The sequence below is a fragment of the Mustelus asterias genome, chromosome 20 (genome assembly GCF_964213995.1).
Source record: "Mustelus asterias chromosome 20, sMusAst1.hap1.1, whole genome shotgun sequence".
In the NCBI taxonomy this organism is placed as follows: domain Eukaryota; kingdom Metazoa; phylum Chordata; class Chondrichthyes; order Carcharhiniformes; family Triakidae; genus Mustelus; species Mustelus asterias.
In genome coordinates, this window is record NC_135820.1 from 72,090,097 (window position 1) to 72,162,185 (window position 72,089).

Sequence of the window (72,089 nt, forward strand, 5' to 3'; positions counted from 1 at the left end):
AGGGGTACAGGTTCATAGCTCCTTGAAAGTGGAGTCACAGGTGGACAGAGTGGTGAAGAAGGCATTCAGCATGCTTGGTTTCATTGGTCAGAACATTGAATACAGGAGTTGGGACGTCTTGTTGAAGTTGTACAAGACATTGTTAAGGCCACACTTGGATTACTGTGTACAGTTCCGGTCACACTATTATAGAAAGAATATTAAAGAGGGGAGAGATACAAAAGTGTCCAGAGGGGCAACTTTTTCACACACAGGGTGGTGAGTGTCTGGAACAAGCTGCCAGAGGTAGTAGTAGAGGCAGGTACAATTTTGTCTTTTAAAAAGCATTTACATGGGTACGATGGATATAGAGGGATATGGGCCAAATGCAGGCAATTTGGATTAGCTTAGGGGTTTAAAACAAAAGGGCGGCATGGACAAGTTGGGCCGAAAGGCTTGTTTCCATGCTGTAAATCTCTATGACTCTATGACTCAAGACATAACATGGGGAGAGGGCAGGGAACTGGGACTATCTAAGTTGCTCTTGCGGAAAACTGGCATGGACATGTTAGACCTCTTTCTCTGTTGTAAGTAACTATTCTACAGTGTTGTTGAGTTCCTCAACTTTGTCTACTAGGCAGACACTAGGACCCTGCAGCTGTGTGATTCCATTTCCCCAGCCACCTATTGTGACTCTGAACAGCCCTCCAGCCTCTGTATTGACTGTCACATTCTCAGAATCTGAAACCGTTTTGCTGTCCCTACTTTCAGAGCCTCGTTAGCGCAGTAGGCAGCGCGTCAGTCTCATAATCTGAAGGTCGTGAGTTCGAGCCTCACACGGGGCACTTGTTTTACGGGAAGCTGAATTTACAAAATTAACTGGAAAAGTAGCAGATTGCAACCCTCTTCCCCAACTTGGGGGTCTCTCGGAATCTTTGTATCCAAGTGGACAGTCTCCTCTTTGATGTGTTAAAACTGCAAACAGTTCCTTCCTTTCTGCAATTTATTATTTCATTCAGTGACTTTTTAAAAAAAATTGCGGATCATTGCAACATTTACCGATGGCACCAAGATGTCAATTTCCTGTAATTCCATCCCTTTCTTTTTAAAGTTGACCCGGGACGGAGAACATTGTCAAAAAAAATGGTTTGGTGCGAAGATAGATAAAGTCGAGGTGTATTGCCCCATGGACATGAACTGATAATTGCCCCTCTGTCCCTGCCTGACCCCTCTTCTAATATCCAATCTCCCTCCCTGACACCCTCTCCAATACCCCCTCTCCCTTACCCCACTCAATGATCATTCTCCCCATTTCCCACTGTCTAACTCACCCTCTCCAATAACCCCTTCTCTCTTACCCCCTTCCTGTTCCCCTCCTCAATGACCAATGTCCCCTTCCAGACCCCTCCCCAATTCTCCCTCCCTGCCCCAATAACCCCTTCTCCTGTTCCCCTCCTCAATGACCAATGTCCCCTTCCTGTCCCCTTCCAGACCCCTCCACAATTCTCCCTCCCTGCCCCAATAACCCCTTCTCCTGTCCCCCTCAATGACCATTCTCCCCATTTCCCACTGTCTAACTCACCCTCTCCAATACCCCCCTCTCTCTTACCCCCTCCTGTTCCCCTCCTCAATGACCACTCTCTCCTTCCAGGCCCTGTCACACTGTCTAACTCACCCTCTCCAATACCCCCCTCCCTTCTCCCTCCTCCATGACCACTTTCCACTGTCCCCTCAATACACCCTTCTCCACTGCCCATTCCCTGAGCCACTCTGTTTTGCCCCCTCCCTGAAGCCCCCTCCTCTTTATTGCCCCTTTCCTGGGATTATCACCATTGCCCTCCTCACTGGCCTGCTTCCCTCCCTCCCTCCCCGACCCTAAACAAAAGAAATCCCTCCCCGACCCTTTCGATTGCCACCTTCAAAGTCTATATCTTGTATAGGGACTCTGAGTCCCTCACGTCCCGGCATCCGATTACACCAGGGCAGGCTCTAGGACTGCAAGGTTCCCAAATTTCCCACCCCCTTTAATACCCCCTCCCTCTTCAATATACCCCCTTTAATACCCCCCCTCCCCCTTCAATATACCCCCTTTAATAGCCCCCCTCCCCCTTCAATATACCCCCTTTAATACCCCTATCCCCACTCAATACACCCCCTCTCCCCAGCCTCTGGTTCCCGAGTGCAGCCCTCCCCAGCTGCAGTGAGCGCTGCCCTGGTCCCTGGAACACTGTTTAACTGGGAAAATGTTACAGATTTTTACATTGAATATCTCAGAGCCTGAAACCGCTTTGCTGTCGCTATTTTCAGAGCCTCGTTAGCGCAGTAGGCAGCGCGTCAGTCTCATAATCTGAAGGTCGTGAGTTCGAGCCTCACACGGGGCACTTGCTTTTATTTTTACAGATCAGCCCTAATTATTTTGCACAGCAGTCGGGCAGCCTGATTGCCTATTTCCCTGAAAGGTGTGAAGTAGATCAGATGCACACAATTAGCCCTGTAACTGCAGAATATTATTGCCAGTGCTTTAAAACAAAACCCAAAATCTTTTCAAGAGACGAGATGTCTTTACCTGAAATAAAATAGTGGAAATATTTGGCAACATTTGTGGAGAGAAAGATGAATCCAATATGATTCCTTGGGCAGGAGTTTCTGGCCGCACTCACCCCAAGAATCATAGAATAGAATCATAGAATCCCTATAGTGCAGAAGGGGGCCATTCGGCCCATCGAGTCTGCACCGACCACAATCCCACCCAGGCCCTACCCCCATATCCCTACATATTTTACCCGTTAATCCCTCTAACCTACACATCTCAGGACACTAAGGGGCAATTTTAGCATGGCCAATCAACCTAACCCGCACATCTTTGAACTCCTCAAGGCCAGAAATTCCCACCCAAGGTCAACGGACTTTCCCCTGGTCCACCCCCGCCCGCTACGATTCCCATGGCGGGAATGGATGGGAAAATTCCCCCCCTTGAGTTTTTCTTTTGATTTGATTTTTTAAAAATTTGATTTATTATTGTCACATGTATTGGGATACAGTGAAAAGCATTGTTTCTTGCGTGCTATACAGACAAAACATACTGTTCATAGAGAAGGAAAGGAGAGAGTGCAGAATGTAGTGTTATAGTCATAACTAGGGTACAGAGAAAGATCAACTTAATGCAAGGTAGGTCCATTCAAAAGTCTGACAGCAGCAGGGAAGAAGCTGTTCTTGAGTCGGTTGGTACATGACCTCAGACTTTTGTATCTTTTTCCCGAAGGAAGAAGGTGGAAGAGAGAATGCCCGGGGTGCATGGGGTCCTTGATTATGCTGGCTGCTTTGCCGAGGCAGCGGGAAGTGTAGACAGTGTAGTCAATGGATGGGAGGCTGGTTTGCATGATGGATTGGGCTACATTCACAACCTTTTGTAGTTTTCTTGCGGTCTTGGGCAGAGCAGGAGCCATACCAAGCTGTGATACAACCAGAAAGAATGCTTTCTATGGTGCACCTTGAGTTTTGCATAAGTCATATTGGACTCTTCACCTTAACTCTTGTTTCTCATTCCCCAGACCTGCTGAATATTTCCAACATTTCCTGTTTTTATTTCAGATTTCCAGCAGCCGCAGTTTTTATTTAAACTGATATTACCTGCTTGGCAACAATTCCCTTCTGTGAATTTAATGTGTTGAAAGATTTGCATTTATTTAAGCATCTTTCATAACCCATAGGATGTCTGAATTATAACTGCATGGTCAAATTCGCCTCTCAACTCGATTTTCAAGTTTGCATTTGACACCACCGTGGTGGGTTGGATCTCAAACAATGATGAGGCGGAGTACAGGGAGAATCTGGTGATCTCTTCCTCAATGTCAGAAAGAAGTCAGGAGCATCAAGGTGACCTGATGAAGGAGCAGCGCTCCGAAAGCTTATGATTCCAAATAAACCTGTTGGACTTTAACCTGGTGCTGTGAGACCTCTTACTGTGCCCACCCCAGTCCAACACCAGCATCTCCACATCAATGTCAGTAAAACAAAAGAAATAGTCATCGAGTTCAGAAGCGTAGTGGAAGATATGCCCCTGTCTACATCAACGGGGATGAAGTGGAAATGGTCAAGTTTCTAGGTGTCCCGATCACCAAAGCATTCTTTCTGGTTGTATCACAGTTTGGTATGTCTCCTGCTCTGTCCAAGACCGCAAGAAACCACAAAGGGTCATGAACAAAGCCCAATCCATCACGCAAACCAGCCTCCCATCCATTGACTCTGTCTACACTTGCCACTGCCTTGGCAAAGCAGCCAGCATAGTTAAGGACCCCACGCACCCCGGACATTCTCTCTTCCACCTTCCTCTATCGGGAAAAAGATACAAAAGTCTGAGGTCACGTACCGACAGACTCAAGAATAGCTTCTTCCCTGCTGCCGTCAGACTTTTGAATGGATCAACTTCATATTAAGTTGATCTTTCTCTATACCCTAGCTATGATTATAACACTACATTCTGCACCCTCTCCTTTCCTTCTCAATGAACGGTATGCTTTGTCTGTATAGCACACAAGAAACAAGACTTTTCACTGTATACTAATAGATGTGACAATAATAAATCAAATCAAATCGAATTAAGCACTTTAAAGCCCACTTAGTTTCCTTCAACAGCACCTTCAAAAATTGGGTCCTTTACCATCTGGGAGGACAAGGGCAGCAGATAGATGGAATCATCACTACCTGCAAATTCCCCTACAAGTCACTCAACATCTGACTTGGAAATATCTTACTGTTCTTTTACTATCACTGGGTCAAAATCCTGGAACTTCCTTCCTAACAGCACTGTGGGTGTACCCAAAATACTTGGACTGTTGTGGTTCAAGAAGGCAAATCATCACCAACTTCTGAATTAGGGATGGGCAATAATTGCTAGTCTACCCAACAATGCCCATATCCCATGAATGAATTTTTTAACAAGTACATTTAAAGTGTAGTCATTTTCGTCATGTAAGTAATGCAGTTGTCTCTTTGTACCCAGCAAGTTCCCACACACGCCAACGTGATAATGACCCATTTCCTATTTGCTTCTGAGACTCGGACAATCTACAGCAGGCACCTCAAAGAGCTGGAACATAGCAAACAGGAGCAGATGTAGGCCATTCTGCCAGTCAAACAGATCATGATTAATTATCTACCTCTCTGCTATTTTCCTATCCTTCCCATATCTCTTGATGTCATTAGTATCCTGTGGCAAGGTGGTCCACAAAATCAGGATCACAGAATCATATAGCGCAGAAGAGGCCCTTCAGCCCATCGAATCTGCACCAACACATGAGAACCTAACCTACATACCTAATCCCATTCACCAGCACTTGGCCCATAGTCCTGAATGTTATGACGTGCCAACTGCTCATCCAGGTACCTTTTAAAGGATGTGAGGCAACCCGCCTCTACCACCCTGCCAGGCAGCGCATTCCAGGCCATCACCGTCCTCTTGGTAAAAATGTTTTTTCTTACGACCCCCCAAAACCTCCTGCCCCTCACCTTGAACTTGTGTCCTCTCATGACTGACCCTTCAACTAATCGGAACTTAGCTGCTCCCTATCCATCTTGTAAACCTGTACAACTCGATCAGATTGCCCCTCAGTCTTCTCTGCTCCAACAAAAACAACTCATGTCATCATAGAATCCCTACAGTGCAGAAGGAGGCCATTTGGCCCATCGAGTCTGCACCAACCACAATCCCACCCAGGCCCTATTCCCATAACCTCACATATTTACCTTGGTAATCCCCCTGACACTAGGGTGAAATTAGCATGGCCAATCAACCTAATCCGCACATCTTTGGACTGTGGGAGGAAACTGGAGCACCCAGAGGAAACCCACGCAGACATGGGAAGAATATGCAAACTCCACACAGACAGTGACCCAAGGCCAGAATTGAACCCGGGTCCCTGGTCCTGTGAGGCAACAGTGCTAACCACTGTGCCACCAGTCAAAAGAAAGTCTCTCCAACATCTCTTCATAACTCTGTCCCAGGCAGCATCCCGGTGAATCTCCTCTGCACCTCTTTCAGTGTAATCACATCTTTCCTATAATGTGGCGACCAGAACTGCACACAGTACTCTAGCTGTGGCCTCACCAAAGTTCTATACAATTCCTACATGACCTCCTTGCTTTTGTAATCTATTCAACTGCAACGTCTTCACCCAATGCCCAGTATTGAGACACTCATCATTCAAAACCAACTCCACTGAGCGGGACATGTTTTTCATACACCTGACACCAGAGTCTCGAAATGACTGTTCTATCTGTAACTCGTTGTGGTAGGGGGCTCCCAGGAGAACAGTGGAAACGCTTTAGGGATGTCCTCAGCACCACCAAACAAACATCTCCACCGACCCATGGGACACCCTGGACTTGTGGACGAACAAAATAGAGGATTATTAGGGAAGTCATGAACGCATTGTGAGACAGTCAAGGGCATTCAGAGACTAAGCCGAGGCACTGGAGAGAGCGCACAAACTTCCAAATACATCATCTGCCCAATCCCTCAAGCACCACCTGCCCTGCATGTGACACAGTCTGCAGATCATAGAACAAAGAAAATTACCGCACTGGATCAAGCCCTTCGGCCCTCCAAGCCTGCACCGACCATGCTGCCCGTCTGAACTAAAACCCCCACTACTCTTCCGGGGACCATATCCCTCAATTCCCATCCTACTCATGTAGTTGTCCAGACACCCCTTAAAAGTCACTATTGTATCTGCTTCCATTACTTCCCCCAGCAGTGAGTTCCAGCACCCACCACCCTCTGTGTAAAAGAACCTGCCTCGTACATCTCCTTTAAACCTTGCCCCTCACACCTTAAACCTATGCCCCCTGGTAATTGACTCTTCCACCCTGGGAAAATGCATCAAACTTATTAACCATCTCAGAACCTGTCAGTCCCGAGTGGAAGTGAGTAACCCTCAATCCTGTACGGGACTGCTTAAAAAAAGAATGACCAGATAACTTGGCTGGGACTTCGGGGTTTGAGGGCAGACTGGAGAAGTTAGGACTGTTTTTGTTGGAGAAAAATAGGCTGAGAGGAGATTTGATGTAGAGGTAGCCAAAATCACGAGGAGTCTGGACAGAGCAGATAGGCAAAACTCTTTCCATTGGTGGAAGGATCAAGAATGAGAGGGCACAGATTTGGAGTATTTGACAAAAGAAGCAAAAACAGTAGGAGATAAAACTTTGTGCAGGAAATGGTTAAGCTCTGGAATGCACTACTTGAGAGTGTAGTGGAGGCATAAGAAATAGGAACAGGAGTAGGCCATCGAGCCCCTCGAGCCTGCCCCGCCATTCAATCATAGAAATCATAGAAACCCTACAGTGCAGAAGGAGGCCATTCGGCCGATCGAGTCTGCACCGACCACAATCCCACCCAGGCCCTACCCCCACATATTTTACCCGCTAATCCCTCTAACCTACGCATCCCAGGACTCTAAGGGACAATTTTTTTAACCTGGCCAATCAACCTAACCCGCACATCTTTGGATTGTGGGAGGAAACCGGAGCACCCGGAGGAAACCCACGCAGACACGAGGAGAATGTGCAAACTCCACACAGACAGTGACCCGAGCCGGGAATCGAACCCGGGACCCTGGAGCGGTGAAGCAGCAGTGCTAACCACTGTGCTACCGTGCCGCCCATTCAATAAGATCATGGCTGATCTGAAAGTGGTTTAGTTCCACTTACCCGCCCGCTCCCCATAACCCTTAATTCCCTTATTGATCAGAAACCTATCTACCTGTGACTTAAACATATTTAACGAGGTAGCCTCCACTGCTTCAATGGGCAGAGAATTCCAGAGATTCACTACCCTCTGAGAGAAGTTCCTCCTCAACTCTGTCCTAAACTGACTCCCCCTTATTTTGAGGCTGTGTCCTCTAGTTCTTGTTTCCTTTCTAAGTGGAAAGAATCTCTCTGCCTCTACCCTGTCCAGCCCCTTCATTATCTTATATGTCTCTATAAGATCTCCCCTCAGCCTTCTAAACTCCAACGAGTACAGGCCCAATCTACTCAATCTCTCCTCATAAGCTAACCCCCTCATCTCCGGTATCAACCTGGTGAACCTTCTCTGTACTCCCTCCAAGGCCAATATATCCTTTCGCAAATAAGGGGACCAAAATTGCACACAGTACTCCAGTTGCAGCCTCACCAGTACCTTATACAGTTGCAGCAAGACCTCCCTGCTTTTATATTCCATTCCCTTCGCGATAAAGGCCAACATTCCATTTGCCTTCTTGATCACCTGCTGCACCTGCAAACTGAATCTTTGCGATTCGTGCACAAGGACCCCCAGGTCCCTCTGCACAGTAGCATGTTGTAATTTTTCACCATTTAAATAAGGGTTCAATCGAAGCATTCAAAAGGGAATTAGCCTGCTACCTATAGAGTGTGAGGGGCTACAGAGAGAAGGCATTGCAGACACAATAGACAGAGTGGCCCCTTTCTGCACCGTAACAATTCTATGATTCTGGGATACTGAGCGAGTGGTTGAGTCAATTAAAAAACAAATAGTAACAGTTCTGGGAAAAATAAATGAGCAAAAATTAACAGGCTTCAACTGTTGGAACAAGGCACAAGTCAGGAGTGTGATGGAATACTCCCCACGTGCCTGGATGGGTGCAGCTCCAACAACACTCAAGAAGCTCAACACCATCCAGGACAAAACAGCCCGCTTGATTGGCACCCCATCTACAAACATCCACTCCCTCCACCACCTACGCTCAGTAGCAGCAGTGTATACTATCTACCAGATGCACTGCAGCAATTCATCTAAGATCCTTAGACAACACCTTCCAAACCCACTTCCATCTAGAAGGACAAGGGCAGCAGATAAATGGGAACACCACCACCTGCAAGTTCCCCTCCAAGCCACTCACCATCCTGACTTGGAAATATATCGCCGTTCCTTCGCAGTCGCTGGGTCAGAATCCTGGAAGTCCCTCCCTGACGGCATTGTGGGTCAACCCACAGCGCATGGACTGCAGCGATTCAAGGCAGCAGCTCACCACCACCTTCTCTATATTATATATAATAGTGTTCAATTCTGGTTGCCACACTACCAGAAGGATGTGGAGGCTTTGGAGAGGGTACAGAAAAGATTTACCAGGATGTTGCCTGGTATGGAGGGCATTAGCTATGAGGAGAGGTTGGAGAAACTTGGTTTGTTCTCACTGGAGCGACGGAGGTTAAGGGGAGACCTGATAGAAGTCTACAAGATTATGAGGGGCATGGACAGAGTGGATAGTCAGAAGCTTTTTCCCAGGGTGGAAGAGTCAATTACTAGGGGGCATAGGTTTAAGGTGCGAGGGGCAAGTTTTAAAAGAGACATACGAGGCAGATTTTTTACAGAGAGTAGTGGGTGCCTGGAACTCGTTGCCGGGGGAGGTAGTGGAAGCGGATACGGTAGTGACTTTTAAGGGGCGCCTTGACAAGTACGTGAATGAGATGGGAATAGAGGGATATGGTCCCCGGAAGGGTAGGGGGTTTTAGTTAAGTCGGGCAGCACGGTCGGTGCAGGCTTGGAGGGCCGAAGGGCCTGTTCCTGTGCTGTAATTTTCTTTGTTTGTTCTCAAGGGCAATAAATGGGATGGGCAATAAATGCTGGCCAGCCAGTGAGGCCCATGTCCAATGAATGAATAAAACAAAATTGGGATGCCAACAACAAAAACAATTTGTATTGGCACAGCACCTTGAATATAATAAAATCCCAAGATATTTCACAGAGATAATGTCAAACACTGAGCCACACAAGGAGATATTATCCCTGGAGGGATTCAAAAATAAGGATGAGATTTCTTACAGGAATCAACAGGGTAACTGCAAGAAGGATGCTCTCTCTGGCTGGGTGTGGTTTACAACCAGTGGACACAGTCTCAGAATAAAAGGCAGGTTGCTTAGGATCAAGATAAGGAAGCATTTCTTCGGTTTGCGAGTGGTAAAACTTTGGAATCTCTAACCCAGAGGGCTGTGGAGGCAGTCATTGAGTATGTCCAAAACAGAGGTCGATAAGATTTCTTGACACCAATGACATGAAGGGATATGGGGATGGTGTGGGAAGATGGCACTGAGGTAGATCAGCCATGATCTGGTTAAATGGCAGAGCAGGTTCGAGGGGCCGAATGGCCTACTCCTGCCTCTGCGTTTCTATGGATATAGAAACTGGACTTCTTGACCAGTTGATGATTCAGTAAGGAGGGAGTGCTGGGGAGGTTGTATTGTTAGAGAGGCTGCCTATCAATTGGAGCCCCTCATTGGGTAGATGCAAAGGACCAGATAACACTATCTGAACAACAAGGAGTTCTCCAGTGTCATGATCAATATTGCTTCCTCCTCCCACACCACTAGTCAGTCATGTTATTTGCTGGTGTATTTGGGATCTTGCTATGCACAATATTAGCTGCTGTGATTCGCTAACTAATTACTGTAATGACTACATTTCACAAAAGTAATTGGCAGTAAAACACGTTGGTGCATTTGGAGGGCTGGAAAGACTCTCTACAAATGCACAATGCCTCTGGGCATAATTTTCAGTAACTGATTTGGGTCGGGATAAAGGTTAGAAAGTTTATTTATTAGTCACAAGGCTTACATTCACACTGCAATGAAGTTACTGTGAAAATCCCCTAGTCGCCACACTCTGGCGCTTGTTCGGGTACACTGAGGGAGAATTTGGCATGGCCAACCCACCTAACCAGCACATTTTTCGGACTGTGGGAGGAAACCGGAGCACCCGGAGGAAACCCACGCAGACACGGGGAGAATGTGCAAACTCCACACAGACAGTGACCCAAGCCGGGAATCGGACCCGGGTCCCTGGCACTGTGAGGCAGCAGTGCTAACCACTGTGCCACTGTGCCGCCCCCTTGGGCTAAATCATTTTACTCTTGTGCTTCCAGCGATGACGCTGGGATATTTGTCTAACAATCTCTGCTCTTACCACCCACCAGGGAAAGAAGACCATTTGAAAATCCATTACAAACAAAACAGTCAAACTTTATTCCACTTCATTTCATAAATATAGAATCCCTTTAGATCATCAGGTCATTGTGTAGACTAGGAATGATCTGTAAACACTTGGCCCAACACTGCGAGCTTGGAGCTAAAATGCTGACTGGGGCAGCTCAGTATTGGAGCTCTTTTTTTATCTGCCCGCTTGTTTAATTTTTTCCCATCTTGGGCTGTCCGCATTTTCTTGTTGTATTGGTGATATTGCTCTGAAGCCCCAGTCGCAGATAGCCCCATCCTCACGTACTGCGAGGCGCGGAAGCCTTGCATCAGCCCCTCAACTTCCCACCGGTCCTCTCTGTGCTGGCTGCAGCAGTGCAAGGCCGCGGGGTCGATGGGGTGCGCCTCGGTGTTGAACAGGTAGCCGCCGGCGCCCAGCACGCATTCGCCGTAAGGTGTGGTGACGGTGTGGAAGGTGGAGCCGTCGTTATGGAGAAAGTTGTCGGGGTCAAAGAGCAGGTAGAGATACTTCACCGTCTCTGCCAGGAAGAAAGACTCCATGCGATTGTCCAGTTTGTGGTCCCGTAGGTCCCGTACCTTAAACACAAGAAAACAAGATCATCGCATCTGTAAGAATACAATGGGTGCTTACACGCTGCATTAGAATCAAAAAGAATTCCGTAACATTGTCAACTTATGACCACAATCAGAGAATGCCTAAGGAGGCCGTTTGGCCCATCGAGTCCGCACCAACCACAATCCCACCCACGCCCTATCCCCTTAACCTCACCTATTTATCTTGCTAATCTCCCTGACACTAAGGGGCAATTTAGCATGGCCAATCAACCTAACCCACTCTTGTGAAAATAATTCCATCCTCTCTAGGATAAGTGTAGTCCCTCAGCGCTGGGATAATTATGGTAAATCTCTCCAACCTCTCTGATGCCTTCAACTCCTAAAGTATGATGCTGGAATTGAGCAGATTACACTTGTGATGTGTGAAATTTTAGCAAACGTTCCTTACTTTTCTGCTCTATATCCCATAAAGCGAGTGTTCACAGAATCCCTACGGTGCAGAGGGAGGCCATTCGGCCCACTGACAATAACAATCCCACCCAGCCCCTATCCCCATACATTTACCCAACTAGTCCCCCTGACACTAAGGGGCAATTTAGCATAGCCAATCAATCTGACCCGTAGATCTTTGGACTGTGAGAGGAAACCGGAGCACCCGGAGGAAACCCACAGGGAGAACGTGCAAACTCCGCACAGTCACTCATGCCGGGAATCGAACCCGGGTCCCTGGTGCTGTGAGGCAGCAGTGCTAACCACTGTGCCACCGTGTCGCCCACTGATCAGTGAGTAAATATGGAGCATGCTGTCTGACACTGAGCTACCTCATGCCGATAAACTGGAGAAGCCGGGGCTGCTACCCTTACAGAAGAGAAGGCTGATGGAAGATTTGAGGGGTCAGGACAGAACAGATAGGGAGAAACTATTTCCATTGACAGGAGGCTCCGGAACACGACAATCAAAAGTGATTGGCAAAACAGCCAGAGGCGACACGAGGAAAGACTCAATTACGCGACGAGTGGTTGGGATCCAGGAGGCAGTGCCTGAGAGTGTGGTGGAGGCAGATACAATCGTGGCTTTCAAAAGGGATAATAATATCTCAAAGGGAACAAATTTGCAGGGCAGTCAGGAAAAGGTAAGGGGGTGGGACCAGGCAAACTGTTCTTGCACACGGGAAAGCTGTCATAGAAACAATGGACTGGATGGCCTCCTTCCCTGCTGTAACCATTCTATGTATTGCAGAAATAGCCAAGCAATGTTCATATGTAGGCATGCACAGTGGAATTATGGGCACATTGTAGCCAGCTCTGACCTTGTTCTCACTCAATGTTAAGATATACATGTATTTGTTGGCAGGAGCAGCTGGCTAGAAATCAGGATCTGATCATTAGGTTATGAATATTTCTCATCAGTATTTACTGCTGAGAAAGGCATGGATGTTAGGGAACTTGGGGAAATAAATAGTGATGTCTTGAGGAGTGTATGTATAACAGACAAGGAGGTGCTGGAAGTCTTAAAGTGCATCAAAATAGATAAATCCACAGGACTTGATGAACTGTATCTCAGGACATTGTGGGAGGCTCGGGAGGAAATTGCGGGTCCCCCGAGCAGATATATTTGAATAATCGACAGCCACAGGTGAGGTGCCTGAAGATTGAAGGGTGGCAAATGTTGTGCCTCTGTTTAAGAAGGGCTGCAGGGAAAAGCCTGGGAACTACAGGCCGGTGAGCCTAACCTCTGTAGTGGGTAAGTTGTTAGAAGGTATTCTGAGAGACAGGATCTACAGGCATTTAGAGAGGCAAAGACTGATTAGGGACAGTCAGCATGGCTTTGTGAGTGGAAAATCATGTCTCACAAATTTGATTGAGTTTTTTGAAGGGGTAACAAAGAAGATAGATGAGGGCAGTGCAGTCGACGTTGTCTACATAGACTTTAGCAAGGCCTTTGACAAGGTACCACTTGGTAGGTTGTTGCATAAGGTTAAATCTCACGGGATTCAAGATGAGGTAGCCAATTGGATACAAAATTGGCTTGATGACATAAGACAGAGGGTGGTTGTAGAGGGTTGTTTTTCAAACTGGAGGCCTGTGACCAGCGGTGTGCCTCAGGGATCAGTGCTGGGTCCATTGTTATTTTTCATTTATATTAATGATTTAGATGAGAATTTAGGAGGCATGGTTAGTAAGTTTGCAGATGACAACCACGGTTGGACATGAGGAAGGTTATCTAAGATTGCAACAGGATCTTGACCAATTGGGCCAGTGGGCTGACGAATGGCAGATGGAATTTAATTTAGACAAATGCGAGGTGATGCATTTTGATAAGATTGAACCAGGGCAGGATTTACTCAGTTAATGGTAGGGCGTTGGGGAGAGTTATAGAACAAAGAGATCTAGGGGTACACGTTCATAGCTCCTTGAAAGTCAGAGGTGGACAGAGTGGTGAAGAAGGCATTCGGCATGCTTGGTTTCATTGGTCAGAACATTGAATACATGAGTTGGGACGTCTTGTTGAAGTTGTACAAGACATTGGTAAGGCCACACTTGGAGTACTGTGTACAGTTCTGGTCACCCTATTATAGAAAGGATATTATTAAACTAGAAAGAGTGCAGAAAAGATTTACTAGGATGCTACCGGGACTTGATGGATTGAGTTATGAGAGGCTGGATAGACTGGGACTATTTTCCTCTGCAGCGTAGGAGGCTGAGGGCTGATCTTATAGAGGTCTATAAAATAATGAGGGGCACAGATCAGCTAGATAGTCAATATCTTTTCCCAAAGGTAGGGGAGTCTAAAACTAGAGGGCATAGATTTAAGGTGAGAGGGGAGAGATACAAAAGAGTCCAAAGGAGCAATTCTTTCACACAGAGGGTGGTGAGTGTCTGGAACAAGCTGCCAGAGGTAGTAGTAGAGGCGGGTACAATTTTGTGTTTTAAAAAGCATTTAGACAGTTATATGAGTAAGATGGGTATAGAGGGATATGGGCCAAACGCGGGCAATTGGGAATAGCTTAGTGGACGGCCTGGACAAGGTGGGTCGAAGGGCCTGTTTCCATGCTGTAAACCTCTATGACTCTGCGATATGTTTCCGACATTATTACAGTGATGATATGTCAATGATACTTCATTGCACTTCACTTTGGGATGTTCTAAAGTTTTGTAAGGCACTGAATCCCACCCAGAATGAGTTGGTAACTATTGTTCTCTCCTCTGCTCCCCCAAACCCTCCCAGTTCTGTTGATCAAGAGTCGGCTGGAGGCCGCCAGTACGACTCAGTGAGGAGGTAGCACCACCTGCCGGAACCGCCGCTGAACGTTAACGGGTTCGATACTCACCGTAGCAAAGCCACAATCCACTCGGCTGATTTTCTCGATTGCCTCAATGACGTCTCGACCCAGCTCCAGGAGAGTTGGATCTCCAGTTGCTCGATACAGATACATGGCGCTCTCCACAAGCTCTGTAACAACAAAGCAGCCCCTTTAATAGGCTGAGCTCAGGCTGGCAAAACTCCATTGCATTTGGGCAGCACATCCATTGCGGTGGGAAGTGAGAATATTCCAAAAGCCGCTCCATGCTCACACAGCAACATTATTTAACATGGCATCTGAATCTCCAAATGCTTGGAGCGGTGGGGGATAGGGGGAAAGGGGGCTGCATGTTCAGCCTCCACCATAGTCAGCTTCAGAGCCAACAGCTGGAGCCAAGAATAGCTCAGCCAGCTGGCTCCATCCTCACCTCCCAGTCCTCCGGCCCTGCCTCCTGGTCCTCCAGCCCCACCTCCCGAACCTCTGGCTCCACCCCATCTTCATTCCCTAGTCCTCTGGTCCTGCCCCTGACCTCTGGCCCCGCCCCTGTCCTCTGGCCCTGCCCTCTGTCCCCTGGCCCTGCCCTCTGTCCCCTGGCCCCGCCCTCTGTCCCCTGGCCCCGCCCTCTGTCCCCTGGCCCCGCCCTCTGTCCCCTGGCCCCGCCCTCTGTCCCCTGGCCCCGCCCTCTGTCCCCATCCCTGTCTTTTGCCCCCCTGCCCTGTCCCCTGGCCCCACCCTGTTCTCTGGCTCTGTCCCCTGGCCCCACCCCCTATCCTATCCTCTGGCCCCACCACTGCCCTCGCCCCTGCCATCTGGCCCTGCCCCTGTCCTCTGGCCCCACCCCTGTCCGCTGGCCCCGCCCCCTGTCCTCTGGCCCTGCCATCTGGCCCCGCCCCCTGTCCTCTGGCCCCATCCTGCCTCCTGTCCACATTTGAAGAGATGGGATTGGGTACCAGTACTGAGCCTAATTGAGTCTATGAGGTCAATTAAAGAAGGCGGGTTTAAACCTGGTGTCCCTCACTGGCAGCCTGGATGTAGCAGCTGCCTGCATCTAATCCAATGGTTAAATCTGGCTGTAAAGTGCTCTCGGACATCGCGAGGACGTGGCAGATAACGAAAAGTTATTTCTGTCTTCACCTGGTCGTAGTGGATAGCCTTCCCTCTTGTCCACAGTCGAACCCTGAGGGATGCTGTAGAATTCGGGTAGTCCGCCATACTGTTTCCAAACCTGGTAGTAGTTGTGGAAAGTTTTCATGGCGTTATTAATGTCACCAATCAGGCTCTACAGTGGAAGAAATTAAAGGAAGCGTCAGCCCCGCTTGAAGGGCAACAGGGTCTGGTTTTAGATAAAACAAGTCTTTGTTTCTTTGTGGTGATTGGGTGCATCATAAGGAGCAGAGGAGGGATTTTCAAAGGTGTCACTGAGACCAACAGGCTGGTTCTGATGAATGGACCAATCCTGTGTCAACCCTCCAACCAATTACTTCTCTCCCCAGCAATCCACATCTGGAGTTGTTCTCTTGATAACAACTTGCATTTGTATAGCGCCTTCAATGTAATTGACCTGGAGGAGAGGTTGCGGCCAATGTTCCCACTTTAACACTAATTGTTTCCCCTAAAGTACTTTATTTGCTGTAAAGCACTTTGGAACATTCTGACATCATGAAAGGTGCCATATAAATGTCTCCTGGCCCCGCCCCCATCCTCTGGCCCCACCCCTGCCCTGTCCTGTGGCCCCACACCTATCCTCTGGCCCCGCCTTTTATTAGAGCTGCCCAATGCATGATACATACTTTTCCTTTAGGAGTGCTTTATCAACATCCCTCATAACTCTGTTAAACTGCCCTTTCTCTACTTAAAGGAGAAAAATCCCTAAGCTTCATAGAATGGAATCCCTGCAGTGCAGAAGGCGGCCATTCAGCCCATCGAGTCTGCACCAACTCTCTGACAGAGCATCTTACCCAGGCCTACCCCTGCCCTATCCCTGTAACCCCACACATTTAATCCCCCCCAACCTCCACATCTTGGGACACTAAGGGTCAATTTAGCATGGCCAATCCAACTAACCCGCACATCTCTGGAGTGTGGAAGGAAACCTGAGCATCTGGAGGAAACCCACACAGACACGGGGAGAACGTGCAAACTTCTCACAGACACTGACCCGAGGCCGGAATCGAACCCTGGTGCCTTCCCTAATCTCTCCACGAGAGCCCTGTTCTCTCTGGCCTGTAGATCAGACTGGGAGTTCAGGTACAATCTATCACTGAATTTCTCTTCAAAGGGTATTTTACTATAATAACAGATCCAACTACGTCCAAGTTGCCAAGCCAACTACAACCCAAGCCTTCACTGGTGGACACGCATTTTTGGAGTGAAACTTTAGCCAACTTTGAATCATAGAATCCTACAGTGAAGGAGGCCATTCGGCCCATCGAATCTGCACCGACCACAATCCCACCCAGGCCTTATCCCCATAACCGCATACATTTACCTTAGCTAGTCCCCCCTGACACAAAGGGGCAATTTTAGCATGGCCAATCCACCTAACCCACACATCTTTGGAACCGGAGCACCCGGAAGAAACCCACGCAGACACGGGGAGAATGTGCAAACTCCACACAGACAGTGACCCAAACCGGGAATCGAACCCGGGTCCCTGGCGCTGTGAGGTGGCAACGCTAACCACTGTGCCGCCCTAAAAAAATCTTTAAAGTTTGTAACATGAAACACCACAAAAGAGGAAAAGAAGACAAGAGGACTGAGTTCAGCACAAGAGAGCAGCAATTCTGACCTGGAGTCCCGGCCAGAAGGCTTCCAATGATTGGAAGACAGGCATGGAGATGGTGCCTTTATACATCTGAACCCACACGTACCAGTCTTCAAACTTTGTGTAATTCTTAATCACTTTATCGTAATCTATGAGGGAAAAAAAAGGAATAAATTAGAGGAACAAAATAGAGGTTAATTTTTTCAACAGGGATAGATATTTAAAACGCAGAATTATTGGATTCCTGTGACGGCTGGTATTCAACACAATGAATAACAGGCACTCTCGGTTAGTGTTTGAGTTGATTAGAGTCGAGTCCAGAATGTTCTGAGTCCCAATTGTGACAGCAATCACTGTCTAAGTGTTCTGATTATTAATACACGGAAATTTTCCAAAGTACACGTTGTACGAGTGTTCACTTCACAAAGGGGTTTAATTCCTCGTGTTGGCGCGGTGGTTTAGACATGAGCTATTTAAAAGCAGCTTCTTCATCCTGTTTAATTTCACCAGTTAACCAGACGATATCGAAGGGTATTAAACCTGTATGTGTGTTACTCGCAGGAAAATCACGTGCACATTGGGGGGTGGCGGCATGGTGGCACAGTGGTTAGCACCACTGCCTCACAGTGCCAGGGACCCGGGTTCGATTCCCGGCTTGGAGTCTGCATGTTCTCCCCATGTCTGCGTGGGTTTCCTCCGGGTGCTCCGGTTTCCTCCCACAGTCTGAAAGACGTGCTGTTGGGTGGATTGACCAGGCTAAATTCTCCTTCAGTGTACCCGAACAGGTGCTGGACTGTGGCGACCAGGGGATTTTCACAGTAACTTCATTGCAGTGTTAATGTAAGCCTACCTGTGTAATAAATACACTTTAAATTTTTAGCAGAACAGCACTGCGATCAGAATTTGCTGAAAAGTTCCACCATAAAGTAAAGTTTATTTATTAGTCACAAGTCAGGCTTACATTAACACTGCAATGAAGTTACTGTGAAATTCCCCAAAGTTGCCACACTCCGGTGCCTGTTCGGGTCAATGCACCTAACTAGCATGTCTTTCGGACTGTGGGAGGAAACCGGAGCACCCGGAGGAAACCCACGCAGACATGGGGAGAACATGCAGACTCTGCACAGACAGTGACCCAAGCCGGGACTCAAATCCAGGTCCGATGTGAGGCAGCAGTGCTAACCACTGTGCCACTGTGCCGCCCCACAGCGCAAGAGCAGCAAAGGGTCATTTTCATAGAATAGAATCCTTACAATACATGAGGAGGCCATTGGGCCCATCAAGTCTGTACCGACCACAATCCCACCAGATCCTATTCCTATAACCCTCATTTACCCTGCTAGTTCCCCTGATACTAAGAGGCAATTTAGCATGGCCAATCAACCTAAGCCGCACATCTTTTGGACTGTGGGAGGAAACTGGGGCACCCGGAGGAAACCCACATGGGGAGAAGTGAAAACTCCACACAGACAGTGACCCAAGCCAGGAATCGAACCCAGGTCCCTGGCGCTGTGAGGCAGCAGTGCTAACCACTGTGCCAGTGGTTTCCTTTCAAAGGAAATTCACCTTTAACCAATTAACATTAAACATAGAAAGGTGTGGCTTTTCACCACCATTCGCATTGCTCTGAAGACAGTTGTGCTGAAACTTTTTGCCGCTCTTTTACGCAGCTCCACCCCAAGACCAGGTCATGGAAATTTCCTGGAATTCCCACAAAGATCAAGCCAGCATAGATCCACGCCTACAGATTTGGGCACAGTGTGGCCCAAGGCCACTGAAAGGATTCAAACGCTTTTAGTTGAAAATGCTCCTTAGCAAAGTAAATGACCAAACAGACCAAGGAGAAGTCGAGGCGCTCCAGACCGAATAAGGAATGGGACAACAGCTACTGGGATAGAAGGGCAAGATACGGGCTCTTGCATTTGGGCAAGAACAATGCATGACGAATATACACACAGTAAACAGGTGACTAGAGCCTGAGACATATGTTTCGCACATGATTAAGTGACAAGATTAATGGTGTGTGTACGTGACTAGTTAAAGTAATAAAAGTTGACTCTGTTATAGATTTTTAGAGTCAGTCTTGGACTGTCTATGACTGTCTCTCTCTCTGCGTTTAGCATTGAAGCATAGAATCCTTACAGTGCTGAAGGAGGCCATTCGGCCCATCAAGTCTGCACCGACCACAATCCCACCCAGGCCCTATCCCTGTAAACGTCTGTATTTACCCTGCTACTCTCCCTGATACTAAGGGTCAATTTATCATGGCCAATCAACCTAACCCACACATTCTTGGATTGTGGGAGGAAACCGGAGCACCCGGAGGAAACCCACGCAGACACAGGGAGAACATGCAGAAACTCCGCACAGACAGTGACCCAAGCCGGGAATCGAACCCGGGTCCCTGGGCACGTTTGGCCCCATCAACGTGTTGGAATAAAGTTTTGAAACGTGTTCCCGAGTCTCTTCCGGAGGTGATCTGAAACCAGCTCATGAAAATTTCCCGGAATTCCAGCAAAGAACAAGCTCGTCGGGATTCACACCCACATATACAGACACAGTGTCACCCAGAGGCAACATTGGTGTAAGTGAGACGTTTTAAAGTTCTTTTTCTGGGGACCCGGGTTCGAATCCCACCACGGCAGATGCTGGAATTTGAATTCAATTAAAAAAAATCTGGAATTAAGAATCTACTGAGGACCATGAAACCATTGTCGATTGTCGGAAAAACCCATCTGGTTCACTAATGTCCTTTAGGGAAGGAAATCCAGCATCCTTACCTAGCCTGGCCTACATGTGACTCCAGAGCCAACAGCAATGTGGTTGACTCTCAACTGCCCTCGTGGCTAAAGGGATCAAGGGGGTGTGGAGAGAAAGTGGGAGTGGGATACTGAAAGTGCATGATCCACCATGATCATATTGAATGGTGATGCAAGCTCGAAGGGCTGAATGGCCTACTCCTGCACCTATTTTTCACTGCCCTCCATGGGCAACTAGGGATGGGCAATAAATGCTGGCCCAGCCAGCGACGCCCATGTCCTGCGAATGAATAAAAAAGAACACATTATATTTTTTCAATTCTCTTCCATTAAACTAACAACACTATTCTTAACCACAGTGTCTCAGTGTAGCGGAGGTTTTTCATACCCAGTCCCCTCTCAGGGCTATGCAGCTGAAATGACCTTCACGATGGAAACACTTGTCCCTATTTAACAAATGGAGGAGGAGCAGAGACAAGAGGCCGAGAAGGTGGTAGGAAACAGCATCACCCTCACTCTTACTCCCATTGGCAGCGGTGAGTCTGCACTTCCGGTGCGAGTGAGAACAGCAGGAAATGTTGATGCAAATTTCCCATTGGCCGGGTTCGTGCAGAAACCAGCGTGAATTTCATCACCTTCTCTGCAAAAGTGCAATCCTAGAAATTCTGGCTCATCGTTTTCCTCCACAGATTAAACACTTCATTCCACCTTCTTAATAAAACCAATTCAAACTGTCACCTTCATGATCCAAGGTCCCTGTTCTGCCCGTTTACAACCCATAATCTGGAACAAAGAGAATTACAGCACAGGGACAGGCCCTTCGGCCCTCCAAGCCTGCACCGACCATGCTGCCCCGACTGAACTAAAACCCCCTACCGTTCCGGGGACCATATCGCTCTATTCCCATCCTATTCATGTATTTGTCAAGACGCCTCTTAAAAGTCACTATCGTATCTGCTTCCACTACCTCCCCCGGCAGCAAGTTCCAGGCACCCATCACCCTCTGTGTAAAAAACTTGCCCCGTACATCTCCTTTAAGAAGCTTTTGTGGGTGGCACAGTGGTTAGCACTGCTACCTCACAATGCCAGGGACCCGGGTTCGATTCTTGGCTTGGAGTTTGTACATTCTTGTGGAGTTTGTACATTCTTCCCGTGTCCACGTGGGTTTCCTCCGGATGCTCCGGTTTCCACCCACAGTCCAAAGATGTGCAGGTTAGGTGCATTGGCCATGCTAAATTGCTCCTTAGTGTTAGGGCAACTAGCTAGGATAAATGCATGGGGTTATGGGGATAGGACCTGGGTGGGATTGTAGTCGGTGCAGTCTCAATGGGTCAAATGGCCTCCTTCTGCACTGTGGGATTCTATGATAAACCTTGCCCCTCACACTTTAAACTTATGCCCCCTTGTAATTGACTCTTCCACTCTGGGGAAAAACCTTCTGGCTATTCAGTCTGTCCACGCCCCTCATAATCTTGTAGACTTCTATCAGGTTGCCCCTCAACCTCCGTCGTTCCAGTGAGAACAAACCAAGTTTCTCCTCATACCTAATGCCCTCCATACCAGGCAACATCCTGGTAAATCTTTTCTGTACCCTCTCCAAAGCCTCCACATCCTTCTGGTGGTGTGGCGACCAGAATTGGACACTAAATGACCAATAATCGTAAACAAAATAAAAAATAAAGCACCACCCATTGTCTGATCAAACATTACCGGGTCAGATACAGTTACTCTGTATCGGTTAGATATGGAGGAAAGGACCCTCTTATTCTGCCTCACCACAAAATAAGTACACTCTGTCAAAGTCTCATTAATTACATTGTTCAGGTTTAATGTCAATTACGTTGTTAAACGGGTATTAAGTATTGGGACATTTATAAATGGGGATAGCTGGGACACCGGTGTACAAGTAGTGCGGTGAAAACTGGGACAGTGAGTAAATTTAAGGAGGAGTTAGACAGATTTTTAATTGGTAATGGGTTGAAGGGTCATGGGGAGAAGGCAGGAAAATGGGGATGAGGAGCATATCAGCCATGTTTGAATGGTGGAATGGACTCGATGGGCCGAATGGCCTAATTCTGCTCCTACATCTTATGAACTAGTGTTGACTGTGAAGTACGTCAATAAACCCTCTCCAGTTAAGAAAGCTGCCGTGTCTTAGTTTTGACTTCATCAATTGGCGTGGATCCAGTTAATGTAGACGAGGCCCGTGTTCCGCATGCCTCACACATTCTGCACCGTACGTCACAAACTGCAGCGGAAATCGCGACGCAGAAGCCGATTTGATTAGAGCACAATTCTCACCAAGGAAGGAAGACATCAGCCCCTCATCCTGTAACAAGATGGCTCCTTTCACTAGATACTCAAAGTAAGAGTCGATCCCTGCACCAATCCCAGCATCCTGTGCCACCCACTTTGATGTTACCACATCAATATGGTTTCCAACCTACATAAAAGAAGCGGGATTGGGGGGGGGGGGGTGGGGTGGGATTGGGGGGTGGGGGGGATGGGATGGGGGGGGGGGGGTGGGGGAGAGGTGGTGAAGAGGCAAGAGAGTGAGAAAAGATTCAGTCGAAACAGATCCTGATTTTATAGTCACTGATGTAAGTAAAGTAGATTTGAGTTCAGACTTTTTATTCACTTGTTACAGGTGAGTGTCGCTGGCCAGGCCAGCTTTATTAGATGGTTCGCTCTACTCCACCTCGACCCCTTTGTTTTCATTTTATTTCTTTATTGTTCTTCTTTATGGTCCCCTTTCTCAGAGGGTGGTGGGTGCCTGGAACTCGCTGCCGGGGGAGGTAGTGGAAGCGGATACGATAGTGACTTTTAAGGGGCGTCTGGACAAATACATGAATAGGATGGGAATAGAGGAATATGGTCCCCGGGAAGGTAGGGGGTTTTAGTTCAGTCGGGGCAGCATGGTCGGTGCAGGCTTGGAGGGCCGAAGGGCCTGTTCCTGTGCTGTAACTTTCTTTGTTCTTTATTTTTCTTCTCCCCCCCTACTCTTTCCCCCTATTTTGATCCCCCTTTTCTTACCTTTTCTCCCCCTTCCCCCCTTTTCTCAATTTTACCTCTCTCCCACCCATCTCCCCCCTCCCTCCACATCTTCATCTGTCACAACCCTCTGATTTCAGCTTCTCTGCTGTTTGGCCAGTCACACCTTCTATTCTCTCTATGAGCTGCCATTAGCACCTCTCAGTCTTTTCCCTTGTTTCTGTGGCTATGACTCATCTTTCATTCCCTCCCCCTGCAGTATAAATATCTCATGATGTGGAGATGCCGGCGTTGGACTGGGGTGAACACAGGAAGAAGTCTCACAACACCAGGTTAAAGTCCAACAGGTTTATTTGGTAGCAAATACCATAAGCTTTCGGAGCGCTGCTCCTTCGTCAGATGGAAATTTCCACTCCATCTGACGAAGGAGCAGCGCTCCGAAAGCTTATGGTATTTGCTACCAAATAAACCTGTTGGACTTGAACCTGGTGTTGTGAGACTTTTCCTGTATAAATATCTCCCACTTTCTGTGCCTTTTAGCTTTGACAAAGGGTCATCTGGACTCGAAACGTCAGCTCTTTTCTCTCCTTACAGATGCTGCCAGACCTGCTGAGATTTTCCAGCGTTTTGGTTCCAGTTTTCTTATCCATCCCTAATTGTCCTTGAGAAGATAATGGTATTCCCATCCATCCATTATACCTCCTCATCTACCTACCCTCTCCCAGACAGTGATCTTCTTTTAATTTTAAAAGGGAACAGTGCCAGTATTCTTGGGACTTTGTACAGAGGCACTGAACTGGAACACCTCAGGGCATCCAGGCCACTGCGTCTACCCTTCCTGCAGGGTCATGAAGCTTCCGGGTGGCACAGTAGCACAGTGGTTAGCACTGCTGCTTCACAGCTCCAGGGATCTGGGTTCGATTCCAGGCTTGGGTCACTGTCTGTGTGGAGTTTGCACATTCTCCTCGTGTCTGTGTGGGTTTCCTCCGGGTGCTCCGGTTTCCTCCCACAGTCCAAAGATGTGCGGGTTAGGCTGATTGGCCAAGCTAAAAAATTGCCCTTAGTGTCCTGAGATGCGTAGATTAGAGGGATTGGTGGGTAAATGTGTAGGGATGGGGGGGTAGGGCCTGGGTGGGATTGTGGTCGGTGCAGACTCGATGGGCTGAATGGCCTCTTTCTGTGCTGTAGGGTTTCTATGATTCTATGAATCAACTCTTCCACAGCTCCCCATTCTCATCACAATGGCCGACTAAAGATAGGAGACATTCCCATTACGTTTAACTCCAGATCTGGCTCCTTCAGAACCAGAGGAAAGCAATTGGCCAACAACAAGCTGTTAGAAGGAGATTTGGTGATAGTACTATTGTGATCGGCGGTGGTGATCAGTGGCAATAAGAAAGGTGGCACCGGAATGCAGGAACACAGAACAATGTCCCAAGGTGTGGAACACTGAAGCCTATGGGGAGAGAGCGGGTAAATGGAGTTGAAATCAACCATGATTGAATGGTGGAGTGGACTCGATGGGCCGAATGGCCTTACTTCCGCTCCTATGTCTTATGGTCTTAAATAGAGAGAGACACACCTAAGAAGAGATATTGTCAGACCATGAGTAACGTAGAGTCAAAGAAGATGGACAGTTCCAAGATGGGGAGCAACACCATACTTGGAACTGTAAATAGTTAAAGACCCACCAATAAAGGTGTTTATGTATGAGCAATGAGCCACCACCACTACATCATAAAGAACCCACATTACATACATAATGTGGCATGGTGTCTAAGCATCTTAGACCATCACCATCTAAAAGGGCAGTGGATACATGGGAACAGCACCACCCCTCCAAGCCACTCACCATCCTGACCTGGAAATATATCGCCATTCCTTTACTGTCGTTGGGTCAAAATCCTGGAACTCCCTCCCTAACAGCGCTGTGGGTGTACCTACACCACCTGGACTGCAACGGTTCAAGGAGGCAGCTCCCCGCCAACCTTCTCAAGGGCAGCTAGGAATGGGTAATAAGTGCCGGCCTTAACAGTGACGCCCAGATCCCATCAAAAAGTAAGAAGAGTGACATCAAAGAAAGTTTTGACACCAAACTGCTTAAGGAGATCATAGAATCCCTACAGTGCAGGAGGAGGCCATTCAGCCCATCGAGTCTGCACTGGCCACAATCCCACCCAGGTCCTATTCCCCATAACCCCATGCATTTACCCTAGCTAGCCCCTCTGACACTAAGAGGCAATTTAGCATGGCCAATCCACCTAACCCGCACATCTTTGGACTGTCGGAGGAAACCGGAGAACCCGGAGGAAACCCGGGCGGGGGAGATATTAGGGCAAATAGTTAAAGATGAGGGCCTGAATGAGCAACTTTGAGGACAGGGAGGTGACAATGTCCAGAGCTTAGGTCTGAATATCTTTGTAAGTGACATTGAGTCCAGAGGAAAACGAGAGTAAAGGTTGACTGGTGAAACCACAGTAATGGATCACTAATTAATTGTGTAAAGAAATAAATTAACTCTTTCCAAGATGGTGCCAACCTCAAGCAGCAGAACCTCATTAAATGACAAATCCAACTTAGCAGTTGATAACCGAGTTCTCTGTGGACCAAAGTTCAACAAGGAGGAATTTCTGTGCAACTCTTATCCAAACTGGTATTTAAATTAACAGCGTGCATGGAAACAGGAACAAAGTGGGTGGGTGCAAGTCACATGCTGCTCTGTGGGGAACGCACGTGTACTAAGTGAGGGGCTGAACGACTGTGGCCGGATCTCTTGTACATTCCAGCGACATTCTTTTAGCTCAGCATTGTCCAAGCATGGTATTCGGGAATCAACCTATGACTCCAAAGGTGTGCAGGTTTGGTTGATGGGCCATGCTAAATTGAACCGTAGTATCAGGGGGATTAGTCAGGTAAGACCATAAGATATAGGAGTAAAATTAGGCCATTCGGCCCATCGAGTCTGTTCCGCCATTCAATCATGGCTGATATGATTCTCATTCCTATTCTCCTGCCTTCTCGCCGTAAGCCTTGACCCCATTATTGATCAAGAACCTATCTATCTCTGATATTTGGGGTTATGTGGGACTGTTGTCGGTGCAGGCTCGATGGGCCGAACGGCCTCCTTTGGCACTGTAGGGATTCTATGTTTTTATGGGAGGAAACATCACGAGAGGAAAAACAGCAATTTGCATTGAACACAATAAAGAGTTCCAAGATGCTTCACAGGAGAACTATCAAACAACATTTCACTTCGAGCCCCATTAGGGCAATCAGGGCTGGTGGTAAAGGATGTAGGTTTAAAGGAGGGTCTTAAAGGAAGCAAGAGAGGTGGGGGGGGCACGGAGAGTATTCCAGAGTTTAAGGTCTTGGTAGCTATGGTACCACTGGTGTCGTGATTAAAATCGGGGTTGCACAAGAGGCCAGGATTAGAATGCCAAAATCTCAGAGGGTGGCTGGACGAAGATCTAGTATTTCAGACCAGCTGCTTGAGCTGCTTTTGGAGTTTGGGTGCCTGCGTGAGACTTCAGGTACCCACAGGGATGTGGCACTGATGTCAAGCAAAAAGCACCCGCCCTCAAGAGGTGCGACACGGCGGCAAAATGGTCAGCACTGCTGTCTCACAGCACCTGGGATTTGGGTTCGATTCCCGGCTCAGGTCACTGTCTGCGTGGAGTCTGCACATTCTGCCCGTGTCTGTGTGGGTTTCCTCCGGGTGCTCTGGTTTCCTGCCACAGTCCGAAAGATGTGCTGGTTAGGTGCATTGGCCGTGCTAAATTCTCCCTCGGTGAATCCGAACAGGCGCCAAAGTGTGGCGACTCTGGGATTTTCACAGTTACTTCATTGCAGTGTTAACGTAAGCCTACTTGTGACACTAATAAATAAAAAAACTCCTCATAAATACAAGCCGATGATCAGAGAACAGAGGGAGAGGGGGGTGACGGGAAGGCGGGTGAAACCTTGTAACAAGAAGTACTCACAAGCCCAATCTCCGATCGGCTGTTCCACAGCGCGTCCAGTGCTTTCTTCGCCACTTCCTCAAACACTGGGTCACCTGTCAGGCGGCTGAGGGTTGCAAATTCCAGAATGAAGGTGCCGATACCCGCAGTGCAAGTGACCGGGGTCTCACTGGGGTTAACGCCGTTCATGAGGTTTACTGTTCCGTACGGCATTCCTGTTGGTGTCTGGAAAGCTGAAGGTAAAATACACACACTTTCTCACCACGTTCGGTGAAGCTGTATTAACAACGCCAAACTCAACCTTAAACTATCATGCCACAACCATTGAGATCTGCAGTATGAGTCCTGGTTCCCAAACCCTCCACTCAACTACCGAGGACTTGAGCTCTGGAATTCCCTCCTTCCATCTCTCCCCTCCTTTAACACGCTCCATAAAACCAACCCTTTGACCAAATTGTCTTGTCCCAAGATCCCCTTGTCAATGTCCGTCGCTGTCAAATTTTGTTTGATCATGCTTCTGAGAAGTGTCTCGTGATGTTTTAGAATCATTGAATCCCTACAGTGCAGAAGGAGGCCATTCAGCCCATCAAGTCCACACCAATTCTCCGAAAGAGCATCCCACCCGCACCCCCAAATGACGGCATGGGGCATTGTCTTAAAGCTTCAGCATCCAGTGCCGCAGGGTATATACGGCATGGGCTTTTTATGGTTTGAGTACACCGGGGCATTGCCAAGCAGAAAGTAACACTTTCCCCAAAGGGAAAGCAACATTAGAAATAGCTGAGACAGAGATTGCAGAGGGCTGATGATGGGTAGTTTGCGCTGTCCTGCTGACTTCCACAGTCAGAGAGAGAGAGATATGTTCCTGCGGAATGGCTATCTGCAGGGGTGCTGTGACTCTGCTTGCTGGCTTTTAGTTCTGTGTTAAAACTTCCAACACCTGTTCTTTTTCTCACTTTACGGGATGTGGGCATCGCTGGCACGGCCATCACTGCTTGTCCCTAACTGCCCTCCATTTCAGAAGACGTCGGAAAGTCAACCACATTGTTGTGGGTCTGGAGTCACATAAAGGCCAGACCGGGTGAGGGCATAGAAACTAGAAGCCATTCATTTTGATCATGGCTAACCATTAAATTCAATATCCTGATCCCCCTCCCCCCCCACTCCCCCTCCGTATCCCTTTGGCCCCAAGAGCTATATCTAATTTCTTCTTGAAATCACGCAACATTTTGGCCTCAACTACTTTCTGTGGGAGTGAATTCCACACATTCACCACCCTCTGGGTGAAGAGGTTTCTCCTCACCTCAGCTCTAATAGGTTTATTCTTATTCCTTATCCTCAAACTATGACCCCTGTGGGCAGCACGGTGGGCAGCACGGTGGCACAGTGGTTAGCACTGCTGCCTCACAGCGCCAGGTACCCAGGTTCGATTCCTGGCTTGGGTCACTACCTGTGTGGAGTTTGCACGTTCTCCCAGTGTCTGCGTGGGTTTCCTCCGGGTGCTTTGGTTTCCTCCCACAGTCTGAAAGACATGCTAGTCAGGTGCATTAACCCAAACAGGCGCCGGAGTGTGGCGACTAGGGAAATTTCACAGTAACTTCATTGCAGCGTTAATGTAAACCTTACTTGTGACTAATAAATAAACTTTAGTTCTGGACTCCACCACCATTGGGAACACTCTTTCTGAATCTACCCTGTCGAACCCTGTTAGAATTTTATAAGTTTCTATGAGATCCCCTCTCACTCTTTTAAACTCCAGTGAATACAATCCTAACTGACTTAGTCTCTCCTCATATAAGAGACCTGCCATCCCAGGAATCAGCCTGGTAAACCTTCGCTGTACTCTCTCTATAGCAAGGACATCCTGCCTCAGATAAGGACACCAAAATTGCACACAATACTCCAGGTGTGGCCTCACCAACGCCCTATACAATTGCAGCAAAACATCGCTATTCCTATACTCAAATCCTCTCACTATGAAGGCCAACATATCATTTGCCTTCTTTGCTGCCTGCTACACCTATGTGCTTGATACACAGCGACTGATGCACAAGGACTCCAAGGTCTCGCTGAGTATCCACCTCTCTCAATTTACACTTATTCAAGTAATAATCTGTCTTCCTATTATTGCAACCAAAGTGGATAACCTCACATTTATCCACATTATACTGCATCTGCCATGCAGATGCTCACACACTCAGCCGGTCCAAATCACACTGAAGCATCTCTGCATCCTCCTCACAGCTCACCCTCCCACCCAACTTTGTATCATCTGCTAATCTGGAGATCATACATTCAGTTCCCTCTTCCAAATCATTAATATATAATGTGAACAGTTGGGGTCCTAGCACAGATCCCTGCGGAACCCCACTAGTCACTGACTGCCAATCAGAAAAAGACCCATTTATGCCAACTCTTTGGTCCCTATCGACTAACCAGCTTTCTATCCATCTCAAGACATTACCTGCAATCCCATGTGCTTAATTTTACATAGTAGTTTGTTATGTGAGACCTTGTCGTAAGCCTTCTGAAAGTTTGAATCAACCACAACCACTGGTTCTCCTTGGTCTACTCTACCAGTTACATCCTCAAAGAATTCCAATAGATTTGTCAAGCATGATTCCCCTTTTGCAAATCCATGCTGACTCTGTCTGATTATACCACTGCCTTCCAAATGCTGAGTGATGAAATCCTTGATAATGGACTCCAGCAACTTCCCAGTACTGACGTTAGGCTCACTGGTCTATAGTTCCCTGTTTTCTCTCTACCTCCCTTTTTGAATAGCGGGTTTACATTAACTATCCTCCAATCTGTAGGAACTATTCCAGAGTCCAAAGAATTTTGAAAAATAACTACCAATGGATCTATTATTTCTTGGGCCACTTCCTTAAGTGCTCTGGGATGAAGATTATCAGGACCTGGAGATTTATCCACCTTCAATCCCATCAATTTCCCCAAAAACATTTCCTTCCTTTCCTTAAACTGGGGTTGTTCTCCCTGGAAAGACGGAGAATGAGGGGAGATCTAATAGAGGTGTACAAGATTATGAAGGGGATAGATAGGGTGAACAGTGGGAAGCTTTTTCCCAGATCAGAAGTGACGTTCACGAGGAGTCACGGGCTCAAGGTGAGAGGGGCGAAGTATAACTCAGATATTAGAAGGATGTTTTTTACACAGAGGGTGGTGGGGGCCTGGAATGCGCTGCCAAGTAGGGTGGTGGAGGCAGGCACGCTGACATCGTTTAAGACTTACCTGGATAGTCACATGAGCAGCCTGGGAATGGAGGGATACAAACGATTGGTCTAGTTGGACCAAGGAGCGGCACAGGCTTGGAGGGCCGAAGGGCCTGTTTCCTGTGCTGTACTGTTCTTTGTTCTTCCCTAAGGGACATTAGTGAACCGGATGGGTTTTTATGACAATCAACAATGGTTTCGTGGTCACCATTTGACTTTCAATTCCAGATTTTTTAAAAATTGAATTCAACTTTCACAATCTGACTTGGTGGGATTTGAACCCGGGTCCCCAGATCTTGCTATGGGTCTCTGGATTACTAGTGACAATACCATTGTGCCACTGCCTCCCCACAGAGCACGTGCAGAAAGACAACCCGGGGCAGCTTTTCAGCTGCTTTTAATGCATCCTTTGTAAGTTCCAGAGGGGAAGGTGAATCCATCTCACCTGGGTCATTGAGTAGAGTTGGAACTTAAGAGGTGGAACAAAACAGTTTGCAAGATTTAAAACAATTGCCTGGATGTGAACACCGCTAAAAGGGTTGGTATTTATTACCAATCCTTACTTGCCCGTGCAAAGGTGGTGGGTCTTCTTCATGAGTTCCTGTAGCTCATATTTGAAAGGTTCCCTCACAGTGTTGTCTGGTAGAGTGTTCTAGGCTTCTGACCCAGTGATGGTGCAGGAATGGTGATATAATTATAAGATGGGATTGTGTGTGGGCTTGGAGGGTGCCATGATGATGGAAGAAAAAACATCAAATTATGTCCGGAAATGTTGGGACTTTAAATCAAATTTGAGTTTTATTTTTAAACTGGACACACAAGCCACTGGTTGAATAGCTGCAGGACGATTCTCTAAGAGACAATAAAACTCCACCCTGTTACCAGACAAGGTAAAAGCATGCAGAAACTAATTGAGATCTCCAGTAGAGGCAATGGGACATAATGGCCATTTCATCAAGAGATTCCCTGCGTAATGCCCAGACAGGTTTTTGTGGATTCACCTTCCCATTTGGAATATACGAAGAGTGTGTTAAAAGCAGCTGAGGAGCTGCCCCGTGTTGTCTGTCAGTGTGTGTTCTGTGAGAACAAGTGCTGGAAGTTTTAACACAGAAGTAAAAGCCAGCAAGCACACTCACAGCACCCTTGCAAAGAGCCATTTTGCAGAAATATCTCTCTCTCTCTGACTGCAAGGAATCTCACAACAGCAGGTTAAAATCCAACAGGTGAGTCAGCTGATGAAGGAGCAGCGCTCCGAAAGCTCGTGATTCCAAATAAACCTGTTGGACTTTAGCCTGGTGTTGTGAGACTTCTTACCGTGCCCCACCCCAGTCCAACGCCGGCATCTCCACATTATGGCTGCCTCTGACTGTGGAAGTCAGCAAGAGAGCGCAGCTGTAAGGAGAACTGGGAAGCTTGCTCCGCCAAACTGCAGAACACTGGAATCTCAAAACGGACTATTCGCCTGCTGAAGTCACTGCTACTGGGATCTCGAATCACAGCGGCTGCCACACTCAATCATCCACTCCTCATGAGTCAAGCGCTGTTCCGTCTACCTTTTTAAAAACATTGCTTTCCTTGAACTCAATTCTCACTTCTAATCTGTAGGAATGTATATATGTACGTGTTTTACCATGTTCTTGCCTTTAGCAATTAATAAACTCTTTACTGGTTAGATTGCCTTCTTTCAAAACATAACCATTGGGTCTGGGGGGAATGGTATCTGCAAGAAAGGACCCAATTCAGGTTAAATTTTGGTGCGACCAATGAAGAGGGGGTAGAATGACAGGGAGCCAATCAGCCCTCCTCAACTCCTTTAACTGTTCTTTACCGTTTATTTATTTATTGTCCTTCTTTATCTTTCTTCCCCCCTCCACTCTTTCCCCCTATTTTATCCCCCTTTCCTTACATTTTCTATATTTTACCTCTCTCCCACCCATTCCCCCCCCCCCCCCCCCCCCCCGCCCCAACATCTTCATTTGTAAAACCTTCTGATTTCAGCCTCTCTGCCGTTTGGCCATTCACACCCTTTATTCTCTCTATGGGCTGCCATTAGCAGCCTTTCCCCTGGTTCCTGTGGCTGTGACTCATCTTTCATTCCCTCCCCCTGCAGTATAAATATCTCCCACTTTCTATGCCTTTGAGCTTTGACAAAGGATCATCTGGACTCGAAACGTCAGTTCTTTTCTCTCCTTACAGACGCTGCCAGACCTGCTGAGATTTTCCAGCGTTTTCTCTTTTGGTTTCAGCCCCCCTCAAGCAGGTTTGTAACAATCTGGGGGTATCCGAACCAGATGGTGACACACTGAGGGGCCTCGCGCAGATCGATAACTCTGGGGGAGCTCACCTCTGGTGGGCCGTAACAAGGGGAACTTGGAAACAGCGCTACTTTGTAATTAGGGCGGCACGGTAGCACAGTGGTTAGCACTGCTGCTTCACAGCTCCAGGGACCTGGGTTCGATTCCCGGCTTGGGTCACTGTCTGTGTGGAGTTTGCACATTCTCCTCGTGTCTGCGTGGGTTTCCTCCGGGTGCTCCGGTTTCCTCCCACAGTCTAAAGGTGTGCGGGTTAGGTTGATTGGCCATGCTAAAATTGCCCCTTAGTGTCCTGAGATGCGTAGGTCAGAGGGATTAGCGGGTAAATGTGTAGGGATATGGGGGTAGGGCCTGGGTGGGATTGTGGTCGGTGCAGACCCGATGGGCACTGTAGGGTTTCTATGGTTCTAGTGGCTGACCTTACGAAACCTCCTCATCTACCGCAAGGGTCAAGCCAGGCATGACGGAATGGACATGACTTGCCTGGGTGCAACTGCAACAGCATTCAAGAGGCTTGAAATCTTCCAGAATGGAGCATAGAAATCATAGAAACCCTACAATGCAGAAGGAGGCCATTCGGCCCATCGAGTCTGCACCGACCACAATCCCACTCAGGCCCTACCCCCACATATTTTACCCGCTAATCCCTCTAACCTACACATCCCAGGACTCTAAGGGGCACTTTTTTAACCTGGCCAATCAACCTAACCCGCACATCTTTGGACTGTGGGAGGAAACCGGAGCACCGGAGGAAACCCACGCAGACACGAGGAGAATGTGCAAACTCCACACAGACAGTGACCCAAGCCAGGAATCGAACCCGGGACCCTGGAGCTGTGAAGCAGAAGTGCTAACCACTGTGCTACCGTGCCGCCCTTGGCTTGATTGGCATTCCTCCCACTACACCCTATATCCACTCACTCCACCACTGTGGCTGTGGTTCAGGCTATATATAGAATCGCAGGAGTGACTCACCGAGGTTATTTTGACAGCCTCTCCCTTCCCTGGAACTGCCAGCATTGAGAAAAACAAGAGCAGCAATGTAGTGAGAACATCAAGTTCTCCACCAAGTCACACAGCGTTCCTTCAACACCGCAGCTCAACTCAACGCTCTGGGATTCTCCACCCAACATCACGGTGGGAATCTGTCATCAACACGAGGGGATGGGGACGGTGTCAGTGGTCTCATCATCCAACGTCTGAGAGGAGGGAAGTTCTCTCTGGTGCCCCGGCCAATATTTACCCTCAGTAAAAGCATATTATCTGGTCACTATCACACGGTTTGTGGAAGCTTGCTTGGTGCAAACTGGCTGCCCCCTTCCCTACACAACGCAAACAAACACAAAGTTTTGAAGTTTATTTATTTATTAGTGTCACAGGTAAGGCTTACATTAACACTGCAATGAAGTTACTATGAAAATTCCCTCGTCGCCATATTCCAGCGCCTGTTCGGGTACACCGAGGGAGAATTTAGCATGGTCAATGCACCCTAACCAGCACGTCTTTCAAACTGTAGGAGGAAACCCACGCTGACACGTGGAGAACGTGCAAACTCCAAACAGACAGTCACCCAAGCCAGGAATCGAACTCGGGTCCCTGGGGTTGAGAGGCAGCAGTGCTAACCACTGTGCCGCCCAAGTAGGCAGCCATTCAGCGCACTATAACCTCTCCAAGCTAATCCCACTCACCGCCCTTTCCCCAAAGCCCTGCAGATATTTTCACCTCAGGGCCTTAGGCAATTTTCTTTCGAAAAGCCACCACTGAGATCTGTCTCCTTCACTACACAGCAAAGACACTGATAAACTGGAAAGAGTGGAAGGAAGATTTAGAAGGATGTTACCAGGACTAGTGGGCCTGAGTTATAGGGAGAGGTTGGCCAGGCTAGGATTTTATTCCCTGGAACGTCGGAGAATGAGGGGTGACCTTATAGGATCCCGACAGTGCAGGAGGAGGCCATTCGGCCCATCGAGCCTGCACGATAACAATCCCACCCAGGCCCTGTCTCCGTAACCCCACATATTTACCCTGCTGATTCCCCCTGACACTAAGGGGCAATTTAGCATGGTGCATTGAGGTGTATAAAATCATGAGGGGCAGAGGTAGGATGAACGCACATAGTCTTTTTCCCAGGGAGGGGGAATTGAAAACTAGAGGGCATTGGTTGAAGGTGAGAGGGGAAAGATTTAATAGGGACCCGAGGGGCAACTTCTTCACGCAGAGGGTGGTGTGTGCATGGAATGAGCTGCCAGAGAACGCGGCAGGTACAATAGCAACATTTAAAAAAGCATTTGGATAAGTACATGGATGGGAAAGGATTAGAGGGATATGGGCCAAACACGGGCAACTGGGACTAGCTGGGAGGGCACCATGGACCAGTGGGGTCGAAGGGCCTGTTACTGTGCTGTGTTGCTCTGTGACTCTATGAGTCACAAGCAGTACATTCCAGATCCTAGCCGCCCGCTGGGTTGAACTGTTTCTCCTCATGTTGCAACAGATTCTTTTGGCCATCCATCCTATAATTAACGTCTTCTGCCTCTCGACCATTCTGGCACAAGGAACAGTTTCCAAACGTTCCAAGTGCAGCACATTGGCACAGTGGTTGGCACTGCTGCCTCACAGCGCCAGGAACACGGGTTCGATTCCAGCCTCGGGTGACTGTCCGCGTGGAGTCTGCGCGTTCTCCCCGTGTCTGCATGGGTTTCCTCCCACACTCCAAAGATGTGTGGGTTAGGTTGATTGACCATGCTAAATTGCCCCTTAGTGTCCAAAGATCTGTAGATTAGATGGATTAACCATAGTAAATGTGCGGGGTTACGGGGATAAGATTGGGGGGGCGGGGGGGGTGTTCTTGGTAAGGTACTCAGGGAGACTGTGCAGACTTAATGGGCCGAATGGCCTTCTTCTGCAAAGCAGGGACTCCATGATCTATTCTGTCTGGACTCCTTGTGATTTTGTACACCTCATCACTTCTATCCGACATCAATTAGTTTGGGACGTCCTGAGGTTGTGAAAGGCGCTATATAGAGTCCCTGCAATGCAGAAGGAGATCATTCGGCCCATTGAGTCTGCACCCCGACAACAATCCCACCCAGGCCCTATCCCCGTAACCCCACATATTTACCCCGCCAATCCCCCTAACTTACACATCTTCAGACACTAAGGGGCAATTTAGCATGGCCAATGCACCTAAAACCTGCACATCTTTGGACTGTGGGAGGAAACCGGAGCACCCGGAGGAAACCCACGCAGACATGGGGAAGAATGTGCAAAATCCACACAGACAGTGACCCAAGGCTGGAATCGAACCCGGATCCCTGGCGCTGTGAAGCAGCAGCGCTAACCACTGTGCTACCCCACAACAGGAAATCTTGTTTTTTCCCCAATCATCCTTCAGATTTTAATGTTTGTTTTGGTGGGAGGGTAAAGGATGGATTCCAGGTTTGAATGTTGAACGTTCAGCTTGTGTATCCCAGCTCAGAGTGTGATACTCTATCATTCGCAGAATAGCTCTGAGAGCCCTCCAGCTTGTATTCCATCTTTAGTGCTGCTGAGACTGATGATGCTTCAAGAGCTGTTGTATATCCGTTTGGTGCTCAGTAAGTGGCTGAGATGTTTCATGTATTTTACATTTGCACCCGATTATATTATTACCGGCAGCTCCAGTTTCCTCCCACATTCAAAGACGTGCTGGTTAGGGTGCATTGCCCCAAACAGGCGCCGGAGTGTGGCGATGAGGGGAATTTCATTGCAGTGTTAGTGTAAGCCCTACTTGTGACTAATAAACAAACTTTTACTTATACTGTCCAATGTTGGGGGTCTCAAGCTCAGAGCAGGACTGCCCTGCCTCGGAGCTCAGAGCAGGTACGTTCGTATCGTGACATGTTTGTTTTCAATGGATTTGTTAAAATAATGAAGCAAATTTTAAAGTTGAGTCATGACGAAAATATTGGCACAACACTGAATGCCCCATTGGTCCAAATCAAATGTTGTGAACTTATCTTTCCTGTCTACCAAAAACTGGATTGGCACAGTGGTTAGCACTGCTGCCTCACAGCGCCAGGGACCCGGGTTCGATTCCTGCCTTGCGTCACTGTCTCTGCGGAGTCTGCACATTCTCCCCGTGTCTGCGTGGGTTTCCTCCGGGTACTCCGGTTTTCTCCCACAGGCCAAAAGACATGCTGGTTAGGTGCATTGCCCGTGCTAAATTCTCCCTCAGTGTACCCAAACAGACGCTGGAGTGTGGCGACTAGGGGATTTTCACAGTAACTTCATTGCAGTGTTAATGTAAGCCTACTTGTGACACTAATAAATAAACTTGAACTCCTCTGGGCCCCTCATAATTTACACCCCTCAATTAAATCTCCTACTGTTCCAAAGGAAACAACTCCAGCCTTTCGACCTTTCCTCACAGCTAACCTCCTCCATGCTTGGCAACACATCCTTGCTGTAATTTGGTGGTCAGAACTGTATGCAAAACACTGGATGTACTCTAACTCAAGTTGCATATAGTTCAGGTACCTCCCTGCTCTCATTGTCACCAAATTAGGTGAAGCGCTGTTTGGAATACTGAGCAATAGTTTGCAAATGTAACAACGTTATAGAGTGACGGTAACGATACGAGAGGAAGGAAAGATGATGGATCTCCGATGTGCCACCACAGGTTTGATGAGTAGAGCCTTTACCTGGTAACAGCCTCCGAGCGGCTTCTTCCGCCAATCTGAGCAAAGGTCCAGAGCAAGGCCATCCAGGCTCCACCTTGATTCCACCCTCTTTGGAGAGTAAGTGAGCAGATAATAAGCCTCCCACCACTATAGCAAAGAACAAACGCAAAAAGCAAGTGTTAAAATGTGCAGGCAGACAGAAAGAGTGGATAAAGAGGGGATGTCTCCTCTTCAGGGAAGAGAATAACAAAAGGCCATAAGATCATAGAAATCGTAGAATCTTTACAGTACAGGAGGCCATTCAGCCCATCGAGTCTGCACTGACTACAATCCCACCCCAGACCCTATCCCCACAACCCCACACATTTACCATGCTAATCCCTCTAACCTACACATCCCAGGACACTAAGGGGCAATTTATCATGGCCAATCAACCTAACCTGCACATCTTTGGGACTGTGGGAGAAAACCGGAGCACCCGGAGGAAACCCACGCAGACACAGGGAGAACGTGCAAACTCCATGCAGAGAATGACCCCAAGCTGGGAATTAAACCCGGGTCCCTGGTGCTGTGAGGCAGCAGTGCTAACCACTGTGCCACCCTGCCGTCCCAAAGATGGGTCACCAAGAAATCCAATTTTCTTGACCCAAAGAGTGGTGAGAATGTAGAACTCGCAACCACCTCAGTCACAGGGAGTGAGGTGAATAGCATAGACATGTTGCCGGGAGGTTAGACAAGCTTACGAGGGAGAATCGAATAGAAGATTACAATGGAAGATTTAGATGAGGAACAATGAGAGGAGGCTCAGGTGGATAGGTTGGGCTGAATGGCCTGTTTCAATGTCACATATCCATTATACTTCTATACAGATAAAACATACAGGACAGACCGCTCAACAGGAATTGGCAAACTGAAAATTTTATTCACACCCCTTACAAACAGACAAACTGTGTAAAACAGAAACTAGAAGCAGGAGTAGACCATTCGGCCCATCGAACCTGCTCCACCACTCACCTTGATCATGGCTGCACTGCAGGGATTCTAAAAGAACAAATATTTTTACATCCAAATGACTGATCTTTCCTGGTTCAGTGCCACATGACCTGAAGAAGGAGCTTAAGGCTCCAAAAGCTTGTGGCTTTTGCTACCAAATAAACCTGTTGGACTTTAACCTGGTGTTGTGAGACTTCTTACTGTGTCAGTGCCACATGCCAGTATTCCTTCCCTTTAAGCTACTAGGGGAGTTTTGCTGGGAACTCCATTGCTCCTGCAGGAAGGGGGAGTCAGGGCCGCTCTTAACAGGAACTTGTCTTTTATCATTGCACAATGCAATAGTGTCACACACTCTGGTGAAACACAAGTACACTGCGTGGTGCGCGGCCAGGAGCGGGGCGTGGGGGCAGGAGCGGGGCGTGTGGCCAGGAGCGGGGCGTGGGGGCAGGAGCGGGGCGTGTGGCCAGGAGCGGGGCGTGCGGGCAGGAGCGGGGCATGTGCGTGTGCCAGTATCTGTGTGTGTGTAAACAATGTGGCAGTAACAATGAGACAGGCTCGGGTGCGAGCTGAGAAACAGGCGCAAAGTGGGGCAAACATCACACCAAGGGTAGACAAACCTTGCTGAAGGAGGCACAACAATCTCACTGATACCTGTACGTAAATTTCTGTTTTCATAAAGAGCAAGACATGTATTTATAAGGTGTCATTTACGATTAAAGAACTTCCCAAAGGGCTTTACAGCCAATGATGTACTTTTTAAAAGTGTAGTTATTGTTGTGATGTAGGAAAGGGGCAGTCAGTTCATCTCCCACAAACAGCAGTGTGATAACGATCAGATAATCAGCTTTTGGGATGTTGACTGAGACATTGGTGGTACTTCCTCTGCTCTTCTTTGCAGTAGAGCCATGGGACATTTTACCTCCACTTGAGAAAGCAGACAGGGCCACGGTTTAATGTCTTATCCAAAAGAAAAGCACCTCCAAAAGAAATGCACTATCCCAGTCCTGCATTGGTGTGTCAGCCTGGCTTTTTGTGCTCAAGACCAGAAGTGGGACTTGAACCCACGACCTTACTGACTCAAGAGGCGAGTGCACTACTCATTGAGCTATAGCTGGCTGGCATCCAAAGCAATATTAAAACACTCATTGTTATATATGGTAATTTAGTTGGGTTTATCTATGGTTATTAATCAAATTGAAAAGGACTCCTTCAACCAAAAGGGTTTGGGAAGTGCTGGTTTAATGATGGAGTGGGAGTCGCATGAAAACAGGAAAGCAAAAGGTCTGGAGAGACATCAAACAATTGGACAGAGGCCAATGGCTGTAAAGATGGTGTAGTTGCTTACGTTAACATAAGACAATAATCATGCTATGTAGTGAGTCCTTTGCTACTGCTGTTATACAGAAAAAGCCAGGCTGACGCACCAATGCAGGACTGGGGTAGTGTTGGAGGTGCTTTTCTTTTGGATAAGACATTAAACCGTGGCCCTGTCTGCTTTCTCAAGTGGAGGTAAAATGTCCCATGGCTATTCAGTATAACGCAGTATAAGCTTTAGTTCAGAAAAGACGCCAGACTCAACAGATGTAGCAGCGACCTAACAGGACAACACAGAAAAACAAACTCAAAAACTTTACTTTCAGACATACCACAGCATCGGGACAAGACGGCACATGATTAGGATGTTGAAGGCCAACTTTAAGTCAGATTTCTTTATGAAGAGGATGGCAAACAGCCAGCAAGTCAAGCTGGGCGATTCTCTACTGGACTCACGTAAATATGGTTAGACGCTGCAGTGAAATGATGGTTGGATAGACAAGATTAGAAAAGAATAGGGCCAAAGAATCACTGTAAGCACAGACATTTAAATGAAGATTAAATAGAGATTGGATTGGGAAGATATGGGCTTCAAGAGCAAGTGGTTGGAAGGAAAGGAGAAGAACCTACAGGTTTCAGCGCTCTCACCTCTGGACAAGAGGTCATGGGTTGAAGCCCCGCACCAGAGGCCCGAGCTCAAAACTCGAGCGGCAGTGTTCTGGTGGCTTTTTGGAAGATATTTTAAACTACGGCCACATCTGCTCCCCCAGGTCAACGTAAAACGTCTCTGACACTCTTTGACGAAGAGCAAGGAACCTATCCCTGGTGTCCTGGCCAACATCACCGATAATACAGAGGATCTAGTCAGTATCTTCACTGCTGTTTTTTGGGATCTTGCTGTGCACAAACTGGCTGCCACGCTCCCTACATTGCGACAGTAAGATTACAGTCAATCAAGTATTTCTGAAGTGAAGTGTTCTGGGAGACCGTGAAAATTGCAAGTTTTTTCTGTAGTTTGTCACAGTTTCGGAGACTGCCTTGCGGGTCTTACCTCGTATGTTGGTCTCGAACACAGAGGCATTGACATCAATGTCAAAGTCCATTCCATCCTGGAGAACGTGATAGACCCTCTGAAACTCGGTCACATTACCCAGCACCTAAACACAGCAGAGATTGGGACAACACATGAGAACCTGCACATTAAGAGCCGCCCACCCCACAACTCCAGGGAGCCTGGACAATGGCTGCTCGAGCAGGGTACAGGAGAGGAACTAGCTCTACAACATCGGCCAATTCAAGAGTGGGGGCCAAGCAAAGCTACAGGTTCAATCTGCCCCGGGTGTTTATGGCAAAGGCCCCAATATTACTGGCACTCACTCACATTACATATTCAATCCCTTTTATTCCCAACGCCCCACTGGAATTGGATCAGGATGTTCCGAAGGCTCACTTCATGCAGGCGCCTTTCAGTCAGCAGAGATGGAGGTGCAAAATCTGCCTCATCACTTTGGCCTGGGTAGCAGCTCATAGATAAAAGGAGCAGTATGTCACTGAGCCCCTCACTGGTGAGAGCTTTCCTTTTTACTCCTCAGTTGACAAGGACAATATATCTATTTTCCCAGCTCTGCCCAGAACATGAGATCTCTACAAGAAAACTAATCTAATGCCTCAAAGATACATCATTCCCACTGCGACGTTGGTGCACCTTTAAGAAAGTTTTTTTTAAAAATCATGATCTCTGCAGCTCTCACAGCCCCAGAGTTTCTCAGCTCACCGCCTCAGTTTGTTTTTCTCATTGTTGCTGGGCTGCCTACGAGAGTCTTTTCATTGCTGCTCACAGGGAGGTTTGTTTATTTTTACTGGGGTGTTCATGACACTGCATAGTTCGGAGAAAAACTGGTTGGCAGCTCAGGTGACAGGAGTTTTTTTTTTTCATTTTCAGTTTGGAGCTGCAGGTTTGAGTTTTAGTTCAGAAGGGAGTGGACATCTGACTGAAAGCAGTGTCTCTCTCTCCCTGGTTTTGGGAAATTCTGCTGTTTAGCTGAAAGCCTTCCTGGAATAGAAAATCTGCTGTTGGTGGCTTGGCCAGACTCTCTCCCCAGTCTGGGAAGCAGTTCTGACTTCAAACTGTTCTGAATATATCCAGACCATCAAGTCAATCGAAGCAAAAGCAAGCACTTACCAACAACGTGTCCAACGCATCGATCAGCGTCAGGGAAAAGCTGCAAACGCAGAAAATAAAATTAACTTTTTGCACAGTAAGGAAGAATGTTGCCACGGCAACTGGACTGTATCCCGATTCAATGAGTGGCTGTAATAAAAGTTTATTTGCGCTTAATCTCCCGAGAATTTTTACTCACTTACTCCCTCAAAAGCATCCGACCATGACAGAATTCTGTAGCTTGGGTTCCCTTCAGCCCTCTGGCAGCTGGTCACTCTTGACCTCTGACCTGATTGACCTCCAGCTGAGGTCAACTAATCCGGGACAGGGGATCGACTGAACCAGAGGCCTTTGCAGGCTGCGTGAGTTAGCACGACTAGACACATACCGCCCGCCATCTGCTTTCATTGCATCCAGGGTCCTGGTTCCAGTTTGCAAATTAAAATGAGGCCCCGTCCCATCCAGTTCCATGCATGGGTTTTTTATTTACTCTCAGGATGTGAGCCATCCCTTGTTGCCCCCACCGCCCCCCCAACCCCACCCCCCTTTAAGGAGTAGGAAAGATGTGGAAGTGTTGGAAAGGGTGCAGAGGAGATTTACCAGGATGTTGCCTGGTATGGTGGGAAAATCGTATGAGGAAAGGCTGAGGGGCTTGAGGCTGTTTTCGTTAGAGAGAAGAAGGTTAAGAGGTGACTTAATAGAGGCATACAAGATGATCAGAGGATTAGATAGGATGGACAGTGAGAGCCTTTTTCCTCGGATGGTGATGGCTAGCACGAGGGGACATAGCTTTAAATTGAGGGGTGATAGATATAGGACAGATGTTGGAGGTAGGTTCTTTACTCAGAGAGTAGGAAGGGCGTGGAATGCCCTGCCTGCTGCAGTAGTGGACTCATCAACATTAAGAGCATTCAAATGGTTATTGGATAAACATATGGATGATATTGGAATAGTGTAGATTAGAGGGGCTTTAGATTGGTTCCACTGGTCGGCGCAACATCGAGGGCCGAAGGGCCTGTACTGTGCTGTAATGTTCTATGTTCTATGAAGGCATGTTAAGCACACCTACGTTTAAAGTTACAAGTTTGTACCCCACTGCACTTTCAGTGTAACTTGATTTATTATTGTCACATGTATTGAGATACAGTGAAAAGTATTGTTTCTTGCGTGCTATACAGACAAAGCATACCGTTCATAGAGAAGGAAAGGAGTGAGTGCAGAATGTAGTGTTACAGTCATAGCTAGGGTGTAGAGAAAGATCAACTTAATGCAAGATTGGTCCATTCAAAAGTCTGACGGCAGCAGGGAAGAAGCTGTTCTTGAGTCGGTTTTAACATTGGTAATTACTTATTTCTGTGCGTCAATTTTTGTTTCAAAGTTGCTGGTCAAAGTTTGCTAACTTTTTAATAAGATGGACATGTCTGGCTACAGGATACACTGGCTCAATGTGAGGATACACTGGCTCAATGTGAGGGGTGTCAGCTACGACTCTCACCATCTTTTACAGATGCCCCATAGAAAGCATTCTTTCTGGTTGTATCACAGCTTGGTATGGCTCCTGCTCTGCCCAAGACCGCAAGGAACTACAAAAGGTCGTGAATGTAGCCCAGTCCATCACGCAAACCAGCCTCCCATCCATTGACTCTGTCTACTCTTCCCACTGCCTCGGCAAAGCAGCCAGCATAATTAAGGACCCCACGCACGGCAGACATTCTCTCTTCCACCTTCTTCCGTTGGGAAAAAGATACAAAGGTCTGAGGTCACGGACCAACAGACTCAAGAACAGCTTCTTCCCTGCTGCTGTCAGACTTTTGAATGGATCTACCATACATTAAGCTAATCTTTCTCTACACACTAGCTATGACTGTAACACTACATTCTGCACCCTCCCCTTTCCTTCTCCCCTATGTACTCTATGAACGGTATGCTTTCTCTGTATAGCGCGCAAGAAACAATACTTTTCACTGTATCCCAATACATGTGATAATAATAAACCAGGTCAAATGCCTTTAATAAAAAGTATCAGCCATGATTGAATGGCGGAGCAGACTCGATGGGCCGAGTGGCCTAATTCTGCTCCTATGTCTTATGATGCAATCATCCATCGACCGAAGGCAGCAATCAAAAATGGAAACCCCCTTCCCTCTCCGAAGATTAACCGTAACACAATCAGCTAACACTAGAGACTGAACCTGGGACTTCCTCACCCAATTGTGACACATTCCCAAAACTAACACAACCGAGAGGGAGCCTTATTAAAAAGATGCATTATTGAACTGCTATTTTCCCATGAACGTGCATACACACAAAGGCCTAATCAAATTAATCTAAAGTTTAGCAATGTTTGTAAAAGTTTGGGGTGGGTTAGATTCCCTCAAAAACCTCTTCTTACAAAAATCAAAAGAGAATTTTTTTTTTGCAAGAAAATGAATGCAGCTGAAGGTCAGCTACACCTTACCTCCCCCAGGTGTCTTGGCCATCACAAGTCAAAGGTCGTAGCTCGTCATAAGGGAAAGCGTTCTCCAGGTAGTTGTTGTAGGCATGATAAAACATGTCTTTGACTCGCTCTCTGAGGGGAAGAAATACATATAGGAGACTTGTATTCCAGTTCGTACCAATTCCCCAGACAAACCCTAAAGAAGCACAGAACCTAAAAGGATCGGTAAAAATACAGAATCAGAGAGTCCCTACAGTGCAGAAGGAGGCCATTCGGCCCATTGAGTCTGCACCAACCACAATCCCACCCAGGCCCTACCCCCACAGCCCCATGCATTTACCCTAACTAGTCCCTGACACTAAGGGACAATTTAGCATGGCCGATCCACCCAACCCGCACATCCTTAGACTGTGGGAGGAAACCGGAGCACCCGGAGGAAACCCACACAAGCACGGCGAGAAGGTGCAGACTCCGCACAGACAGTGACCTAAGCCAGAATCAAACCCGGGTCCCTGGCGCTGAGAGGCAGCAGTGCTAACCACTGTGTCACTGCGCCACCCGAGTTCTTACTGTGGGAGTAAGTCACGTAAGCAAGGCCTGAGTTGCTTATTCAATTGATCAAATGTCACAGATAAAATTGTTCAATGTGTTTTGTCCATTCTTGTGATGTGAGCGTCACTGGCAAGGTCAGCATTTCTCACCCATCCCTAAATGCCCTCCGAGTGGCAAGCGATCCATTACGGAGGACAGTGAAGCATCAAACACTGTGGTGTGGGTCTGGAGTCACATGTAGACAAGGATGGCAGATTCCCTTCCCTGAAGGGGATTAACGAACCTCATGGTTTTTAAAAAATGACAAAACAGTGGCTTTGTGATCATAATTAATGAGGCTAGCCTTTTATTCCAAATAATTAACTGAATTTATCTTCCGAGTAGCTGCTGTGTCAAACCCCGTCACGCCCCTTGAGAATTTTATATGTTTCAATGAGATCACCTTTTCATCTTCTAAACTCTAGAGAATATAAGTCGAGCCTACTCAATGTCAGTGGGCAATCCCATATCCCTGGAACATTAGTCTGGACCTCTGGATTACTAGGGAGGCACAGTGGTTAGCACTGCTGCCTCACAGCGCCAGGGACCTGGGTTCGATTCCCGGCTTGGGTCACTGACTGTGTGGAGTCTGCACGTTCTCCCCGTGTCTGCGTGGGTTTCCTCCAGGTGCTCCGGTTTCCTCCCACAGTCCAAAGATGTGCGGGTTAGGTGGATTGGCCATGCTAAATTCTCCCTTAGTGTCAGGAACTAGCTGAGGTAAATGCATGGGGTTATGTGGGTAGGGCCTGGGTGGGATTGTAGTCGTTACAGACTCCATGGGCTGACTCTACAGTCCGAAAGAAATGCTGGTTAGGTGCATTGGCCATTCTAAATTCTCCCTCAGTGTACCCGAACAGGCGCCGGAGTGTGGCGACTAGAGGATTCTCACAGTAACTTTATTGCAGTGTTAATGTAAGGCTACTTGTGACACTAATAAATATACAAACTTTAACATTTACTTTAGCCCAGTAACTTAGAAACCCTACAGTGCACAAAGAGGCCATTCGGCCCATCGAGTCTGCACCGATCACAATCCCACCCAGGCCCTACCCCCATATCCCTACATATTTACCCGCTAATCCCTCTAACCTACGCATCTCAGGACACTAAGGGGCAATTTTTTAGCATGGCCAATCAACCTAACCCGCACATCTTTGGACTGTGGGAGGAAACCGGAGCACCCGGAGGAAACCCCCGCAGACACGAGGAGAATGTGCAAACTCCACACAGGCAGTGACCCAAGCCGGGAATCGAACCTAGGTCCCTGGCGCCGTGAAGCAGCAGTGCTAACCACTGTGCTACCGTGCCACCCTTAACATTAACATTATCACTGTGCTGTAATTTCCATAATAACCCAACTCAACAAATAAAAATTCCAAACAGCAAATAACCATTGGTCATGAGTAACATTTCCTTCCTAGATCGTATATTCACATTTATGAGTCAGCCAGTCGTCTAACCTGCCTGAAAACATCATCAAATATGCTTCAAACCAAGCGACTGAGAAATCTTTATTAATTCATTCGAAAGCCAGATGGTGAAGCAGGAATCCAGATATCGATCCTTTACTTAATACTGGATTAATTTACAGAATGCAACATTACAGATGTCTGCTTCCTCCCTGACCAACACTCAGTGCCCCAGATGTCTCCTTTCGAACTCTTTTGGTAATTAAATAATCAAGTAAGCCAATAAAATGTACAAACAATCCCTGAAAGGGGAAGTCTCTCTTCATACTCAAAATTTTGAGTAAATTATAGAATCCTGTAGGAATTATAGAATCCTTACAATCCAGGAGGCCATTCGGCCAATCAAGTCTGCACCGACCACAATCCCATCCAAGCCCTATCCCCACAACCCTACTTATATACCCTACAGGGCGGCACAGTGGTTAGCACTGCTGCCTCACAGCGCCAGGGACCCGGGTTCGATTCCCGGCTTGGGTCACTGTCTGTGTGGAGTTTGCACATTCTCCCCGTGTCTGCGTGGGTTTCCTCCGGGTGCTCCGGTTTCCTCCTACAGTCCGAAAGACGTGCTGGTTAGGGGCATTGACCCGAACAGGCGTCGGAGTGTGACGACTGGGGGAATTTCACAGTAACTTCATTGCAATGTTAATGTAAGCCTTACTTGTGACTAATAAATAAACTTTAACTACTAACCCCCTGACACCAAGGGGCAATTTAGCATGGTCAATCAACCTAGCCCGCATATCTTTGGACTGTGGGAGGAAACCGGAGCAGCCGGAGGGAAAACACGGGGAGAACGTGCAGACTCCGCACAGACAGAGAATTGAACCCAGGTCCCTGACGCTGTGAGGCAGCAGTGCTAACCACTGTGCCACCCCGACCAATGAAGTAAATAAACTAATTAACTGCTGAACCACCCCTTAAAGGGATGCTGTGACAAAAACAAAAACTTTAAAGGAAACATCTCAAATTAAATAGACCTTCCTGGGGGCTGATGTTGCACTCCAGCACATGTGGCATCCATCAGAGGCAGAAAACCACAAGCGCACCTGTGGACACCGTGTCAGCCTCTCTTCATAGACAGTTGAACAAAATTAAGCAAATCGGGCGGCACAGTGATTACCACGGCTGCCTCACAGCGCCAGGGACCCGGGTTCGATTCCCAGCTTGGGTCACTGTCTGCGTGGAGTTTGCACATTCTCCCCGTGTCTGTGTGGGTTTCCTCCGAGTGCTCCAGTTCCCTCCCACAGTCCAAAGATGTGCGGGTCAGATTGATTGACCGTGCTAAATTGCCCCTTAGTGTCAAGGGGATTAGCAGGGTAAATATGTGGGGTTACGGGGAAAGGGTCTGGGGGGGGGCGGGATTGTTGTCAGTGCAGATTCGATGGGCCGACTTCTGCGCTGTATGGGTTCTATGGAAATAAAACAAAATTAGGGAGTGACGGTTCTCAAAAGGGACACCAGGGCAAATCCCAAGTTACCGAAGGGAAATGGAGATTCGGAGTGTGGGGCTGAAGTGCACCAAACGTTGAGAAGCCCCGTCAAATAATTAAAAAGCGGCTGCAACCTTGGGCAATCTACACCAACGCGGAACACAGATTCCCCTTGGCCGCAGGAAAGACATGAGGCCTGGGAGTGCGTGAACCACTATAATCCACGGTCTGGTGGCCCTGCCGCATACAGCACCATCCCCGCCGCTGGAAAAGGGAGGACTCCCACTCAGAGAGCTCTCCACTGGGGGTTCCCCACCACCTAAGTCTCTATTTACACACAACTGAAAAATAAACTGAACAAAAACAACAGGGGTGACAGCCCCTGCTGGGGCGCTGTAACTAAAATAAAACACTAAACTCAACCAGTATCATTAGCGGGAGTGGGGTGATGATACACACCGGCCCCTGCGGCATCCATCCATCAATCAGGGAAGGCCTCAAGCCGGTGGACACCACGTGTTCCCACTCCAAGGCCACCCAGTCGCGGATGTGGCCGCGGTCGTGGGGTAGACAGTCGGGTTGGACGACCACCTACTGCCTGAACCTGTTCATGGTCAACCTGGACTGGTCCAGGGGCAGGTTAATGAGGAGATCCTCTGCCTCTCTTTCATATCATAGAATCCCTACAGTGCAGGAGGCCATTCAGCCCATCGAGTCTGCACCAATTCTCTGACACAGCATCGCACCCAGGGCGCATTTACCCTGCCAATCCCCTAACCTACACATCTTTGGGTACTAAGGGGCAATTTAGCATGGGCAATCCACCTAACTTGCACAACTTTCGATTGTGGGAGGAAATCTACGTAGACACGGGGAAGAATGTGCAGATTCCACACACACAGTTACCCGAGTCCGGAATGGACCCTGGGTCCCTGGCGCTGTGAAGCAGCAGTGCTAACCACTGTGCCGTCCCTCCTTCTCCTTTCTCACCCTCCCCCTCTACCTCCTCCCCTCTTCGGGTTCCAATCTTCAATCAACAAGCCTGCCATCTTAGACCCACTGTGACTGCAGGAAGACCATGTCTAGAAAATAGTTTAGTTTTACTTCCCTCCTAAAGATCATTAAGTCATATGTGTTTTAAGGCAAATGTGGTCACAAGATGACTGGTGGGCACAGGTTTGAGCCCCTTACAGGACAGGCAATAGGTGCCAACAGCTCCTCACGACTGGCACAGAGAACAATACAGAGCATGGACACACCTTATGTTCTTACTGCTCCTGATCACCTCATTACAGGAAAGATGTGGTAGCGCTAGACGGGATACAGAGGAGAGGATACAGTGGTTAGCATTGCTGTCACTCAGTGCCAGGGTCCCAGGTTCAATTCCAGCCTCAGGTCACTATCTGTGTGGAGTTAGCACATTCTCCCCGTGTCTGCGTGGGTTTCCTCCGGGTGTTCCGGTTTCCTCCCACAATCCAAAGATGTGCGGGTTAGGTTGATTGGCCATGCTAAATTGCCCCTTAGTGTCGGGGGATTAGCAGGGTAAATGCATGGGGTTGCGGGAATACGGCCTGGGTAGGATTGTGGTCGGTACAGACTCAATGGACCGAATGGCCTCCTTCTTAGAATCTTAGAAACCCTACAGCACAGGAAGAGGCCATTCGGCCCATCGAGTCTGCACCGACCACAATCCCACCCAGGCCCTACCCCCATATCCCTACATATTTTACCCACTAATCCCTCTAACCTACGCATCCCAGGACACTAAGGGCAATTTTAGCATGGCCAATCAACCTAACCCGCACATCGTTGGACTGTGGGAGGAAACCGGAGCACCCGGAGGAAACCCACGCAGACACGGGGAGAATGTGCGAACTCCACACAGACAGTGACCCAAGCCGGGAATCGAACCCAGGTCCCTGGAGCTGTGAAGCAGCAGTGCTAACCACTGTGTTACCGTGCCTGTACTATAGGGATTCTATGAGATATTGCCAGGAATGGAGAATTTTACTTATGAGGAAAGACGAGATAAGCTGGGCTTGTTTACTCTGGAACAGAGGAGGATGAGGGATGATCTGAGATGTACAAAGTTATGAGAGTCCTTGATAAAGAATGGATCGGAAGGACGTATTTCTTTTGGAAAAGATGTCAAAAGCTAGGGGGGCATAGGTTTAAACTAATTGGAAGAAGGATTAGAGGAACATTTAAAAGTTTTTAAAGTTTATTTTTATTAGTGTCACAAGTAGGTTCACATTAACACTGCAATGAAGTTACTGTGAAAATCTCCTCGTCGCCACACTCCGGCGCCTGTTCAGGTACACTGAGGGAGAATTTAGCTTGGCCAATGCACTTAACCAGCACGTCTTTCGGACTGTGGGAGGAAACCAGAGCATCCAGAGAAACCCACGCAGATACAGGGAGAATGTGCAAACTCCACACAGACACAGTGACCCAAGCCAGGAATCGAACCCGGGTCCCTGGCGCTGTGAGGCAGCAGTGCTAACCACAGTGCCCTCCCCCACCAAGTAATTGGAAGAATGATTAGAGGAAGTTGAGGAGTATTTTCTTTTGACCCAGAGGGATCTGGAACTCACTGGCAAATGCAGAAAACCTCACCACGTTTTTAAAAATATTGCCTTGAGGTGCGGGAACCTAACCCAGCCCAGAGAGGGTCCAGAACAAGAGCTGGGGAGTGGGATTAGCTCAGGCCCTGACATGAATCAATGGCTGCCCCCTCCCATGCTGGGCAAATCTTTCTGTGCTTCAGAGGTGTCAGAGAATTGCAACTCCAGCAGGAACCACAATGCAGCAAGACCAGGAAACTGGAAACTTCATCCACTCCCTATAACTTTTGTAAAGGAAGAGGAAGGGGGGAAGCTACTGTCAGCAGTGAATTCCACTTTCCTCTGTCTGTATTCACCAGCAGAAAAGAGTTGCATCACAAGGGAGATTCTCCCAAGCAAACCAAATGCTTCTTTTCAGAGAGTAACAACCCAGAGCTCAGACATTCTCAGCACAGCAAGGCATTGTGTTAAAGGTGTAACACAGCCAGCCCAATTCAGCAGCAAACTCGGGCAGGATGCATTTATTCCCGGCCACAGTTTCCTCTGCCCAAGTCGAAACATAACTTTGCAAAGGGCAGCAGCAATGTGCAAAACAGGAGGTGAGCTCCACACCAGCCCTCCCTTTCCTGCAGTGCAATGCAATGCAATGCCCAGCGTGCAGCACCGACCTGTACTCGGCCATCTCCTCCGCCTGGATCTCTTTGCCTTTTGCATTGTGGCCCCCCGCTCCCAGCACTATGGAGATGCAGGCGGTGTAGAGGATGCCCAGCATCTATCTGTGTCGCCTCCCGCTGCAGCGCTCTGTCCCCGGGACGGTTTGATTGACAGGCCGCTGTCTCCCCCTCTCTGCAAACCCGGAAGCGAATGCCTCTGTGCGCCTGCGCCCTGTGCCTGCTCCACGAACTGAAATGCTGACTCAGCCAAAATGTTGCAGTTTCCTCAATGGCTGTGCTCCTGTTTTCATTGCATGGTGCATTTGATATATTGCAATATTCCATATATTGCAACAGCCAATATGTTGCAGTTTCCTCAATGGCAGTGCTCCTGTTTTCATTGCATGGTGCATTTGATATATTGCAATATTCCATATATTGCAACAGCCAATATGTTGCAGTTTCCTCAATGGCTGAGCTCCTGTTTTCATTGCATGGTGCATTTGATATATTGCAATATTCCATATATTGCAACAGCCAATATGTTGCAGTTTCCTCAATGGCAGTGCTCCTGTTTTCATTGCATGGTGCACTTGATATATTGCAATATTCCATATATTGCAACAGCCAATATGTTGCAGTTTCCTCAATGGCTGTGCTCCTGTTTTCATTGCATGGTGCATTTGATATATTGCAATATTCCATATATTGCAACAGTCAGTATGTTGCAGTTTCCTCAATGGCAGTGCTCCTGTTTTCATTGCATGGTGCATTTGATATATTGCAATATTCCATATATTGCAACAGCCAATATGTTGCAGTTTCCTCAATGGCTGAGCTCCTGTTTTCATTGCATGGTGCATTTGATATATTGCAATATTCCATATATTGCAACAGCCAAAATGTTGCAGTTTCCTCAATGGCTGTGCTCCTGTTTTCATTGCATGGTGCATTGGACATCTTTCTTCTTAGGCAGTTCCTCAGGGTTGTAGATGATTTGCACCCACTCTGGAGAGGTGGGTTCTGCGGTGGCTGAATGTTCCAATCCTGGAGCCGCAGACTCTGCCACAGGGTTTGGCAGGTGATGTTTGATGCGGTGGATGGGACACTCTGGATTCTGCGCTGTCTCTCTCTGCTGTTTACGCTTGGCCTCTGCATGCTCCACCCGGTGACGCTCGGGGTGGTTGGCGCCTTTGCAAATGCTTCTTCTCCAGTTTGTGCGTTATAAGGCAAGCGTTTGCCACATGGAGGCCAGACTGGGTAAGGATGGCAGACTTCCTTCCCTAAAGGGCATCGGACATTCCCTAATTTGGCATTTAAATAACAATTGAGAGTTTCATGATCATCATTGCTACGACTAGCTTTCAATTTCATTAGTTAAAGTTAAATTTCACCAACTGCCCTGCTAGGATTTGAACCCATATCAGCACAGCACTAACTTAAGTCTACAGGGTTATTAGTCCAGTGACATTACCCCTACACCACTATCTGCCTTTAGTTGTCTAAGTTCTGCAATTCTCTCCTTAAACTTCTCTGTTTCTCCACCTCTCTTTCCAGTTTAAAACGTTCCTTAAAGCTTACATCTTTGAGCAAACTATTATGTCTTTAGGTAGTTCAATGTTTCATTTTGCTTTATAACACTCCTGTGAAGCACTTTGGGATGTTTTATTAAATTAAAGATATTATATAGATCTTAAGTTGTCATTATGACCTTGGGGGACTGTGTGGAGTTTGCATGTTCTCTCCGTGTCTGCGTGGGTTTCCTCCAGGTGCTTTGGTTTCCTCCCACAGTCCAAGGATGTGCAGATTAGGTGGATTGGCCATGCTAAATTACCCTCTTAGTGTCCAAAGATGTGTAGGTTAGATGGGTTAGCCATGGTAAATGCACAGGGTTCTGGTGATGGGGCAGGGGGAGGTGGGCTTGGGGAAGATGCCCTTTTGGAGAGTTGGTGCAAACCCAATGGGCTGAATGGCTTCCTTTTGCACTTTAGGAATTCTATGGTTAAAGTAAAGTTTATTTATTAGTCACAAGTAAGGCTTACATTAACACAGCAGTTAAGTTACTGTGAAATTCCCCTGGTCACCACACTCCAGCGCCTGTTCATGTCAATGCACCTGACCAGTACGTTTTTCAGAATGTGGGAGGAAACCGGAGCATCCGGAGGAAACCCACGCAGACGCGGGGAGAACGTGCAAACAGACAGTGACCCAAGCTGGGAATCAAACCCAGGTCCCTGGCACTGTGAGGCAGCAATGCTAACCACTCTGCCACCGTGCCGCCCATAGCATCATGCATGGACTTTTTTTCAAGATTCAGCAAACTCAATTTTAAAGAAGAAAGATTTGCATTTATATAGCACCTTTCATGACCGCTGGAAGTCTCAAAGTGCTTAACAGCCAATGAAGTACTTTTAAAATGCAGTCGCTATTGTAATGTAGGAAACTCCAGCAGCCACTTTGCACACAGTAAACCTCCACAAACAGCAATGAGATAAAGACCTGATGATCCATTTTTGTGATGTTAATTGAAGGTTAAGTATTGACCAAGACACTGGGGATAATTGTCCTGAACTTCTTCAAAATAGTCCCATGGGATCTTTTGCATCCACCTAAAGTTTTTAAAGTTTATTTATCAGTGTCACAAGTAGGTTTACCTTAACACTGCAAAGAAGTTACTGTGAAAATCCCCTAGTCGCCACACTCCGCCGTCTGTTCGAGTACACTGAGGGAGAATTTAGCATGGCCAATGCCTCACAGCGTCAGGGACCCGGGTTCAATTCCCAGTTTGGGTCACTGTCTGTGTGGAGTTTGCACATTCTCCCCGTGTCTGCGTGGGTTTCCTCCGGGTGCTCTGGTTTCCTCTCACAGTCCAAAGATGTGCGGGTTAGGTTGATTGGCCATGCTAAATTGCCCTTAATGTCAGGGGGACTAGCTAGGGTAAATGCATGGGGTTATGGGGATAGGGCCTGGGTGGAACTGTGGCCGGTGCAGACTCGATGGGCCGAATGGCTTCCTCCGCATTGTAAGATTCTATGATTCTAATCAGAGAAGAAGCAAAGAGAATGATACAGCACTGCAAGAGACCATTCGGCCCATCATGCCCTGTACTGGTTCTTTGCAAAAACTATTAAATTACTCCCACTATGTCACTTCCCTTTCCCCCAATGCCCTGCGAATCTTTCCTTTAAAAGCATTTAGCCAATTCCCCTGTTGGAAGTTATTAATAAATCTGCTGATGCTGTCCTTTCAGGTAGTGCATCCCAGCAGTGTAAGGTTATTCTAGTTTAATGTTGCCCTCAGAAGACAACGCTTCCGTCAATGTGGCACTTTCTCAGTACCACGGCCTTGGGTTTTTGCAAGTCCTAAAGGGAGAGTTGAACACAGCACTGTCTGAGTCACCAGTGAAAGTGCCATTAAGTGAGCCACAATTGACACACAATCTGTGTTTGTAATCCCTCTGTGGTTCTTTTTCAAAGGTAGCTTTGTATTTGCATGGTCTTAATTTATAGGAAACATTCCAAAGCACTTCAAACACAATGCATTCTGAAGCTCGCTGACTTGTGTCGATAATATTCACACTGCCAGTCTCCATAAATAAAACTCAGAGTTGCATAGAAGTTACTGCTGAGAAACAGGTCATTTGGTCCCTATAAAAATGTTTATGTTTTGGGGTGGCACGGTGGCACAGTGGTTAGCATTACTGCCTCACAGCTGCAGGGACCCGGGTTCAATTCCTGGCTTGGGTCACTGTCTGTGTGGAGTTTGCACATTCTCCCCGTGTCTGCGTGGGTTTCCTCCGGGTGCTCCGATTTCCTCCCACAGTCCAAAGATGTGCGGGTTAGGTGGATTGGCCATGCTAAATTGACCCCAGTGTCAGAGGGATTGGAAGGGTAAATATGTGAGGTTATAGGAATAGGGCCTGGGTGGGATTGTGGTCGGTGTAGACTCGATGGGCTGAATGGCCTCCTTCTGTACTGTAGGGATTCTATGATAAAGGGTGGCGCAGTGGTTAGCACTACTGCCTCACAGCGCCGTAGACCCGGGTCACTGTCTGTGTGGAGTTTGCGCGCTCTCCCCGTGTCTGTGTGGTTTTCCTCCAGGTGCTCCGGTTTCCTCCCACACTCCAAAGATGTGCGGGTTAGGTGGAATGGCCATGTTAAATTGCCCTTTAGTGTCAGGGAGATTAGCAGGGTAAATGCATAGGGTTATGGGTATCAGGCCTGGCTGGGATTGTTGTCGGTGCAGGCTTGATAGGCCAAATGGCCTCTTTCTGTACTGTAGGGATTCTATCAGAGTCGTTTCCCTTGGAGAGGAGAAAGTTCAGGGGAGGTTTAATCCATGTATTGTGATGATACTGTGCCTTGAAGAAATGTATTTTAATTGTGTATCTCTGCAGGTTTTTCAAGCAGGTCTCAGCATTTTATTGGTGCTGTGATGTCTGTAACCGGTGTCCTCTAATTATTACTGGACATCATGCTGATTTTAATCTGAACTAATGCAGTACTCTGTGGTTTAATGGTCCTTTGGGGATTACTGAGCTGAGCTTGATTTGGGGATGATTGACAGGTCGGGTGATATGCCTGGGGACAATTATTGCCACAGAAAAGTCCAGTTTTTAGTTTTGGTTCTCAGTTGCTGTCAGAAGCTGGTGGAAGAAGGCAGTGTCTCTGCCTCTCTCTCTCTCCAGAGGCATGCTGAAAGTTCCAGGATTGGGAAGCCTCAGAGATTTAATCCAACGTTCAAAGGACCAATTCACAGCAGGTGTTAAAAAGCTGAAAATCCAGCATCATGTGGGCATAATTGCTTCAGTGCCAAGTCTAGAGAAGGGTGAATGTCTGTGGGATGGTGTTCGACTCGCAATAACATAGATAAAATAGATAACATAGATAAAATTTAAAGTTCATTTATTGGTCACAAGTAGGCTTACATTAACACTGCAATGAAGTTACTGTGAAAATCCCTTAATCGCCACACTCTGGCACCTATTCAGGTACACTGAGGGAGAATTTAGCACGGCCAATGCACCCTAACCAGTACGTCTTTCGGACTGTGGGAGGAAACCGGAGCATCTGGAGGAAACACACGCAGAGAATGTGCAGACTCCACACAGACAGTGACCCAAGCCAGGAATCGAACCCGGGTCCCTGACGTTGTGAGGCAGCAGTGCTAACCCACTGTGTCACCGTGTCGCCCTGTTAAGCTACCTGTTAAAGTTTATACTGTGTCATTTTTGAATCTCGTAATCAATAAAATCTTGTAATTCTTTTTATAATATTTTAACTTTGTTCTTAAATAAACTTTGTTTGATAAGAGCTTCCTAGTGGGCCATTTGAATCATACCTGGAGTGAAACACCTTATGATCACCTTCATGCCAAATTAAAATGTGAAACTAGGCTTTCTTCATAAAACACCTTGGTGTTACTGGCCTGGATCTCAAATGTGTTCAAAGTCATGAAACGTTTCACTGAGGAGAAACTGTTTCCATTTGTAAGAGGGTTGGTAACCAGAGAATGTGGCGGCACGGTGACACAGTGGTTAGCACTTCTGCCTCACAGCGCCAGGGACCCGGATTTGATTCCCGGCTTGGGTCACTGACTGCACGGAACGTGCACATCCTCCCCGTGTCCGCGTGGGTTTCCTCCGGGTGCTCCGGTTTCCTCCCACAGTCCAAAGATGTGCAGATTAGGTTGATTGGTTGTTGTGATCCGGAACTCACTCACTGAAAGGGAGTAACATTTCAAAAGGGAGTTGGATAAATATTTGAATGGGAAAACATGCAGGGCTGTGGAGAAAGAGCAAGGGCTACTCAGCTTGTTCAAGGAGTTGGCACAGAGACAATGGACCCAGTGGCTTCTGTCTGTGATGTATCTATTGTTCCATGATTTTATGATTGGATAAAATGGTGGCATTTTTATTTTAGAGTAAGCTTAAGAATCACTTGTGAAACACAGCATTAGCAAATCCTGGCCGGACTTTGTGGAAAGTGTGACTTCCCAACTAAGTCACGGAAAGCCCTGGGATGAGATGCTTAAACTGCAGAATCCAAACAATACTCTGACAATAAGAAGTCATGGCTTCAAATAAAGAGAGTTCACAATAAAACCTGGGAGAGGATAAGAAATAAAAATACAACTGAATTGAGCTGAGCCATTATCAGAGCGCACTGTCGTTAAATGATTACATCAGAGGAAAGATAATCCTACTCTTGTACATTTCAATAATTCATAAGCTCCTCAGCCTCTTGCAGCACTGAGTGCACAGAACAGCTCTTAACTTCCCGACAACCTATTTCTTGTCTAGGTTAGACATGTCTGTGCAATGTGACAGTGTTCTGCCATTGCCTGGATGGATGCTGTAATTGTCACCACGTGGATTTTAAAAGCTTTTAAAAAGTGGAATTGGGAAATCCAGGCTAGATCAAACAGAGCCGTTTAGGAATATTTCACTAATGCGGATTTCACGTTATTACCCTCACTGCTGATCTATAAAGTCACATTATAATTCTTTGTTGTGGTTTCGCATTGCTCCTGAGGGTGTATTATTACTCCATAAACGATCAGCTGGAAAAGTCTTTACTATTGCCCGAAAGCAGACAGTAGCATCAGACATGTAGAAATCATAGAATCCCTACAGTGCAGAAGGAGGCCATTCAGCCCATCAAGTCAGCACCAACCAAAATCCCATCCCGGCCCTATTCCCATAACCCCACATATTTACCCTGCTAATACCCCTGACACTAGGGTCAATTTAGCATAGCCAATCAACCTAACCCGCACATCTTTGGAGTGTGGAAGGAAACCCACTTCCCGCTGCCTCGACAAAGAAGCCAGCATAATTAAGGACCCCACGCACCCCGGACATTCTCTCTTCCACCTTCTTCCTTCGGGAAAAAGATACAAAGGTCTGAGGTCATGTACCAACTGACTCAAGAACTTTTGAATGGACCTACCTCGCACTAAGTTGATCTTTCCCTACACCCTAGCTATGACAGTAACACTACATTCTGCACTCTCTCCTTTCCTTCTCTGTGAACGGTATGCTTTGTATAGCGCGCAAGAAACTATACTTTTCACTGTATGTTAATACATGTGACAATAATAAATCAAATCAAACCGGAGCGCCCGGAGGAAACCCCACAGACACGGGGAGAATGTGCAAACTCCATGTGGTAAACCACTGTTAGCTTATTACCTGTATGTGTGACACACCTGGACACATCCCTGCCGACCCTACCCGAGACTCTTCCCCCCGCCTGGTCCAGGTATAAAAGCGACTGCTCCCCACCCCGCTGCCTCAGTCTGAACCAGTTCATCGACATGGGTATGCTCCAAGTCTTTTGCAAATAAAAGCCTATTTGTTCTTGCATACAAACTAGTCTTTGCTCGATTGATGGTGCATCACCCCACAGGGATCCGAGGCTGGAATCGAACCTGGGTCCCTGGCGCTGTGAGGCTGCAGTGATAACCCCTGTGCCACCGTGCCACCCGTGGCAATGGCAAATGACAACCTCTTTTTTGCTGAGATTACACTGCTCATCTCACAGTGTGGAGTGGAGTTAAAGCTACCCTGCACTTGCGCGTTGCTAGCTTCAGATGAGTTTGGATTGACCGTTGATGAAGGGGTCAGTGATCGTGAAGATGTCCCGGGGGATCAACTGTAAAGAGAACTTGCAGATTCTTCAAGGCTGCTGGCTCAATCAAAGTTCAGCTTTAAAGATGTTCACAGGAGCCCCAGGCCCGCAAGCTGCAAAGATAAAGTTAATGCCAGGCTACGCTGCACTGGGAAAGAAAGAGGTTAAAGAGAAAATGGCTTCTCGCAAACTGACTGAAATCTGATCTCTGCCACTTTCATTCTGAACCCTTTCTCTGCTCTTTGCTTTAACTTCACTGAACATAACCTTTTTTTCCTCCCACGCTCCTGCTCTTTGTTCCTTTGACTTCACAATCTTCCTGGAACTCTTCTTTTGTCCCATTTCCTGGTTTCTAAAGTTCTACATAGAATCCTACATCGCAGAAGGAGGCCATTCGGCCCATCGGGTCTGCACTGACCACAACCCAGGCCCTATCCCCATAACCCCATGCATTAACCCTAGCTGGTCTCCCTGACACTAAGGGGCAATTTAGCTTGGCCAATGCACCTAACCCGCCCATCTTTGGACTGTGGGAGGAAGCCCACGCAGACACGGGGAGAAGGTGCAAGCTCCGCACAGATAGTGAACCAAGCTGGGAATCGAACCCAGGTCCTTAGCGCTGTGAGGCAGCAGTGCTAACCACTGTGCCATCATGCCATCCTTGAACATAAATAGTAAAGAACTTCTGTTCCTTAGCTTGGACAGTCTTCCCTGTTCTGGCAGTTTCTGTGAGAGTTGCTTTCGTCTGGGTGATCTGGCTACAACTGACTCAAGTGCTCTTGCTGTCTCAGCGTGGTCCCTGGTTGCTAAGCAACAACCTAGTTTTTTCTTTAAACCCTGTTTGCTTTAAAGTTATAAACCGTTTATTATAATGCAGACATCTGAACCAAACCAAAGTTATTTTAACACACAGATACAGAAGCCCACAATCAAGCTTACGTAAAGGTATACCTTATTTCTAATACTCACAAAAACAAAAATAAGTGACTTAAAACTACCTCTGTTTCTTGATAGAAACACCTATTTGAAACATCTGACGAAGGAGCAGCGCTCCGAAAGCTAATGGCATTTGCTACCAAATAAACCTGTTGGACTTTAACCTGGTGTTGTTAAAACTCTTACTGTGTTTACCCCAGTCCAACGCCGGCATCTCCACATCATGCTTCTTCAGGTGACAGGACACCTGATATTGCTCAATGCCAACGTCAGATAAGGGGCCACCATGATTATGATCAGTTTGTGAGTTGGTGATGGAACCTGAAAATGATGAAATGTTGAAATGGTCACAGAAATCGAAGAAAACACGGCCTCTGGGATCGCAGCAATGCATCAGATTATGGAATGGGAGAGTTTGCAGAGTTCTGTAATTCCTAATCCCTGCCTTTCATTAGTTTCTGATCACCCTGAGCTGACAGAATTCTCATTGAGGATTGACCTTATGTTCATGTTTACACTCAGCAGTTACCGAGAGACTCGAGTGAGGGATAAAGGAGCAATAATCCCATAATCACCCCCCTCCAATCATCATCCTCCGAAGGATGAGTCATTACCAAAGAGAACATTGAAAGAATATCGATGTTAGTTTTGAACATCAGTTGAATACATTTTTATTATAAACCGCTATTTCTCATTTATTAACCCTTTTGTGACCGGGTCAATCTTGGAGAGATAATGTAGTACAAAGATGATGAAACATCGTTTCGTGCCGTTCCCCCCCGCCCCCCCCCCCCCCCCCCCCCACCTTTGGTCAGACAGGAATCTGAGCTGTCCCGCTGAGGTGGTTCAGTAGGTAGCTATGTATTGACATCAGTGGATTAGCGGGCAGCACTTTTGCTTTCTGGTCAGAAGGTCGTGGATTCAATGCCTACTTCAGAGATTTCAGCATAAAACATAGACTGAGACTGAGGGAATGTTTTTAACTTTATTTATTAGTGTCACAAGTAGGCTTACATTAATGCTGCAATGAAGTTACTGTGAAATTCCCCGAGTCGCCACACTCCGGGGCACCTGTTCGGGTAACACTGAGGGAGAATTTAGCACGGCCAATGCACCTAACCGGCATGTCTTTCGGACTGTGGGAGGAAACTGGAGCACCCGGAGGAAACCCATGCAGACACGGGGAGAAGGTGTAAACTCTGCACAGACAGTGACCCAAGCCGGGAATCGAATCCAGGTCCCTGGCGCTGTGAGGCAGCAGTGCTGACCGCTGTGCCACTGAAAGACTGTCTTTCAGGTAAGATAATAAACCGAAGTCCCTCCTGAGTGAATGTGAAGATCCTCTGGTACTATCTTGAAGAGGAGTTCACCCCCATATCCAAGCCAATATTTATCCCTTAATGTAATGAGTACAGGTTACCTGGTTAACAACATGCTGCTCGTTGTGGGAACTAGCTGTGTGCAAACCATTGGCTGCATTTCCTACACAATAGTGTGACAATTCTGTGCCTTTAAGAAATGTATTTTGTCATGTTATTTGTGCAGGAGTTGTTGTAGCAGTTTGCTTTTATTATCAGAGCCATTCTGTTTTGACCCAGCAGCACTGTATTGTTACTGCAACACAGTAAGAAGTCCCACAACACCAGGTTAAAGCCCGACAGGTTTATTTGGAATCATGAGCTTTCGGAGCGCAGGCGCAGCGCTCCAAAAGCTCGTGACTCCAAATAAACCTGTTGGACTATAACCTGGTGTTGTGGGACTTCTTACTGTGCCCACCCCAGTCCGACGCCGGCATCTCCACCTCATTGTTACTGCAGCGACATAATTGATCTTAATTAATGCAGTGTTTGTTTTGATCTGAATAAATGCAGGGTCCAGTTGTTTTGTGTTTTCCCCTGGTATATTGCAGAGTGGGGCTTGAATGGGTTGATTGACAGGTAGGCTCGTGTGACTGGGTACAGCTAGGCTTTGACAGAAAACTCAAGGCAGTCTGCTTTTGGGATTTTTAGAGAGAGGTTGCTCTCTCTGTATCTCTTGCTCTGTCTGAAGTGGAGACTGGAATCTACTAAGAAATAAGCCTTTTTCTCTGAGATTCGACTATTTGGGGCTGGAGTTTTCTCTGAAAGTTGCTGCATGAGAATTAGAAGGGAAGTGTCTGCCTGGATCGCACTCCAGGAGTGTCAGAAGCCTGGGAATCTAATACCTACATAAGCATCTTTGGTTTCTGTGCTAACTGGCTGTAAAGAAGGGATTCATGTCTATGGGGAGGGGGGGGGGGGCGACTGCTAAATTGGAACAATAGAGAGAGCTAGCTGTTAAGAATTATACTTTGTCACGATTAAGTATTTTAACAGGTAAAGATTATGCTAATTCTTTTTGTTATATTCTAACTGTGTTCTTTAATAAAGTTTGTTTTGATAAAAGCTTCCCAGTGGGTCACTAGAATCATACCTGGAATAAAACACCTTATGCTCACCCGAATGCCAAAATCAAATGCAAACGTTGGGATCTAGGCTAACTTCATAAAACATCTTGGAGTTTCTGATCTGGTCCTTAACAATATTACAATAGTGATTACTTGACTGTGAAGTCTTTGGGATGTTCTGGGGTTTTGAAAGGTGCTATATAAATGCAGTTTCTGAATTGACATTGGGAATGAATTGCAACATTAGCGGCGGAGGGGAGGGGAGGGATCAGATCTTTTTGCGCTCAAAGGGAAATCATTCCTCATAATTGTTGACTATTATTCCAGATGGATTGAGGTTAAGCGTCGACATGGTTCCACCGGAAGCTGTCATTATGTTACTAAGAGATATTTTTTGCCACACACGGCATTCCAGACCTAGTCATTTCAGACTGTGGTCCACTGTTTTCCAACAAATGTTTTAAGTCTCGGAGATGCAGTGGCATAGTGGTATTGTCACTGGATTAGTAACCCAGAGGCCCCGGGCAAGATCTGGGGACCTGGGTTCAAATCCCACCGCGGTAGATGGTGATATTCAATAAAAATCTGGAATTAAAAGCCATGAAACTGTAGTCAATTGTCGGAAAGACCATATGGTTCACTAATGTCTTTTAGAGAAGCAAATCCTGTCCGTGGGTGGTGCAGTGGTTAGCACTGCTGCCTCACAGCGCCAGGGACCCGGGTTCGATTCCTGGCTTGGGTCACTGTCTGTGCGGAGTTTGCATGTTCTCCCCATGTCTGCGTGGGTTTCCTCCGGGTGCTCCGGTTTCCTCCCAAACTCCAAAGGTGTGCAGATTAGGTGGATTGGCCATGCCAAATTGCCCCTTAGTGTCAGGGGGATTAGTAGGATAAATACGTGGGGTTAGGGGGATAGTGCCTGGGTGGGATTGTTGTCAGTGCAGGCTCAATGGGCCGAATGGCCTCCTTCTGCACTGTAGGGATTCTATGATTCTAAGACCTTTAACCGAATGGGCCAATCAGGAAGACAGGCTGAACAGGGTGCTGGTATTCCCTAATGATTCACAAGTTACTCAACTGGGTTCAAGAGAGAACATGGAAAACTTGAATCCTATACATCCTCCAACGTAGCTGAGAACAAGGCTGGGAGGATTGGTGAAACCATTACGTTAGGGGCGGCATGGTGGCGCAGTGGTTAGCACTGCTGCCTCAAAGCACCAGGGACCCGGGTTCGATTCCCGGCTTGGATCACTGTCTGTGCAAGTCTGCACATTCTCTGCATGGGTTTCCTCCGGGTGCTCTGGTTTCCTCCCACAGTCTGAAAGATGTGGTGGTTAGGTGCGTTGACCCAAACAGGCGCCAGAGTGTGGCGACTAGGGGAATTTCATAGTAACTTCATTGCAGTGTTAATGTAAGCCTTACTTGTGACTAATAAATAAACTTTCTTATCTCTGTGAACCAGGGATGAAGGAATAGGGGGAGGTGAGGTGATGTAAATAATGTATTTAATAGAATTAGAGACATTTTTGTTTAGTTTTAGTTTATTTATGTCACAAGTAGGTTTATATTAACGCTGCAATGAAGTTACTGTGAAAATCCCTAAGTTGCCACACTCCGGCGCCTGTTTGGGAGAATTTAGCAGGGCCAATGAACCTAGCCAGCACGTCTTTCAGACTGTGGGAGGAAACTGGAGGAAATCCACGCAGCCACAGGGAGAATGTGCAAACTCCACACAGACATTGACCCAAGCCCAGGATTGAACCTGGGTCCTTGGTGTTGTGAGGCAGCAGTGCTAACCACTGTGCCACCATGTTGCCCACTGAATGACATGAGCACAGATGTAGTGTACAGGGGTGATGTAACTGGACAATCCACTTCATCACATGACAACACTATATGCTGAGAGATAGTTCTCTGTGAAGCCTCGTGCTAAGCCTTATCCTGTCGATAGAAGAAACTTTAATAACAATTAAAGTTTACCAAGAGCCCTGCCTCGGGCAGATTCTCTTGATCCTAGTGCAGGAAAATCTTGATTTGATTTGATTTATTATTGTCACACGTATTAGTCTATAGTGAAAAGTATTGTTTCTTGCGCGCTGTACAGACAAAGCATACCGTTCATAGAGAAGGAGAGAGTGCAGAAGGTAGTGTTACAGTCATAGCTAGGGTGTAGAGAAAGATCAACTTAATGCAAGGTAGGTCCATTCAAAAGTCTGACAGCAGCAGGGAAGAAGCTGTTCTTGAGTCAGTTGGTACGTGACCTCAGACTTTTGTATCTTTTTCTTGAAGGAAGAAGGTGGAAGAGAGAATGTCCGGGGTGCGTGGGGTCCTTAATTATGCTGGCTGCTTTGCCGAGGCAGTGGGAAGTGTAGACAGAGTCAATGGATGGGAGACTGGTTTGCGTGATGGATTGGGCTACATTCACGACCTTTTGTAGTTCCTTGCGGTCTTGGGCAGAGCAGGAGTCGCACCAAGCTGTGAAACAACCAGAAAGGATGCTTTCTATGGTGCATCTGTAAAAGTTGGTGAGAGTCGCAGCTGACTCGCCAAATTTCCTTAGTCTTCTGAGGAAGTAGAGACGTTGGTGGGTTGCTTGAAAGAGTGGGGGAAGCAAATTTAGTATAAATGTTCAAAATGCAGTTGGATTCAGACTTAAAAAGGAACAATTTGAGGGCAAGCAAGTGGGATTAATTTTTTTTATTCATCGTGGGACATGGGCGTCGCTGGCTGGCTGAGGGCAGTTGAGAGTCAGCCATATTGCTGTGGCTCTGGAGTCACATGTAGGCCAGACCAGGTAAGGACGGCAGATTTCCTTCCCTAAAGGGCATTAATGAACCAGATGGGTTTTTCCAACAATCAACAATGGTTTCATGGTCATTAATAGATTCTTAATTCCAGATATTTTATATCAAATTCAAATTCCACCATCTAGTGGGATTCGAACCCATTCCCCAGAACATTAGCAGAGTTTCTGGATTAATAATCTGGTGGTAATTCCAATCGGCCATCGCCTCCCAATTGAAAAGCTCCTTGAAAGATCTTACACAAGGTTGATGGGCTGAACGGCCTCTTTCTGTGCTGTACAATGCTTCGATTTGCTCTTGCACTTAGTCGTTGCTGATACAAAGCAGCACCAACACAGATCTGGAAAGAGCTTGTGTGGGCCTGACAGTAGCAGACAGCAAACTGCAAGGGATTTCTGAAAAACAAAATAATGTTTTAAAAATAATTACAGGTTCAGTTTGCAGCCTTTGCTTTGTTACAATCCCCATAGAAACCGATAATGCTTAAAAAGATACTTGAACTTCCAGTTCACCGTTGATAAAGATGACACAACAAGATTTCTCATTTTAAAATCTTTACTGTCACAAATGATTAAAAATGAAATATTAACTAAACACCATTCTTTTAGGCACTATACTTTCCTGAAGTCTGAAGTTGGAGGTCAGTTCCCGACAAGTCCAAAAGATGTGCTGGTTAGGGTGCATTGGCCATGCTAAATTCTCCCTCAGTGTAGCTGAACAGCCGCCGGAGTGTGGTGACTAGGGGATTTTTACAGTAACTTCATTGCAGTGTTAATGCAAGCCTACTTGTGACTAATAAATAAACTTGAACTTTATTTTACCTCTTCCGGCCAGGAAACAGTTCTGCGTGTCAGTGCAGAAGAAAGGAAGAGCAAATGGCACGAAAAACAGGTACGGTGACCTAATAGCGGTGTATTATTGTGCTGAGTGTGTCCCAGGAAGCAGGACATGGGAGGGGAACAGGGGGAGAATCATAGAATCCCAACAGTGCAGAAGGAAGCCATTCGGCCCATCGAGCCTGCACCGACCACAATACCACCCCAGGCCCTATTCCTGTAACTCCACATATTTACCCTGCTAATCCCCTGACACTTGGGTCAATTTAGCATGGCCAAACAACCTAACCCGCACGTCTTTCGGACTGTGGGAGGAAACCGGAGCACCCGGAGGAAACCCACGCAGACACGGGGAGAACATGCAAACTCCACACAGACAGTGACCCGAGCCGGGAATCGAACCCACGTCCCTGGCGCTGTGAGGCAGCGGTGCTAACCACTGTGCCACTGTGCCGCCCCGAGAGGTCACAGAAGAAAATCCCATGCAGAGACAAAGACAGGGATAAGAAAGAATTCCCAGAAGTCAAGTTGAAAGAAATGAATTTAATTGATTTATTATTGTCACATGTATTGGGATGCAGTGAAAAGTATTGTTTCTTCCATGCTAGACAAAGCATACCATTCATAGAGTACATAGGGAGAAGGATAGGAGAGAGTGCAGAATGTAGTGTTACACTAATAGTTAGGGCGCAGAGAAAGATTATCTTAATGTGTGATAGGACCATTCAAAAGTCTGACGGCAGCAGGGAAGAAACTGTTCTTGAGTCGGTTGGTACACGTTTTCAGAGCAGAGCAATAGGTTGCAAGTTAAAGAGAGAGCTGCAAGGAGCAGACTTGAAGCAAAACGGGCTGGAGAGAAGCCCTGAAGATCTGAGGAGGCAGCTGAAGCTTGGTGACTCCACACTGGGCCTTTTGGAGCAGCGGAGTTCTGCATTACACGGCTGAAGATCAGAAATTGTGCTTGGAAGGTGAAGCTTGAGTGTACTCAGAGATCCAGAGGAAAGGAATCTTAGAAGGCGAGATTGAAACCCTGGAAGTGGATCTTTGTTGAAGCCGTCCATGTGGGAGCAACGTTTGGAGAGAATTCCATGGTGATATTTTTAAACATGGGAGATTGGAAATTTTCATGAGAAAGACAAAGTTTCAGCATGATTGGTTAACTCACAATGTGACAAACATCTGAATGTATTAGTGAGAAATCCATGGAATCTGCTTTGGCCACATCTGTCATTTACTTTGGAGTGTGGTGTTCTGACCACAGTTCATCTGTTAATTCACATGTCCTCATACATACCCCGAATGTTAGAGTATAAGATAGATATTGTACATTGTTTTATCTTTCCGATGTGTATGTGCCTGTAAAGACATGAGGTTAAAGGAATAGTGTGAGTGTGAATCATTTTCTTGTGTTTGTACTGAGATCTTTCCAACCTTTTCATCTGGTGTAATATAGTTCAATTTTTCTTGTTCAATAAATATTTTATTCTTTGTGTTAAAAGTTTATCAGCAGATTCCTGTGAATTTGTTCAGTAACTTTCCTCCACATGTTCTAAAAAAAAATTGGGATTTATCAAGCCAGGTTTCATTCTGTCCAGTATTAGCATAAACTGGGATCTCAACACTCCAGAAATAAATATTCCACTGTTATATTTACTATGCATCGCTCTCTTCACAGTCCTTATAGCAAACAGTCTACAGTTGCTTTCAGCTTCCAGTATGTTCAGGTTTTCCGATTTCACCGAGTCGTAACTTTGGGTTAGTGTTTCCAGGCGCTTCACTCAGTTTTCAGCGAGTTCACCGGATCTAACCCCAGCAGTAAAGTCCATCTAAAGATGTCTTCCTCCCACATCCGGCTTGGGTAATTTGCAAATGTTATATACTTAAGTGGTTGCATGATTGCTTTAGGAGCCGGTCACATGATTTGATGTCATTAAAATGTTTCACAGGCTCCTGTTTAGTTTTATGCTACATTCTGTACAAGCAACAGCTCTTAAATAAACCTGTTGTTATTTTGAATCTACGCGTGCAAACCACATCCTTTTCCTTTTGCTTAAAACCCACAACCCCGGATATAATGAGGACATTGCGGCAAAGAACCTGCAGCTTCTCTTTGCTGACCCAATAGGCTGCTCTTCCTTTCCTCCCACTCTTTTCCCTCCACCCCAGATGCTTGGAGCTGGAAAGTCGATTCACTGCTAGAACAGCTGCCCTTGCCCTTTGTTCCCAGGTGAGGGAACTTTGCCCCCTGTTCAGCCAGTCTCTCAACTGAGCTGTGTTTGTTATCAGGCAGAATTGAGAATAGTCACATGACCCCGCATTCATTTTAACCTAAGAACAGTACAGCACAGGAAACAGGCCCTTCGGCCCTCCAATTTAAAGGCACAGTCCAAAGGATTAATAAGGATTAATAACATTTAAAGGCACAGTCCAAAGGATTAATAAGCTGATAAATGTCATAATTGTCACAGGTGAATTAGCTGCTTTCAGCAGATGTATCAGTTAAAGCTCTCCAATCAGAGCGGGAGAGGGTGAAAGATTTAGTTTAGATTTGATTTGATTTATTATTGTCACATGTATTAGTATACAGTGAAAAGTATTGTTTCTTGCGCGCTAAAACATACCATTCATAGAGAAGGAAACGAGAGAGTGCAGAATGTAGTGTTACAGTCATAGCTAGGGTGTAGAGAAAGATCAACTTAATGCAAGGTAAGTCCATTCAAAAGTCTGACAGCAGCAGGGAAGAAGCTGTTCTTGAGTTGGTTGGTACGTGACCTCAGACTTTTGTACCTTTTTCCCGAAGGAAGAAGGTGGAAGAGAGTATGTCCGGGGTGTGTGGGGTCCTTAATTATGCCGGCTGCTTTGCCGAGGCAGCGGGAAGTGTAGACAGAGTCAATGGATGGGAGGCTGGTTTGCGTGATGGATTGGGCTACATTCACGACCTTTTGTAGTTTCTTGCGGTCTCGGGCAGAGCAGGAGCTGTGCCAAGCCGTGATACAACCAGAAAGAATGCTTTCTATGGTGCATCTGTAAAAGTTGGTGAGAGTGAGAGTTTGGTTTTCTGTTCCCGATAGAAATTCAGGAACGTTGCTGGAATGTGTGGGTGAGCGCACATATGGTGAAGACAGGATCCTGCTCCAATGTGATTCCTTTCTCAGTCAGAAAAAGATCCAAGCCCAGAATTTCTGTCTTCCTGGATTTTGGGCCTCAACTCCGGTAGGCCTGGACCTCTGTCTGGCACAGAGATCTGCCCCCAACTCAGCCCATATGCTGCCCTTGGCTTATCTGCATTTCGGGAACTGGCAGATTCTCTAGTCTCCATTGGAGAATCGTAGCAGATAGAGGGGGAATTGTGCAACAACACGTCATTATGTCCTTTCCACATTCTGAGATGTAGACGCAGCATCCATGGTACCCACAAAAGCTCAAAGAATGATTCTAAAAAGACCCTCTTTGGAAACGTCATGTGATGCTGGCACAGGTTTTGGCTGTATGATAATTCTGGGCCTCCTTCATCGACCCCAGGTCATTGGACTCTTTGATCCTGATAGATATCCAATGATCCACAATGCAAGTAGAGGAAAGTATATTGGAGGGTGAAAGATCCTATGTGTGCTCAGCCCTGTCTGCTTCAACAAAGAACAAGGAAGATTACAGCACAGGAACAGGCCCTTCGGCCCACCAAACCTGCACTGACCATGCTGCCCCGACTGAACTAAAACCCCCTACACTTCCGGGGACCATATCCCTCTATTCCCATCCTATTCATGAACTTGTCAAGATGCCCCTTAAAACTCACTATCGTATCTACTTCCACTACCTCCCCCAGCAGCGAGTTCCAGGCACCCACCACCCTCTGTGTAAAAAAACTTGCCTCGTACATCTCCTTTAAACCTTGCCCCTCGCACTTTAAACCTATGCCCCCTAGTAATTGACTCTTCCACCCTGGGAAAAAGCTTCTGACTATCCACTCTGTCCATGACCCTCATAATCTTGTAGACTTCTATCATGTCGCCCCTCAACCTCCGTCGTTCCAGTGAGAACAAACCAAGTTTCTCCAACCTCTCCTCATTGCTAATGCCCTCCATACCAGGCAACATCCTGGTAAATCTTTTCTGTACCCCCTCCAAAGCCTCCACATCCTTCTGGTAGTGTGGTGCCCAGAATTGAACATTATATTCCAAGTGCGGCCTAACTAAGGTTCTATAAAACTGCAACATGACTTGCCAATTTTTAAACTCAATGCTTTATTTATGAAAAGACTTCATTTTAAGATATTTCTGCCTATGCAACCAACTCTGTTAAGTTTAAAAAATCGACTGCCAACCTGACTATATTTTAAAACTCAGAAGGCATGCTGAGTTAGCAAGAAACTGACTGCATTCTTGAAGAGTTCACAATGCAGGCAAAACAAGCTTTTCATAATAGCAGCTGCAAGGGCTGTTTTTGCAGACAGAGACAGCATGTGAACAACACTTCCGATAACGAGATAAGGATTGAAATATTTTTTCGTTTCAGTACATGTTTAGTTCAGTTCAGTTCTCAGACTTCGCTCATTTCCGTACATGTTTGTGCCCAGGGCCTGGCTGTGAAGCAAGTCTCCAAGTCCGCTCTCTTCTCACTTCTGTCGTGTTAATTATTTTAAAAAAGTTTTGTTCAGTAAAAGAAACCTATTTTAACATTTGTACCAAGTGCTGTCCCCTCGTCTATTTGAACAAATGAATGGACCCTGCAGAGGGCTTGTCTTCCTCATTTCAGGTGCCAACCATGGCTCACAAAGGTTGTGGGTTCAAATCCTACTCCAGGTACTTGAGGACAAAATCTGGGAAACCTATTCAGTGCAATTCTGAGGGATTGCAGCATTGGCGGAGGTGCATCTTTTGGTTAAGATTAAACCAAAGTCCTGTCTGCAATCTCAGGTTGGTATAAAGATATTCTATCAAAGAAGCACAGGGGACCCCGATATTTAATCTTCATCCAACATCATTAAACACATTACCTGGGATATGGGCCAAATGCAGGCAATTGGGACTAGCTTAGTGGTAAAAACTAGACGGCATGGACAAGATTCCACCCAGACCCTATCCCCATAACCCCATGCATTTACTGTAGCTGGTCCCCCTGACGCTAAGGGGCAATTTAGCATGGCCAATCCACCTAACCCACACATCTTTGGACTGTGGGAGGAAACCAGGGCACCCGGAGGAAACCCACGCAGACACAGGGAGAACGTGCAGACTCCACACAGACAGCATGTGTCCCAAGCCGGGAATTGAACCCGGGTCCCTGGCGCTGTGAGGCACCATGCCGCCCTCTTTAGCCAGTTTATAAACACACCTTTGATGGCCATGGAGCCATCAGCGAACCATGGACAACAAGTTCTGAAGTGGGACTTGAACCTAGAGCTTCTAACCCAGCGGTGGGGACACTGTGCACCACAAAACCTCCCCACCATTTGCAGCATTAGTGTAAGCCTGACGTGTGACTAATAAATAAACTTTTACTTTAAAAAAAAACTTATTTCATACATTACAACAGGAAATGGCTATAAAGCATTTTGGGACAACCTGCAGTTGTGAAACAAATAAGCAAGTTTTTTTTTACTCTTGCAAACACTGTCCTTAAATACCTTGTGTGTTTGTGTACAGAACTCATCCACCTTTTATTCACCTCCCTACACCCGAGTTTCTCTTACCCAATTGCCTATCGATCCCTCCTCATTTTCTCACAGAGGTCATGGGATTCTCAGGGAATTGCTTTGCTCAATGTTCCATTCGAATTGTTTTCTTCATTCAAACGTTATAATCATCTGCTTTTAAACACTGTGATTAAATGCTGCAGTAGACTGTGATGGCTGGCGAGTTTCCCATTACTGGTGTAGTTATAACAGTGTCCCCACAAAGATTCCACCTCAAGCTCAGTCAGCCGGCTGGAGGGATGGAGAAACTCATTTTGATTACTTGTATTAAATCCAAGTAGACATTTGCAGTATTAAGACAAGATGTCCAGATGAAGTGTGCGCAGCCTTTTAATGGATTTCTGTCTCCTCTATTTTATTATTTATTAGTCACAAGTAAGGCTTACATTAACGCTGCAACGAAGTTACTGTGAAATTCCCCCAATCGCCACACTCCGGCACCTGTTCAGGTCAATGCGCCCTAACCAGCACGTCTTTCAGAATGTGGGAGGAAACCGGAGCACCCGGAGGAAACCCACGCAGACACGGGGAGAACGTGCAAACTCCACACAGACAGTGACCCAAGCCGGGAATTGAACCCTGGTCCCTGGCGCTGTGAGGCAGCAGGGCTAACTACTGTGCCACTCCTTCTCAAGAGGCACACAGGAATC

General features: G+C 47.1%; 1 protein-coding gene and 2 non-coding genes across 3 annotated transcripts; 2 read left to right on the forward strand and 1 right to left on the reverse strand.

The window, feature by feature from the left end:
* Nucleotides 1-751: 751 nt before the first annotated feature.
* trnam-cau (transfer RNA methionine (anticodon CAU)) lies at nucleotides 752-824 on the forward strand. The gene has a single exon. It is a non-coding gene; the product is annotated as a tRNA-Met (tRNA).
* Nucleotides 825-2,287: 1,463 nt separating this feature from the next.
* Nucleotides 2,288-2,360, forward strand: trnam-cau (transfer RNA methionine (anticodon CAU)). Its single transcript has one exon. It is a non-coding gene; the product is annotated as a tRNA-Met (tRNA).
* An 8,611-nt stretch (nucleotides 2,361-10,971) lies between these two features.
* Nucleotides 10,972-51,338, reverse strand: edem2 (ER degradation enhancer, mannosidase alpha-like 2). The gene is made up of 11 exons (XM_078236818.1): nucleotides 51,131-51,338; nucleotides 44,430-44,540; nucleotides 41,993-42,032; nucleotides 40,862-40,967; nucleotides 37,525-37,650; nucleotides 27,319-27,530; nucleotides 22,649-22,790; nucleotides 17,613-17,737; nucleotides 15,959-16,103; nucleotides 14,852-14,973; nucleotides 10,972-11,541 (listed from the first exon to the last, which is right to left on the reverse strand). Exons 1-11 carry the CDS (start codon nucleotides 51,232-51,234, stop codon nucleotides 11,053-11,055), a joined length of 1,722 nt encoding a protein of 573 aa, XP_078092944.1. The 5' UTR covers nucleotides 51,235-51,338; the 3' UTR covers nucleotides 10,972-11,052.
* Between the last annotated feature and the right edge of the window lie 20,751 nt (nucleotides 51,339-72,089).

What these genes read in the sequence shown, in the direction of transcription:
- edem2 (XM_078236818.1), bottom strand. Translation starts at nt 51,234, where the DNA reads ATGCTGGGCATCCTCTACACCGCCTGCATCTCCATAGTGCTGGGAGCG. An exon ending in GCCGATCGGAGATTGGGCTT is followed by an intron (nt 22,791 to 27,318) that starts GTGAGTACTTCT and finishes TCTTTTATGTAG; the next exon opens with GTTGGAAACCATATTGATGT. An exon ending in CCTTCTGGCCGGGACTCCAG is followed by an intron (nt 16,104 to 17,612) that starts GTCAGAATTGCT and finishes CTTCCACTGTAG; the next exon opens with AGCCTGATTGGTGACATTAA.